General features: G+C 44.2%; 1 long non-coding RNA gene across 1 annotated transcript; it reads right to left on the bottom strand.

Moving 5' to 3' along the window:
* Nucleotides 1–34,174: 34,174 nt before the first annotated feature.
* On the bottom strand, nucleotides 34,175–61,392 carry LOC143809337 (uncharacterized). Its single transcript, XR_013222222.1, has 5 exons — nucleotides 61,305–61,392; nucleotides 60,579–60,651; nucleotides 40,238–40,389; nucleotides 39,229–39,527; nucleotides 34,175–34,265 (listed from the first exon to the last, which is right to left on the bottom strand). It is a non-coding gene; the product is annotated as an uncharacterized LOC143809337 (long non-coding RNA).
* Nucleotides 61,393–72,089: the final 10,697 nt, after the last annotated feature.

Genomic DNA, 72,089 nt, shown 5'->3' with positions numbered 1-72,089 from the left:
ATTATTGGGTTTCTAAAGTCTCCCTGAAAAAACAAAAAATACATAAAAAAACAGTGGGAGAGTAATATTGCCCTTTCAGCTTGTGTGCCAGTCTTGACTCCTGGGTGTGCCACCTCTCTCCCTCTCATTCAGTGGGCCATAGAAAGCCTTTTTTTTTTTTGGTTTTTTTAATATTATTTGGTTTCTAAAGTCTCCCTGAAAAAAACAAAAAAAACATAAAAAACAGTGGGAGAGTAATATTGCCCTTTCAGCTTGTGCGCCAGTCTTGACTCCTGGTTGTGCCACCTCTCTCTCTCTAATTGTGGGCCATAGAAAGCCTTTTTTTTTTTTTTTTTTAATATTATTTGGTTTCTAAAGTCTCCCTGAGAAAAAAAAATAAATAAATTAGGTGGGAGATTAATATTGACATTAGTGCTTGAGTGACAGTCCTGCGTGTGTGTCATCTCTGTGATTTTGTGCCACAGAAAACAGAGTGTGTAACATTGTGCCTGATTTTCCTTGTGGTCTCACCAACCTGTTAAGGGATATTGAAATCATACTGAAGTTATAGCTCACCGTGTAAGTTGTTTGATAGCAACAAATAAAGTTACTTTGGTTAAGATTTTAAAACAATGAGGAAGTCTGGTGCAAGAGGTCGTCGTGGGCGTTCATTGTCAGCTGGTAATGATGGTAGTGGTAGTGGAGCATCAGGTGGTCGTGGGGATAAAAATATTCCACCTAAGTCTGGAGCTGTGGAGCCAGTTTCGTCGTCAGGCTACACAAGGCCTCGAACGCTCTCTTTTCTGGGAGTAGGAAAACCGCTTTTAAAGGCGGAGCAGCAACAGCAAGTTTTGGCTTACATTGCAGACTCAGCCTCTAGCTCTTTTGCCTCCTCTTCCGAAACTGGTAAATGTAAAAGCAGCGCGTCGCTTGTGGATGTTCACGGTCAGGGACAAGTCGCTTCCTTGTCCTCCTCAGCAAAAACTACAACAAGAGAGAAGGATGCAGCAGGCGACACAACGGGTCACTCCATGGAGCTCTTTACACATACCGTCCCTGGCTTAGAAAGTGAAACATTTAACAGGCCATGCCCATTACAAGTATATTCTGACATGGAGTGCACTGATGCACAGCCACAGCCAGAGTACTATGCTGCTCCTTTGACTCAGACCACCACATTGCCCTCTCAGGGTACAGATCCACAATCAGACCCTGATGAGACTATGTTGCCCCGCCACGAACGCTATACCACCGACCGACACAGTGACACAGACGAAGTTGCACACGAGCTCGAAGAGGAGGTAATAGATGACCCAGTTATTGACCCCGATTGGCAGCCATTGGGGGAACAGGGTGCAGGCGGCAGTAGTTCAGAAGCGGAGGTGGAGGAGGGGCCGCAGCAGGCATCAACATCGCAACAGGTTCCATCTGCCGGGCCCGTATCTGGACCAAAACGCGTGTCAAAGCCAAAACCTGTTGGAGCACAGCGTTGCCATCCGGTTAAAGCTCAGTCTGCAATCCCTGAAAAGGGATCAGAGTCTAGGAAGAGTGCAGTCTGGCATTTTTTTAAACAACATCCAACTGATCAGCGCAAAGTCATCTGTCAAAAATGTTCAACTAGCTTAAGCAGAGGTCAGAATCTGAAAAGTCTAAATACTAGTTGCATGCATAGACACTTAACCACCATGCATTCTCAAGCCTGGACTAACTACCAAACGTCCCTCAAGGTTGTAGCACCCTCGGCCAATGAAGCTAGTCAGCAACGCAACATCCCTTCCGTCACTGTAAGGCCACCATTTTCCGCACCACCGGCAGTATCTGTGCAGGTTTCTTTGCCAGCCAAAAGCAGTCAGGGTCAGGGAATCACCAGTTTTGTAGGAGGAAATATTGCATGTAGGGCACCGGCGGAAACAATACCGTCTCCAACCGTCTCTCAGTCTGCCATGTCCACCGGCACACCCGAAAGTTCCACGATCTACAGCTCTCCAGTCCAGCTCACCCTACATGAGACTCTGGTTAGAAAAAGGAAGTACTTATCCTCGCATCCGCGTACACAGGGTTTTAACGCCCACATAGCTAGACTAATCTCGTTAGAGATGATGCCCTACCGGTTAGTTGAAAGCGAAGCTTTCAAAGCCCTGATGGAGTACGCTGAACCACGATACGAGCTACCCAGTCGACACTTTTTTTCCAGAAAAGCCATCCCAGCCCTGCACCAGCATGTTAAACAGCGCATCGTCCATGCACTCAGGCAATCTGTGAGTACAAAGGTGCACCTGACTACAGATGCATGGACCAGTAGGCATGGCCAGGGACGTTATGTGTCCATCACGGCACACTGGGTGAATGTGGTGGATGCAGGGTCCACAGGCGACATCAATTTAGGGACAGTTGTGCCTAGCCCACGGTCTAGGAAACAGTTGGCTGTAGGCGTTCGCACCCCCTCCTCCTCCTCCTCGTCCTCCTGCAGAAGCTACAGCTCTTCCACAGAACGCAGTCGGCCAACCACTCCATCGGCAGATGACACTGTTGCACACCAGTTGTCCCATTATGGGCCAGCTACTGCCAAGCGTCAGCAGGCTGTATTGGCTATGAAGTGTTTGGGCGACAACAGACACACCGCGGAAGTTCTGTCCGAGTTCTTGCAACAAGAAACGCAGTCGTGGCTGGGCACAGTAGATCTTGAGGCAGGCAAGGTAGTGAGTGATAACGGAAGGAATTTCATGGCTGCCATCTCCCTTTCCCAACTGAAACACATTCCTTGCCTGGCTCACACCTTAAACCTGGTGGTGCAGTGCTTATTGAAAACTTATCCTGGGTTCTCCGACCTGCTCCTCAAAGTGCGTGCACTTTGCTCACATATCCGACGTTCGCCTGTACACGCCAGCCGTATGCAGACCTATCAGCGGTCTTTGAACCTTCCCCAGCATCGCCTAATCATAGACGTTGCAACAAGGTGGAACTCAACACTGCACATGCTTCAGAGACTGTGCGAACAGAGGCGTGCTGTTATTTATTTGTGGGAGGATACACGGGCAGGCAGTAGGATGGCAGACATGGAGTTGTCAGGTGTGCAGTGGTCGAAGATACAAGACATGTGTCAAGTCCTTCAGTGTTTTGAGGAATGCACACGGCTGGTTAGTGCAGACAACGCCGTAATAAGCATGAGCATCCCCCTAATGCGTCTGCTGATGCAAAGTTTGACGCACATAAAGGAGCAGGCGTCTGCACCAGAGGAAGAGGGAAGCCTTGATGACAGTCAGCCATTGTCTGGTCAGGGCAGTGTACAGGACGAGGTAGCGGGCGAAGAGGAGGTGGAGGACGAGGAGGATGATGGGGATGAGTATATTTTTAATGCCGAACCTTTCCCGGGGGCACAGGAAATTGGTTGCGTGTCACGGCCGGGTTCTGGTTTTTTGAGGGACACAAGTGACGTAGATTTGCCTGCAACTGCCCCTCAACCAATCACAACCGGAGATTTGACAAGTGGAACTTTGGCCCACATGGCGGATTATGCCTTACGTATCCTACAAAGGGACACACGCATTACGAAAATGATGAACGATGACGATTACTGGTTGGCCTGCCTCCTTGATCCACGCTATAAAGGCAAATTGCAAAATATTATGCCACATGAGAACTTGGAACTAATATTAGCAACCAAACAATCAACTCTTGTTGACCGTTTGCTTCAGGCATTCCCAGCACACAGCGCACGTGATCGTTCTCACACGAGCTCCAGGGGGCAGCAGACTAGGAGTGTTAGGGGTGCACACATCAGAAGTGGCGTTGGACAGAGGGGTTTTCTGACCAGGTTGTGGAGTGATTTTGCTATGACCGCAGACAGGACAGGTACTGCTGCATCAATTGAAAGTGACAGGAGACAACATTTGTCCAGTATGGTTACTAACTATTTTTCATCCCTTATCGATGTTCTCCCTCAACCGTCATTCCCATTTGATTACTGGGCCTCCAAATTAGACACCTGGCCAGAATTGGCAGAATATGCATTGCAGGAGCTTGCTTGCCCGGCAGCAAGTGTCCTATCAGAAAGAGTATTCAGTGCTGCAGGGTCAATATTAACCGAAAAAAGGACTCGTCTGGCTACCCAAAATGTTGACGATCTAACATTCATTAAAATGAACCACAACTGGATTTCAAAATCTTTTGCCCCACCTTGCCCGGCCGACACCTAGCTTTCCTATGAAAAGCTCTTGCCTGTGAATTACTTTTCTAATGTCTAATTTGCTGCTGCAGATTGTACAGCATACGACATGTTTACACCTCCCTAAATGGCCAAACTCCCCACACGGGGCCGTGGTATCGCGACTTGGCGCAAGCACCCGTGAGACTGCTGTTTGTCTGAAGAGGTGGGTGTGCTCGCTTTTGGTTGACGGCATTGCTACTGGGTCCCTCATAGTACAATGTAGTGTCTCTGGCGGTGGTGGTGCGCACCCAACGTCAGACACACCGTTGTAACATGAGTGGCCCTGGGGCGGTCCCGCCGGCCTCAAGAGAGTTCCCCCCTACCCCAGCTCAAACTGGGCTCTACTACGTGCAAAATTATGTCGCACAGCTCCACCAATCTTTAGTCTATTCGCTGACATCATTCAATGTCTGGCACTGACAATACAAATTTGTAGACATCTATGATGCAACTTAAAGTAGTCTGTGTCTGTGTCCTATATTGGCACCATTAAATAGTTACTGCCAAATTACTATGTCAGAAACACAGCAGATGAGCCCACCCCTGTACCTAAGTATGCCATCTTTTTTTTTGTTTTGGTTGTTTTGCGAGACATTAACATCTATTTATATTTTGGGAGTACTGGGACAGACACTCCTTGCACTACTCCTCCACTCAGCACCAAGCTGCCTGCCCGTGTATCCATGTAACCGCTGTAAAACTGCCATGAGCCTATTGTTTGTTATTTTAGGCCTTTGATAGCCTGTCTGCGGTCCCTACTCCTCCACTGACCACCAAGCTGCCTGCCCGTGTATCCATGTAACCGCTGTAAAACTGCCATGAGCCTATTGTTTGTTATTTTAGGCCTTTGAAGCCTTTCTGCGCTCCCTCCTTCCACTAGTCCTCCACTGACCAGACCACTGCTGCCCGTGTACCCCTGGAACCAATTTTAAAGTGCCTACAGCCAGCCCATTTTATTGTGTTAGGCCTTCGAAGCCTGTCTGCGGTCCCTCCTTCCACTAGGCCTCCACTGACCAGACCACTGCTGCCCGTGTACCCCTGGAACCAATTTTAAAGTGCCTACAGCCAGCCCATTTTATTGTGTTAGGCCTTCGAAGCCTGTCTGCGGTCCATACTTCCACTAGTCCTCCACTGACCAGACCACTGCTGCCCGTGTACCCCTGGAACCAATTTTAAAGTGCCTACAGCCAGCCCATTTTATTGTGTTAGGCCTTCGAAGCCTGTCTGCGGTCCCTCCTTCCACTAGGCCTCCACTGACCAGACCACTGCTGCCCGTGTACCCCTGGAACCAATTTTAAAGTGCCTACAGCCAGCCCATTTTATTGTGTTAGGCCTTCGAAGCCTGTCTGCGGTCCATACTTCCACTAGGCCTCCACTGACCAGACCACTGCTGCCCGTGTACCCCTGGAACCAATTTTAAAGTGCCTACAGCCAGCCCATTTTATTGTGTTAGGCCTTCGAAGCCTGTCTGCGGTCCATACTTCCACTAGTCCTCCACTGACCAGACCACTGCTGCCCGTGTACCCCTGGAACCAATTTTAAAGTGCCTACAGTCAGCCCATTTTATTGTGTTAGGCCTTCGAAGCCTGTCTGCGGTCCATACTTCCACTAGGCCTCCACTGACCAGACCACTGCTGCCCGTGTACCCCTGGAACCAATTTTAAAGTGCCTACAGCCAGCCCATTTTATTGTGTTAGGCCTTCGAAGCCTGTCTGCGGTCCCTCCTTCCACTAGGCCTCCACTGACCAGACCACTGCTGCCCGTGTACCCCTGGAACCAATTTTAAAGTGCCTACAGCCAGCCCATTTTATTGTGTTAGGCCTTCGAAGCCTGTCTGCGGTCCATACTTTAAATACTCCTCCACTCAGCACCAAGCTGCCTGCCCGTGTATCCATGTAACCGCTGTAAAACTGCCATGAGCCTATTGTTTGTTATGTTAGGCCTTTGATAGCCTGTCTGCGGTCCTTACTTTAAATACTCCTCCACTCACCACCTAGCTGCCTGTGTATCCATGTAACCGATGTAAAACTGCCATGACTGCCTACTGTTTGTTATTTTAGGCCTTTGATAGCCTGTCTGCGGCCCCTACTTGCAATACTCCTCCACTGACCACAATGCTGCCTGGAGTGCCTGCCTGTGTATCCATGTAACCGATGTAAAACTGCCATGACTGCCTACTGTTTGTTATTTTAGGCCTTTGATAGCCTGTCTGCGGCCCCTACTTGCAATACTCCTCCACTGAGCACAATGCTGCCTGGAGTGCCTGCCTGTGTATCCATGTAACCGATGTAAAACTGCCATGACTGCCTACTGTTTGTTATTTTAGGCCTTTGATAGCCTGTCTGCAGCCCCTACTTGCAATACTCCTCCACTGACCACACCAATGCTGCCCGTGTACCCCTGGAACCTATTTAAAAGTTCATAGAGCCTAGTTATATATTTTATTTACTATTAATAAGGCCATGATGGACTACGCTGTACCACGCTACAAGCTAACCAGTCGACACTTCTTTTGCGAGAAAAGCCATCCCAACCCTCCACCAGCATGTAGAAGACCGCATTGTCCATGCACTCTGGCAATCTGTGAGTACAAAGGTGCACCTGACAACAGACGCATGGACCTGTAGGCATGGCCACGGAAGATTACGTGTCCATTACGGCGCAATGGGTTAATGTGGTGGATGCATGGTCCACAGGGGACAGCCTACTAAGTCTGTCTGCAGTCCCTAATTCAAATTGTCCTCCACTGTCTAAATCGGAACTTCCACCTTCTGGCTTTCGGCCTATAGTATCAGAAATTAAACTGCATTTGGCCTTCAACTTTGGTTAGGGCCTACTAACGGCTTCTGCCCCTCCCTGGTGTTGCCCTCAACTAAATAAAGCTGAGCTTCAACCTTCCGGCTCTCATTATGTGGTTTTAAAAAAAAAAATGGTGGTTAGGGCCTACTAACGGCTTCTGCCCCTCCCTGGTGTTGTCCTCAACTAAATAAAGCTGAGCTTCAACCTTCCGGCTCTCATTATGTGGTTTAAAAAAAAAAAATGGTGGTTAGGGCCTACTAACGGCTTCTGCCCCTCCCTGGTGTTGTCCTCAACTAAATAAAGCTGAGCTTCAACCTTCCGGCTCTCATTAAGTGGTTTTAAAAAAAAAAAAAATGGTGGTTAGGGCCTACTAACGGCTTCTGCCCCTCCCTGGTGTTGTCCTCAACTAAATAAAGCTGAGCTTCAACCTTCCGGCTCTCATTATGTGGTTTTAAAAAAAAAAATGGTGGTTAGGGCCTACTAACGGCTTCTGCCCCTCCCTGGTGTTGTCCTCAACTAAATAAAGCTGAGCTTCAACCTTCCGGCTCTCATTAAGTGGTTTTTAAAAAAAAATGGTGGTTAGGGCCTACTAACGGCTTCTGCCCCTCCCTGGTGTTGTCCTCAACTAAATAAAGCTGAGCTTCAACCTTCCGGCTCTCATTATGTGGTTTAAAAAAAAAAAATGGTGGTTAGGGCCTACTAACGGCTTCTGCCCCTCCCTGGTGTTGTCCTCAACTAAATAAAGCTGAGCTTCAACCTTCCGGCTCTCATTAAGTGGTTTTAAAAAAAAAAAAAATGGTGGTTAGGGCCTACTAACGGCTTCTGCCCCTCCCTGGTGTTGTCCTCAACTAAATAAAGCTGAGCTTCAACCTTCCGGCTCTCATTATGTGGTTTTAAAAAAAAAAATGGTGGTTAGGGCCTACTAACGGCTTCTGCCCCTCCCTGGTGTTGTCCTCAACTAAATAAAGCTGAGCTTCAACCTTCCGGCTCTCATTAAGTGGTTTTAAAAAAAAAATGGTGGTTAGGGCCTACTAACGGCTTCTGCCCCTCCCTGGTGTTGTCCTCAACTAAATAAAGCTGAGCTTCAACCTTCCGGCTCTCATTAAGTGGTTTTAAAAAAAAAAAAATTGGTGGTTAGGGCCTACTAACGGCTTCTGCCCCTCCCTGGTGTTGTCCTCAACTAAATAAAGCTGAGCTTCAACCTTCCGGCTCTCATTATGTGGTTTAAAAAAAAAAAATGGTGGTTAGGGCCTACTAACGGCTTCTGCCCCTCCCTGGTGTTGTCCTCAACTAAATAAAGCTGAGCTTCAACCTTCCGGCTCTCATTAAGTGGTTTTAAAAAAAAAATGGTGGTTAGGGCCTACTAACGGCTTCTGCCCCTCCCTGGTGTTGTCCTCAACTAAATAAAGCTGAGCTTCAACCTTCCGGCTCTCATTAAGTGGTTTTAAAAAAAAAATGGTGGTTAGGGCCTACTAACGGCTTCTGCCCCTCCCTGGTGTTGTCCTCAACTAAATAAAGCTGAGCTTCAACCTTCCGGCTCTCATTATGTGGTTTTAAAAAAAAAAAAAATGGTGGTTAGGGCCTACTAACGGCTTCTGCCCCTCCCTGGTGTTGTCCTCAACTAAATAAAGCTGAGCTTCAACCTTCCGGCTCTCATTAAGTGGTTTTAAAAAAAAAATGGTGGTTAGGGCCTACTAACGGCTTCTGCCCCTCCCTGGTGTTGTCCTCAACTAAATAAAGCTGAGCTTCAACCTTCCGGCTCTCATTATGTGGTTTTAAAAAAAAAATGGTGGTTAGGGCCTACTAACGGCTTCTGCCCCTCCCTGGTGTTGTCCTCAACTAAATAAAGCTGAGCTTCAACCTTCCGGCTCTCATTAAGTGGTTTTAAAAAAAAAAAAAATGGTGGTTAGGGCCTACTAACGGCTTCTGCCCCTCCCTGGTGTTGCCCTCAACTAAATAAAGCTGAGCTTCAACCTTCTGCTCCAAATTACCATTTTAAAAAATGCAATAGGCTTTTCCGGCCTACTAAAGGTGTCTGCCCCTCCCTGGTGTTGTCCTCAACTGAACAAAGCTGAGCTTCCACATTCTGGCTTTCGCCCTATACTATCAGATATTAAACTGCATTTGGCCTACTAGTGTGGTTAGGCCCTTGAAACAGTGTCTGCTGCTCTTGGGTTTGCTACTCCACTGAACAAAGCAATGCCGCCTGTTTAGTCCTGTTACCAATTTTGAACTGCATGTAGCCTACTTTATTCTTTGGCCCTATATCTGTTTCCTCCTCATCCTGCCCATTGCCCAGCCACTGCTAAATGAGTCTGCTGGTACATTGACCTAGACCACTACATTCCCCTTGTACTCTACACAGCCAGAATCTGTCCCTGCTGAAAGTAAGGTTCCCCTTCCCGCATGTTATACCACCTTACACAGGGACAAAGAGGAAGGTGCAGATGAAAGTGCAGGTTCCTTCATCAGGTGGGGGGGCATACTCGTTGGCGACGTCACTGGCACAGGGCCCCTCAGAGTACGCAAAAGTGTCGCTGCTGGTGGGAGGCGCCCCCGCCATGCAAACACACCGCCGTACTTTGAGGGGCCCTGTGCCAGTGGCAATGCGAACGAGTGGGCCCCCCCTGCTTGCTCAGGATCACAGCACTTGCAACTTTTAAATACTTACCTTTCCCTGCAACACCGCCGTGACGTAGTCCGCATTTCCTGGGCCCACGAAAAACTTGAGCCAGCCCTACTCCCCCCACAACTTTCCCCCAATTCCCTATGCCCAACTATTATTATACAGTTAATTAAGATTGGCAAGCTTCAGAAACAAGAATGGATGTTTTTGGCATTAAAATGGGCACTGTAGGTGTTTTCCTGGCCTCCACTCACTGCCGACTATGCTTCCCCATTGACTTGCATTGGGTTTCGTGTTTCGGTCGATCCCCGACTTTTAGCGATAATCGGCCGACTGCACTCGACTCGACTCTGGACAAAATCGGGTTTCCCAAAACCCTACTCGATCTTAAAAAAATGAAAGTCGCTCAACCCTAATTATGAGTAAGTGACTGAAGCATATAATATAAATAAAAAGAAGGTGCTATAGTCAAAAGTGAGTGATACCAGCAATAATGATAAGGTACCAGTGTATTATATACTGTATATAGTGGTACCAGCTATAATCAGTAAGCATAAATGAAAATAGTAATGCTTGACATCCAACATGTAGAAAAGTGGTGACTAGAATCACACACTGAAAGAAAAGCTCCCAAAATATAATTTAATCTAAACAAAATTACAGAAATGTCAAGTGCACGGTACCAGCCATACTAGAGAGGGACTCCAAGTGCCCGGTCAACCCAACATGCGTTTCACACAGCGTCGCGTTGGCCAGCAAAGTTTCAGTGATTGGAAAATGATGCAATTATATGTTATCATAAAGTAATTAGCCATATTTACTATAATATTTTACGCATTTATACTTTCATGGTGCAATATATTTGCAGAATGCATAAAAATAAGCAGCAAAAATAACATTCATATACAGAAAATGTTAACCTGTGGTTTCCGTCACTTCCTACTTCCAAGATGCAGAGAGATGTAAAAGACTTTTGCTTAATTCATAAAAACATTGATACTCATGCATTATACTGATTCTTTGATGGGCTGCTAACCATTTAATTTTAAGGAAAATGGGCATATTCTTTGAATTAGAAGCTCAAGGAAACTCACAATTCAGTGCTCAGTTATTGACCTCAAACTGGACAAAATCTGTAGTAAGTTGGCCAGAGTAGTCAGTGCTCATCCTCTCTACAGTGTTGACTTCATCCGTAACACACAACCTCGTCACTGGCTGGGTATAAGCTTTCAAAATAATAAAATTACACATTGTCTTTGCTAAAGTATTTCTTTCATTGCAACTCTAGACAATGAAATTAACACTGTGTAAGTAATGACTGCTTCACTTGCTTGATACTTGGAGTTATGGAATGGAAATTTGAGCGTGTGCATGAATTATTATTCGTAAAAAAAAATTATAATAACATTAGGTTTTTTCTGCAGGTTATGTGGCAGACATTTTTCTGAAATATAACATTTTGTGGACGTTTTATACTATTCTATACAATATTGGAATACATTTTAAGAGCTGTTAATTGATAATATTGAAAATATAGGAAGAGGAAAAAAATCCCAAAATAAAATTTTACAATGTGAAAAACACCAATGCAGCAGACAATACACAATGAGGCTGGTTTCAGACTTCCTCCCTGAAACCACACCTACGCTCCGCTTACACCTCCTTGCGTCTTGCGGTGCCCTGTATACCTATCTTTAACATTGGGTATGCAAGGATGTACGCTGTATGCACCACAGGACGCAACGAGGCGTTGGCGAAGCATAGGCGTGGTTTCAGGGAGGGAGAAAGGAGGAAGTATGTTGCCGTCCTCAGCACTCCCATACACAAGTCTGAAACCAGCCTAATTGTGTTAAGCCAGAAATAGGTAATGAGGGGAAGGTACTGAAGGTCAACTGTTAGATTCATAGACTCAAGGCACATAAATCTTAAGGACCTCTTAATCAGTAACAGAAAGCAGATAAGAGATGCAACAAACATAAACATTTCTGGGAGATAGGTCCTCTTCAAAACAATACATTATTTCTATGACATCACATGATTAAAAACTGACTAGCTGAATCCTTCTAAGCTCTATGTAGAAACATGAAGTATATTTTCCCGGTATGAATCATAAGTCAATACAAAAGTCCCTGGCAGTGGGAGGATAAATGCAGGAACAAGAAACTTCCTGTTTTTACATAGAGCAGAAAAGAAGAATAATTAATTGGGTAGACCAGCAAAAGGAGCAATTGTAAGTACACAGTGCTATATAATATGATGATTGAGATATATTAACCCCTTTGCCCCAAAAACCTGTTTTCACCTTCCTGACCAGGCCAATTTTTACAATTCTGACCACTGTCACTTTATAAGGTTATATGTTGTGAATTAGACTTTTTGGCTCTCTCTTGTGGTTACTAGTGATATGACTCTGGGATTGTCTTTCCTCAGTTTGGCACCCACCTGGGTCGTTAGTCCAGGGGTGTTGCTATATTAACTTCCTGGATCCTTAGTCCAGTGCCTGGCATCGTTGTAATCAGATCCTTTCTGTTTGCTCCTGTCTGATGGTCCTGGTTCGTGCATAATTAAGCTAAAAGTACCTTCACACGAAGCGACGCTGCAGCGATAGCGACAACGATGCCGATCGCTGCAGCGTCGCTGTTTGATCGCTGGAGAGCTGTCACACAGACCGCTCTCCAGCGACCAACGATGCCGAGGTCCCCGGGTAACCAGGGTAAACATCGGGTTGCTAAGCGCAGGGCCGCGCTTAGTAACCCGATGTTTACCCTGGTTACCAGCGTAAAAGTAAAAAAAACAAACAGTACATGCTCACCTGCGCGTCCCCCAGCGTCTGCTTCCTGACACTGACTGAGCTCCGGCCCTAACAGCAGAGCGGTGACGTCACCGCTGTGCTTTCACTTTCACTTTAGGGCCGGCGCTCAGTAATGTCAGGAAGCAGACGGCAGGGGACGCGCAGGTGAGTATGTACTGTTTGTTTTTTTTACTTTTACACTGGTAACCAGGGTAAACATCGGGTTACTAAGCGCGGCCCTGCGCTTGGTAACCCGATGTTTACCCTGGTTGCCAGTGTAAAACATCGCTGGTATCGTTGCTTTTGCTTTCAAACACAATGATACACAGCGATCGGACGACCAAATAAAGTTCTGGACTTTATTCAGCAACCAGCGACATCACAGCAGGATCCTGATCGCTGCTGCGTGTCAAACGAAACGATATCGCTAGCCAGGACGCTGCAACGTCACGGATCGCTAGCGATGTCGTTTCGTGTGAAGGTACCTTAAGTCCTGCTTCTTTGTTTTTTGGTTATTTGCTTTGCTCTTATTTTTGGTCCAGCTTGTACTAAATGTGATTCCTGACTTTGCTGGAAGCTCTAGGGGGCTGGTGTTCTTCCCCCGGGCCATTAGACGGTTCGGGGGTTCTTGAATATCCAGCGTGGATATTTTGATAGGGTTTTTGCTGACCATATAAGTCATCTTACTATATTCTGCTATTAGCTAGTGGGCCTCTCTTTGCTAAATACCTAGCTCATTCTTACGTTTGTCTTTTCCTCTTACCTCACCGTTATTATTTGTTGGGGGCTTGTATCCAACTTTTGGGGTCTTTTCTCTGGAGGCAAGAAAGGTCTTTCTTTTCCCTTCTAGGGTTAGTTAGTTCTCCGGCTGGCGCGAGACGTCTAGAACCAACGTAGGCACGTTCCCCGGCTGCTGCTATTTGTGGTGCTAGGATTAGATATATGGTCAGCTCAGTTACCACTGCCCTATGAGCTGGTTTTTTTGTGTTTGCAGACTTAGTAATTATTTCTGAGACCCTCTGCCATTGGGGTCATAACAGTTATAGCTCTGGAAAGCTTCAATGAGTCCCACTGATTCTGAGAACAATTTCTTGTGACATATTGTACTGCATGATTGTGGTAAAATTTCTTCAATATTACTTGCCTTTATTTGTGGAAAAAACAGAAATTTGGCAAATATTTTGAAAATGTTGCAATTTTCAAACTTTTAATATTTATGCCCTTAAATTAGAGAGTCATAACACACAAAATAGTTAATAAATAACATTTCCCACATGTCTACTTTACATCAGCACAATTTTTGAAACAGATTTTATTTTTGTTAGGAAGTTATGAGGGTTAAAACTTCACCAGCAATTTCTAATTTTTACAACACAATTTGCAAAACCATTTTTTTATGGACCACCTCACATTTGAAGTAACTTTGAGGGGCCTCCATGACATAAAATACCCAAAAGTGACAACATTCTAAAAACTGCACCCCTCAAGTTGTTCAACACCACAATCATGAAGTTTATTAACCCTTCAGGTGCTTCACAGGAATTTTTGGAATGTGGAACAAAAAATAAACATTTCATTTTCTTTCACAAAATTTTTTTTTTAGACCTAATTTTTCTTACTTTCACAAGGGTAACAGGAGAAAATGGACCATATAATTTGTTGTGTAATTTCTACTGAGCATGTTGATACCCCCATATGTGGGGGAAATCTACTGTTTGGGCACACGGCTGGGCTTGGAAGGGAAAGGGTATCATTTCACTTTTTTAATGTAAAATTTGCTGGCATACTTAGCGGATGCCATGTCATGTTTGGAGAGCCCCCTGATGTGCCTAAACAGTGGAAACCCCCAACAAGTGACACCATTTTTGAAACTTGATCAAGAAAATAGGTATATCCAGCTCCTCTGGTCCCATAAATTCCATAGTTTATTGAAAAAAATCTTTAAAATAATAGCATGATAGCATAAAGCATAATTGTCACTAGCCTCCAAGGGGTTAGTTTGTATGGGCAGACACGTTTTGAACCCTGCGGTTCTTAATTATGCATACCACATAGATTACAAGTCTACCTTATATACAACATCCTGTTGAAATCAGGTTCTCATTAACAACTAATCTAATTAATCATCCTTCACTTGTGAAAGGGAAACTCTTATTAGTGAAATTTCTATAGTTAAAATACAGAAAAATAACACTTTAACATAATAACACGATAAACATCTAATGGACTTAGTATACTAAAGAATCAAAAAAGGCAAAAAGAGGCTCTTGTTCGCAAGTTATAAATCCACCAAGATTCTCAATTTAATAATTTTCTTTGATGGTCTCCACTTCTCAAGGGTGTACATACTTTTTCTATAACCTTTTTGGAAGTGCATTTGAACAGCAAGGTGGATTGCTGTTGAGGGGAAATAGAGAAAAAAAAATCTATAAATCTTCAGCATAGCGAGTGTGAGCGAGCTGAGTGTGACCTGAGCGTAAGTGTGAACGGCGGTAAGTGTGACTTGTGATTCAGTGAAGAGGTATTTGGAAAGCCTTTAACAAATACCTGTGTGAATTGGTGTGAGTTGCTGAATTGGGAGTAGCTATATTCCCAAGTGGTTAACTTAGGGCGGGGGCTCATAATTAAGGGGTTATAAGGGGCAGCTGTTTGAGGCTCAAGTCCTTTTTGGAAGTGCATTTGAACATCAAGGTGGATTGACTGGTGATTCAGTGACTTTGGAATCAGGGAGTTTCCAAGGGAGGAATTGCTGTCTGTTTTTTATTAATACTTTGTATTTATTTTTTATTTAACATTTCTGTGTGGTGCAATCCCCTTAGGAAATGTGCTCCACTATTGTTAATGCCATCCAGTGCACATCTTGCCACATGTATGCAATCATTGATCAGCCGGTCGAGGGTGCATACTGCTGTGCGAGATGTGAGCACGTTGAGCATTTGGAATCCCAGATTCTGGATCTAAATGTGCAGCTGGCAACACTGAGATCCATTGACAACATGGAAAGGAGTCTTCTGCTCACTGAGCAGATGCTCAATGGGATAGATGAGGGGGGATGGTAGGATGGAGCTGCAGGACAGTGAAGTAGCAAGCTGGGTGACATTTAGGAAGTGGGGTAGAGGGAAGAGTGCCAGGGAGGCTAGTCCTGATCTGGCACACCCCAATAAGTTTGCTAAGTTGGCAGATGAGGGGGATGCCAGTACAGGGGTAGCACTGTTGCAGCCAGGCATGTCCTCTGAAAGCCGGAGGAGTGACTGCTCCAGTAAGGAGTGAAATAGGAGAGCAGGACAGGCCAGACAGGTACTGGTAGTGGGGGACTCAATTATTAGGGGAACAGATAGGGCAATCTGTCAGGCAAAGACAGGGATCGTCAAATGGTGTGCTGCCTACCTGGCGCTCGAGTCCGACACATCGCTGATCGGGTGGACAGATTACTGGGAGGGGCTGGTGAGAACCCAGCGGTCATGGTGCACATTGGCACAAATGACAAAGTTAGAGGTAGGTGGAAGGTCCTTAAAGATGGAGGGGTTTGGGTTCCTGCAGAACTGGGCTGACTTTTCAGTTGGCTACAGGCTCTACGCTAGGGACGGGCTGCACCTCAATGGGGAAGGTGCAGCTGTGATGGGGGAGAAAATGGCTAGAAGGTTGGAGGAGTGTTTAAACTAGGGATTGGGGGGAGGGTATTCAATTTATAGGAGGGGAAGATAGTGCAGATAGAGACCTGGGCACAAATAAGGAAGTTGGGGGTGGCGGTGGCATGGGAGGTGGGGTTAGAACAGTTAATAATTTAAGAAAGAATAGAGGTACAGAGAGGAACATCAAGTGCATGTATACTAATGCCAGAAGCCTCGCCAACAAAATGGACGAATTAGAAATAATGTTGTTGGAGCATAATTATGACATGGTGGGGATATCTGAAACATGGCTGGATGAGAGCCGTGACTGGGCTGTTAACTTGCAGGGCTATAGCCTGTTCAGAAATGACCGTACAGATAAGCGAGGGGGTGTGTCTATATGTAAAATCGTCCTTAAAACCCATCCTGCGTGATAATATAGGTGAATTTAATGAAAATGTAGAGTCCCTGTGGGTGGAGATAAGGGGAGGGGGAAAAAATAATAAATTACTGATAGGGGTTTGTTATAAATCTCCAAAAATTATTATGGGGGACTTCAACTACCCTGAAATAGATTGGGGAACAGAAACCTGCAGTTCCAGCAAAGGTAATCGGTGTTTGACAACTATGAGAGACAATTACCTTTCACAACTGGTTCAGGACCCAACAAGAAGGGGAGCACTGCTAGACCTAATATTAACCAACAGGCCAGACCGCGTATCAAATATAAGAGTTGGGGGTCACTTGGGGAATAGTGATCACAAAATAATAAGTTTTCATGTATCCTTTAATAAGATGTGTAGTAGAGGGGTGACAAGGACACTAAACTTCAGGAGGGCATATTTCCAACGGATGAGAGAGGATCTTGGTGCAATTAACTGGGACAATATCCTGAGACATAAAAATACACAAAGAAAATGGGAGACGTTTATTAGCATCCTGGATAGGACCTGTGCACAGTATATACCGTATGGGAATAAACATACTAGAAATAGGAGGAAACCAGTATGGCTAAATAGAGCTGTAAGGGGTGCAATAAGTGACAAAAAGAAAGCATTTAGAGAATTAAAGGAAGTAGGTAGCGAGGAGGCATTAAATAAATACAAAAAATTAAATAAATTCTGTAAAAAGCAAATCAAGGCAGCAAAGATTGAGACAGAGAGACTCATTGCCAGAGAGAGTAAAAATAATCCCAAAATATTCTTTAACTACATAAATAGTAAGAAATTAAAAAATGATAGTGTTGGCCCCCTTAAAAATAGTCTGGGTGAAATGGTGGATGAGGATGAGGAAAAAGCCAATATGCTAAATGACTTTTTTTCATCAGTATTTACAAAAGAAAAACCCATGGCAGACAAAATGGCTAGTGATTAGTGTTGAGCGATACCGTCCGATACTTGAAAGTATCGGTATCGGAAAGTATCGGCCGATACCGGCAAAGTATCGGATCCAATCCGATACCGATACCCGATACCAATACAAGTCAATGGGACTCAAGTATCGGACGGTATTCCTGATGGTTCCCAGGGTCTGAAGGAGAGGAAACTCTCCTTCAGGCCCTGGGATCCATATAAATGTGTAAAAGAAAGAATTAAAATAAAAAATATCGCTATACTCACCTGTCCGACGCAGCCTGGACCTTAGCGAGGGAACCGGCAGCGTTGTTTGTTTAAAATTCGCGCTTTTACTTGGTTACGTGAAGTCCCGGCTTGTGATTGGTCAGGGCGGCCATGTTGCCGGGACGCGGACCAATCACAGCAAGCCGTGACGAAATTACATCACGGCTTGCTGTGATTGGTCCGCGTCCCGGCAACATGGCCGCCATTAACCAATCACAAGCCGTGACGTCACGGGAGGCTGGACACGCGCGCTTTTTAAAATGGGCGCGTGTCCAGCCTCCCGTGACGTCCCGGCTTGTGATTGGTTGCGCCGCGGTCAACCAATCACAAGCCGGGAGGCTGGACACGCGCGCATTTTAAAATTTTAAAATTTTAAAATGCGCGCGTGTCCAGCCTCCCGGCTTGTGATTGGTTGACCGCGGCGCAACCAATCACAAGCCGGGACGTCACGGGAGGCTGGACACGCGCCCATTTTAAAAAGCGCGCGTGTCCAGCCTCCCGTGACGTCACGGCTTGTGATTGGTTGCGTCTCCCATGTGACTGCGACGCAACCAATCACAAAGCCGGGACGTAATTTTAAAATCCTTAAGGACCTGAAATTACGTCACGGCTTGCTGTGATTGGTTGCGTCCCGGTCACATGGGCGGCACGCAACCAATCACAAGCCGGGACTCACGTAAAGGAAAGAAAAGCGCGAATTTTAAACAAAGAACGCTGCCGCTTCCCTCGGTAAGGTGCAGGCTGCGTCGGAGAGGTGAGTATAGCAATATTTTTTATTTTAATTCTCTCTTTTACACATTTTTACATTAATGTTGTTTCGATACCGATACCCGATATCACAAAAATATCGGATCTCGGTATCGGAATTCCGATACAGCAAGTATCGGCCGATACCCGATACTTGCAGTATCGGAATGCTCAACACTACTAGTGATAAAAATTCCAAATTAAATGTCACCTGCTTAACCCAGCAGGAAGTACGGCGGCGTCTAAAAATCACTAAAATTGACAAATCTCCGGGCCCGGATGAGATACACCCTCGAGTACTGCAGGAATTAAGTACAGTCATTGATAGACCATTATTTTTAATCTTTAAAGACTCCATAATAACAGGGTCTGTACCACAGGACTGGCGTATAGCAAATGTGGTGCCAATATTCAAAAAGGGGACAAAAACTGAACTCGGTAATTATAGGCCAGTAAGCTTAACCTCTACTGGGGGTAAAATCCTGGAGGGCTTTCTAAGGGATGCTATACTGGAGTATCTGAAGAGGAATAACCTCATAACCCAGTATCAGCACGGGTTTACTAGGGACCGTTCATGTCAGACTAATTTGATCAGCTTCTATGAAGAGGTAAGTTCCGGACTGGACCAAGGGAGCCCAGTGGATGTAGTGTATATGGACTTTTCAAAAGCTTTTGATATGGTGCCACACAAAAGGTTGTTACATAAAATGAGAATAGTGGGGATAGGGGAAAATATGTGTAAGTGGATTGAGAGCTGGCTCAGGGATAGGAAACAAAGGGTGGTTTGTCATGGTTCCCAATGGCAAGGGAACGTCAGAGAACTTAAATAACAGACTAGCTCTTGGGTGATGGAATCTCGAGCTGACCGTGAGCTAAACCTACCACACAACTAACAGTGGCCGGGTGACGTACCTACGTTTTATCCCTAGACGCCTAGCGCCAGCCGGAGGACTAACTAACCCTAATAGAGGAAAAGACAGACCTGGCTTACCTCTAGGGAAATCCCCCCAAAAAGGAGACAGAAGCCCCCCACATATATTGACGGTGAGTTCAGAGGAAAAGACATACGCAGTATGAAGGTAGGTTCAGCAAAGCGAGGTCCGCTTACTAGATAGCAAGAAGATACAATAGGGAACTTCACGGTCAGCTGAAAACCCTATTAAAATACCATCCCGAAATTACTTTAAGACTCATGTGTCAACTCATGACACCGGAGTGGCAATTTCGGCCCACAAGAGCTTCCAGCTACAGAAAAATAACATAACTGTGAACTGGAACAAAAATGCAAAACAAACTTAGGACTAAGAGTCCAACTTAGCTGATAGTAGTCTAGAAGCAGGAACATGCAACAGAAAGGCTCTGGTTACATTGATGGCCGGCACTAGAATAACTGAGCAGCAAGGCTAAATAGGATACTCCCATATCCTGATGGAAACAGGTGAACAGAGAAAGTGAAGCACACAAGTCCAGTACCACCAGTGACCACCGGGGGAGCCCAAAAACCAAATTCACAACAGTGGTTATTAATGGAGCACACTCGGACTGGGTCGCGGTTAGCAGTGGGGTACCACAGGCGTCAGTATTGGGCCCTCTTCTTTTTAACATATTTATTAATGACCTTGTAGGGGGCATTCAGAGTAGAATTTCAATATTTGCAGATGACACTAAACTCTGCAGGGTAATCAATACAGGGGAGGACAATTTTATATTACAGGATGATTTATGTAAACTAGAAGCTTGGGCTGATAAACGGCAAATAAGCTTTAACCCCTTCACCCCCAAGGGTGGTTTGCACGTTATGGACCGGGCCAATTTTTACAATTCTGACCACTGTCCCTTTATGAGGTTATAACTCTGGAACGCTTCAACGGATCCTGGTGATTCTGACATTGTTTTCTCGTGACATATTGTACTTCATGATAGTGGTAAAATTTCTTTGATATTACCTGTGTTTATTTGTGAAAAAAATGGAAATTTGGCGAAAATTTTGAAAATTTCGCAATTTTCCAAATTTGAATTTTTATGCAATTAAATCACAGTGATATGTCACACAAAATACTTAATAAGTAACATTTCCGACATGTCTACTTTACATCAGCACCATTTTGGAACCAAAATTTTTTTTTGCTAGGGAGTTATAAGGGTTAAAAGTTGACCAGCAATTTCTCATTTTTACAACACCATTTTTTTTTAGGGACCACATCTCATTTGAAGTCATTTTGAGGGGTCTATATGATAGAAAATACCCAAGTGTGACACCATTCTAAAAACTGCACCCCTCAAGGTGCTCAAAACCACATTCAAAAAGTTTATTAACCCTTCAGGTGTTTCACAGGAATTTTTGGAATGTTTAAATAAAAATGAACATTTAACTTTTTTTCACACAAAATTTACTTCAGCTCCAATTTGTTTTATTTTACCAAGGGTAACAGGAAAAAATGGACCCCAAAAGATGTTATACAATTTGTCCTGAGTACGCCGATACTCCATATGTAGGGGTAAACCACTGTTTGGGCGCATGACAGAGCTCGGAAGCGAAGGAACGCCATTTGACTTTTCAATGCAAAATTGACTGGAATTGAGATGGGACGCCATGTTGCGTTTGGAGAGCCACTGATGTGCCTAAACATTGAAACCCCCCACAAGTGACACCATTTTGGAAAGTAGACCCCCTAAGGAACTTATCTAGATGTGTGGTGAGCACTTTGACCCACCAAGTGCTTCACAGAAGTTTATAATGCAGAACCGTAAAAATAAAAAATCATATTTTTTCACAAAAATGATCTTTTCGCCCCCAATTTTTTATTTTCCCAAGGATAAGAGAAGAAATTGGACCCCAAAAGTTGTTGTACAATTTGTCCTGAGTACGCTGATACCCCATATGTGGGGGTAAACCACTGTTTGGGCGCATGGGAGAGCTCGGAAGGGAAGGAGCGCCGTTTGACTTTTCACTGCAAAATTGACAGGAATTGAGATGGGACGCCATGTTGCGTTTGGAGAGCCACTGATGTGCCTAAACATTGAAACCCCCCACAAGTGACATCATTTTGGAAAGTAGACCCCCTAAGGAACTTATCTAGATGTGTGGTGAGCACTTTGACCCACCAAGTGCTTCACAGAAGTTTATAATGCAGAACCGTAAATATAAAAAATCATATTTTTTCACAAAAATGATTTTTTCGCCCCCAATTTTTTATTTTCCCAAGGGTAAGAGAAGAAATTGGACCCCAAAAGTTGTTGTACAATTTGTCCTGAGTACGCTCTGATACCCCATATGTGGGGGTAAACCACTGTTTGGGCGCATGGGAGAGCTCGGAAGGGAAGGAGCGCCGTTTGACTTTTCACTGCAAAATTGACAGGAATTGAGATGGGATGCCATGTTGCGTTTGGAGAGCCACTGATGTGCCTAAACATTGAAGCCCCCCACAAGTGACACCATTTTGGAAAGTAGACCCCCTAAGGAACTTATCTAGAGCTGTGGTGAGCACTTTGACCCACCAAGTGCTTCACAGAAGTTTATAATGCAGAGCCGTAAAAATAAAACAAAATTTTTTTCCCACAAAAATTATTTTTTAGCCCCCAGTTTTGTATTTTCCCAAGGGTAACAGGAGAAATTGGACCCCAATAGTTGTTGTCCAATTTGTCCTGAGTACGCTGATACCCCATATGTGGGGGGGAACCACCGTTTGGGCGCATGGGAGGGCTCGGAAGGGATGGAGCGCCATTTGGAATGCAGACTTAGATGGAATGGTCTGCAGGCATCACATTGCGTTTGCAGAGCCCCTAATGTACCTAAACAGTAAAAACCCCCCACAAGTGACACCATTTTGGAAAGTAGACCCCCTAAGGAACTCATCTAGATGTGTTGTGAGAGCTTTGAACCCCCAAGTGTTTCACTACAGTTTATAACGCAGAGCCGTGCAAATAAAAAATATTTTTTTTCCACAAAAATTATTTTTTAGCCCCCAGTTTTGTATTTTTCCAAGGGTAACAGGAGAAATTGGACCCTACATATTGTTGTCCAATTTGTCCTGAGTACGCTGATACCTGATATCTGGGGGTGAACCACCGTTTGAGCGCATGGCAGAGCTCGGAAGGGAAGGATCATCATTTGCAATGCAGACTTAGATGGATTGGTCTACAGGCGTCACATTGCGTTTGCAGAGCCCCTAATGTACCTAAACAGTATAAACCCCCCACAAGTGACCCAATATTGGAAACTAGACCCCCCAAGGAACTTATCTAGTTGTGTTGTGAGAACTTTGAACCCCCAAGCGTTTCACTACAGTTTAGAACGCAGAGCCGTGAAGATAAAAAAAATAAAAAATTTCCCCAAAAAATTATTTTTTAGCCCCCAGTTTTGTATTTTCCCAATGGTAACAGGAGAAATTGGACCCCAAAAGTTGTTGTCCAATTTGTCTTGAGTACGCTGATACCCCATATGTGGGGGGGAACCACCGTTTGGGCGCATGGGAGGGCTCGGAAAGGAAGGAGCGCCATTTGGAACGCAGACTTAGATGGAATGGTCTGCAGGCGTCACATTGCGTTTGCAGAGCCCCTAATGTACCTAAACAGTAGAAACCCCCCACAAGTGACACCGTTTTGGAAAGTAGAACCCCTAAGGAACTCATCTAGATGTGTTGTGAGAGCTTTGAACCCCCAAGTGTTTCACTACAGTTTACAACGCAGATCCATGCAAATACATTTTTTTTTTTTTTCCACAAAAATTATTTTTTAGCCCCTAGTTTTGTATTTTCCCAAGGGTAACAGGAGAAATTGGACCCCAAAAGTTGTTCTCCAATGTGTTCCGAGTACGCTGATACCCCATATGTTGGGGTAAACCCCTGTTTGGGCGCACGGGAGAGCTTGGAAGGCAAGAAGCACTGTTTTACTTTTTCAACGCAGAATTGGCTGGAATTGAAATCGGACGCCATGTCACGTTTGGAGAGCCCCTGATGTGCCTAAACAGTGGAAACCCCCCAATTATAACTGAAACCCTAATCCAAACACACCCCTAACCCTAATCCCAACGGTAACCCTAACCACACCTCTAACCCAGACACACCCCTAACCCTAATCCCAACCCTAATCCCAACCGTAAATGTAATCCAAACCCTAACCCTAACTTTAGCCCCAACTCTAGCCCTAACCCTAACCCTAGCCCTAACCCTAATGGGAAAATGGAAATAAATACATTTTTTAAATTTTTTTAATTTTTCCCTAACTAAGCGGGTGATGAAGGGGGGTTTGATTTACTTTTATAGCAGGTTATTTAGCGGATTTTTATGATTGGCAGCCATCACACATGAAAGACGCTTTTTATTGCAAAAAATATTTTTTGCGTTACCACATTTTGAGAGCTATAATTTTTCCATATTTGAGACCACAGAGTCATGTGAGGTCTTGTTTTTTGTGGGACGAGTTGACGTTTTTATTGGTAACATGTTCGGGCACGGGATATTTTTTTGATCGCTTTTTATTCCGATTTTTGTGAGGCAGAATGACCAAAAACCAGCTATTCATGAATTTCTTTTGGGGGAGGCGTTTATACCGTTCCGCGTTTGGTAAAATTGATAAAGCAGTTTTATTCTTCGGGTCAGTACGATTACAGCGATACCTCATTTATATCATTTTTTTTTGTTTTGGCGCTTTTATACGATAAAAGCTATTTTATAGAAAAAATAATTATTTTGGCATCGCTTTATTCTGAGGACTATAACTTTTTTATTTTTTCGCACATGATGGTGTATGGTGGCTCGTTTTTTGCGGGACAAGATGACGTTTTCAGCGGTACCATGGTTATTTATATCCGTCTTTTTGATCGCGTGTTATTCCACTTTTTGTTTGGCGGTATGAGAATAAAGCGTTGTTTTTTGCCTCTTTTTTTTTTTTTTTTTTTACGGTGTTCACTGAAGGGGTTAACTAGTGATATAGTTTTATAGGTGGGGTCGTTACGGACGTGGCGATACTAAATATGTGTACTTTTATTGTTTGATTTTTTTTAATTTAGATAAAGAAATGTATTTATGGGAATAATATTTTTTTTTAATTTATTTATTTAGGAATTTTTTTTTTATTTTTTTTTTACACATGTGGACATTTTTTTTTTACTTTTTTACTTTGTCCCAGGGGGGGACATTACAGATCATTGATCTGGCAGTGTGCACAGCACTCTGTCAGATCGACGATCTGCTGTGCAGGGCTGCAGGCTTACCAAGTGTCTGCTCTGAGCAGACACTCGGTAAGCCACCTCCCTCCCTGCAGGACCCGGATGCCGCGGCCATCTTGGATCCGGGACCTGCGGCGAGGAGGGAGGTAGGAGACCCTTGGAGCAACGCGATCACATCGCGTTGCTCCGGGGGTCTCAGGGAAGCCCGCAGGGAGCCCCCTCCCTGCGCGATGCTTCCCTATACCGCCGGCACACCGCGATCATGTTTGATCGCGGTGTGCCGGGGGTTAATGTGCCGGGGGCGGTCCGTGACCGCTCCTGGCACATAGTGCCGGATGTCAGCTGCGATAGTCAGCTGACACCCGGCCGCGATCGGCCGCGCTCCCCCCGTGAGCGCGGCCGATCGCGTATGACGTACTATTCCGTCCTTGGGAAGTAGGGCCCACCCCACATGGACGGAATAGTACGTCTAATGACAGAAAGGGGTTAATGGGGATAAATGTAAGGTCATGCACTTGGGTAGAAGTAATAAGATGTATAACTATGTGCTTAATTCTAAAACTCTGGGCAAAACCGTCAATGAAAAAGACCTGGGTGTATGGGTGGATGACAAACTCATATTCAGTGGCCAGTGTCAGGCAGCTGCTACAAAGGCAAATAAAATAATGGGATGAATTAAAAGAGGCATAGATGCTCATGAGGAGAACATAATTTTACCTCTATACAAGTCACTAGTTCGACCACACTTAGAATACTGTGCACAGTTCTGGTCTCCGGTGTATAAGAAAGACATAGCTGAACTAGAGGGGGTGCAGAGAAGAGCGACCAAGGTTATTAGAGGACTGGGGGGTCTGCAATACCAAGATAGGTTATTACACTTGGGGCTATTTAGTTTGGAAAAACGAAGGCTAAGGGGTGATCTTATGTTAATGTATAAATATATGAGGGGACAGTACAAAGACCTTTCTGCTGATCTTTTTAATCATAGACCTGAGACAGGGACAAGGGGGCATCCTCTACGTCTGGAGGAAAGAAGGTTTAAGCATAATAACAGATGCAGATTCTTTACTGTAAGAGCAGTGAGACTATGGAACTCTCTGCCGTATGATGTTGTAATGAGTGATTCATTACTTAAATTTAAGAGGGGACTGGATACCTTTCTGGAAAAGTATAATGTTACAAGGTATATACACTAGATTCCTTGATAGGGCGTTGATCCAGGGAACTAGTCTAATTGCCGTATGTGGAGTCGGGAAGGAATTTTTTTCCCCAAGGTGGAGCTTACTCTTTGCCACATTGTTTTTTTGCCTTCCTCTGGATCAACATGTTTGGGCATGTTAGGTTAGGCTATGGGTTGAACTAGATGGACTTAAAGTCTTCCTTCAACCTTAATAACTATGTAACTATGTATAGCTTTACACATGGAAGTATCCCCATTATGTTGTATCGCAAAATGCTTTGAAGCTGCCGAACATTTTAAATACTTTTTTGTTGGCAGCATTGGAAAGGTGACGTCGTCTAATTCTTATTTTTAATTGGTTAGTGGTTCATCCTGCGTATTGTACAGTACATCGCAGGACAAGCAAGTTAATAGATACACTACATAAGTAATACAATTTATATATTTTTTATTGTTACAATTTTTCTTAGTAACACTTGATCTAAATTCGTTCGTACTAACCATATGGTCACAGCATAAACATGTGAGATATCCACATTTCTAATTTCCTATGGTATGTAACCAGGTTTTTTCAGTCAATAATGCTTCATTTATATATATAGACTCGGTGACAGGATATCTCCCAAGGAAGGTGCTTTTTTGGCACAGAATCTCATAAGACAAGATAATATGGCTTTCAACTTCTCATCTTGATGTAGTATAGGGATATATTTTTTCATAATGTTTTTAATATCAGTAAATTGTGGACTATATTGAAAATGTGATTTTGTTCCTGGTGAGTTTTCTTAATTTTTTCTTTTAACATATATTCCCTATTCCTACGAGTAACTGAACTTGTTGCCCTATCTAACATCCATTGTGAGTATCCTCTTGCTTTTAGCCTATTAACATTATTGCTTCTTTTTGGTAGTTTGTGTTTATAGAGGTATTTCTTCTGATACGTATGTGTTCTCCCAATCGGATATTTTGTGCAGTTTTTCACTACCCCTTGAGAAAGCAAGTGTACCGGAGGGCAAAACGCTCGTCGGGGGTCTTAGCTGGTGGATCCTGCCCGGTGTTCCCTGTCCTGGTATCCGGCATTGGTAAGCGCCGCTTCCTACATCTATTTACTCTGTGCTGTGAGGTATACTTTACTCACTAGCCAATTTGGTATATTGACTTTTGGCAGCACCCTTTCTTTGCAACCATGCATGCTGGTCACATGGGCAGCTTACACCGGGGGATACCCGCTTCTTTTTAATCATCCTTATGCACTTTATTCAATACTGTATTTTGTACTCTGCATGCACTTTATGTCGGTTATAAAATGTACTCAATAAAAAATTATGATTTTCTAATTACCTATATGTTCCTGTTGTTCTCCTTTTCAAGAGTAACTGAACTTGTTGCCCTATCTAACATCCATTGGGAGTATCCTCTTGCTTTTAGCCTATTAACATTATTGCTTCTTTTTGGTAGTTTGTGTTTATAGAGGTATTTCTTCTGAGACGTATGTGTTCTCCCAATCGGATATTTTGTGCAGTTTTTTTGTGGTGGCAAGACGTGGCATATAGTGTGGAATTAGTTGCTGTCTATTTCCTATAAGGAGTAACTATTAATCCTTTGGGTGATAAGTGTTAGGTGTCGAGTTCCCGCTGCTGCACAGGGGGAATCTCGAACCATGTCTGCTGCTGTCTCCCATTCTCCTCCAGCCGCAGTGGAACCTGCTCAGTGGAGACGTTGGTCCCAGCGTCTGGCTCAGCCTGATACTGTGCAAATTTTTACTGCTGCCTTTCCAGGCTCTGCCTTTGTAGCCAGCACTGGTCAGTGGAGAGCAGGCTTTTCTGGGACTAAAGGTACCTTCACACGAAACGACTTTGTAACGATATCGCTAGCGATCCGTGACGTTGCAGCGTCCTGGCTAGCGATATCGTTTAGTTTGACACGCAGCAGCGATCAGGATCCTGCTGTGATGTCGCTGGTCGCTGAATAAAGTTCAGAACTTTATTTGGTCGTCCGATCGCCGTGTATCGTTGTGTTTGACAGCAAAAGCAACGATACCAGAGATATTTTACACTGGTAACCAGGGTAAACATCGGGTTGCTAAGCGCAGGGCCGCGCTTAGTAACCCGATGTTTACCCTGGTTACCAGCGTAAAATGTAAAAAAACCAAACAGTACATACTTACATTCGCGTCCCCCGGCGTCCGCTCCCCACACTGACTGAGCGCCGCAAAGTGAAAGTGAAAGCACAGCACAGCGGTGACGTCACCGCTGTGCCCTGCTACTGCCGGCGCTCACACAGTGCAGGAAGCGGACGCCGGGGGACGCATGTAAGTATGTACTGTTTGTTTTTTTTACATTTTACGCTGGTAACCAGGGTAAACATCGGGTTACAAAGCGCGGCCCTGCGCTTAGTAACCCGATGTTTACCCTGGTTACCCGGGGACCTCGGCATCGTTGGTCGCTGGAGAGCGGTCTGTGTGACAGCTCTCCAGCGACCAACAGCGACGCTGCAGCGATCGGCATCGTTGTCGCTATCGCTGCAGCGTCGCTTCGTGTGAAGGTACCTTAAGTCCTGCTTTTCACGCACTGAGCATGCCCACAGGAGGACCTCTCATTGGAGGTCGGAGGTCACACGCTCAGGTCCTGTTGCAGCTCCCATTAGTCCACCAGGAAGGTCCTAAAAGAGCTGCAACTATAAAAGGTTCGCATGGCCGCATGGTCATGCGCTAGTATCAAATTTGTTTGGCTTATGCCAGTGGATACCCTACCACTCTGTACATATGTGGTGTGAGGCTGTAGCTTTAGGACTGTACACTCAGGCAGGCAGCTAGCGTCAGTGGGGGCAATTAGCCTTGGCTTAGCATCTGGTTCCTTCATGTGTGCAGTAAGCACAGAAGAGTCCCAGAGCAAGCACAACCCTTAGGGTACTGTCACACAGTGCAATTTTGATCGCTACAACGGCACGATTCGTGACGTTCCAGCGATGCATTTACGATATCGCTGTGTCTGACACGCTACTGCGATCCGGATCCCCGCTGAGAATCGTACGTCGTAGCAGATCGTTTGAAACTTTCTTTCGTCGTCTAGTGTCCCGCTGTGGCGGCATGATTGCATTGTGTGACACAGGTTGTATACGATGTGCGCACAGTAACCAACGGCTTCTACATCGCAAATACGTCATGAAATTATCGCTCCAGCGCTGTGTATTGCAACGTGTGACCGCAGTACACGACGCTGGAGCGATACTTATACGACGCTGCAACGTCACGAATCGTGCCGTCGTAGCGATGAAAATGGCACTGTGTGACGGTACCCTTAGTTAGGGCAATACTTTTGTGTACAGCGCGACTCTGTGAGTCAACAGAGATCACTTCCAGTTCACACGGGGTGAAGCTTAACCCACGTGTGAGCTCAGAGGTTAACTGCTGTTACTCTGCAGCAGATATCTCTGCACGGTGGACCCCCAGCTGTGAACGCACCTTGTAGCTACCTATCTATACTCGGTGCGTTCCGCTAGCCCTAACAATAATTTCAAGGAAATGTCCAAAAATCTATCAAATTTTCCTGAAAATTCCAGGTGAATTCTAAATTCATGTTATTTTGATTTAATGTATTCACAAATTTTCAAGCTGCCTCCTCAGTCCAATACCATATCAGGAGGAGGTGGTCAAAATAACTGGCTGGTGAGAAGCCTTTTTGAATGTAAAATTTGCTGGAATAATTAGCGGATGTCATGTCGCGTTTGGAGAGCCCCTGATTTGCCTAAACAGTGGATACCCCCAACAAGTGACATTATTTTGGACACTAGACCCCTTAGGGAACTTTAATAGATTTATATTGAGAACCCTGAACCTATTGGTGCTTCACAGAAGTTGACAACGTTTAGCAGTGAAATTAAAAAAAATCCCATTTTTCCTTCAAAAATCTTTTTTAGCTCCAAATTTTGTATTTTCACAAGGGCAACAGGAGAAAATGGACCCCAAGATTTGTTGTGCAATTTCTCCTGAGTTCACTGATATCCCATATGTTGTTGAAAACTACTTTTGAGGCACAGTGCAAAGCTCAGAAGGGAAGAAACGCCATATTACAGTGCAGATTTTCCTTCACTTGTTTGACAGTGCCATGTTACATTGGCAAAGCCCCTGAGGTGCCAACACAGCGCAACCCCCCATAAGTGACCCCACTTTACAAGCTAAACCTCTTGATGAATTCATCTAGGTTTGCAATGATCGTATTGACACCACAGATGTGTCACAGACTTTTATACCATTGAGCAGTGACAATAAAATAGTTCATATTTTTACCACCAAGATTGTGTGTTAGCCCCAAGTTTTACATTTTCATACTGGGAAATGTGTAAAAATGGCACCAAAATTTGTCCCACAATTTCTACTGAATGTGGCTATACCCCATATGTGGCTGTACAATACTACTTAGCCATACGGAGAGACTCGGGAGGGAAGGAATGCTATTTGCCTCCTGGAACGCAGATTTTCCTAGAATAGTTTGCGAATTCCATATAAAGAACCCCTAAGTGCTAGAAAATCAGAATCCCCCCTCAAGTGACCCCATTTTGGAAATTATAACCCATTTATCTACAGATGTATTGATGATTTTGACTCCATGGTTGTTTTCCAGAAACAAGTAGTAGTGGATATTGCTGAGTGAAAACTGCAAACTGCCATTGTAGTGACCAGTACATTATGCCTAGCTCATGCTTCTGGAGACACACACCTGTAAATTAAGCTGGCTCCCATCACTCCAGAAATGCCAAACATGTGGGTGCTAAATGTGGTTTAGGCAAACTGGGGCTCAGAAGGGAGGGGGGGCATTTGGATTTGAGAGCGGAGAATTTGATTAAAAAATTTTTTTTGGGGGAGGAACCATTTCGCTTTTCCAGAGCCTTTGTGCTACCAGTAACGTGGAGGCCCCTATATTTCTCTTAACAGATGACGGACCTGAGTGAGGGCTTACATAACATTTATGATCACATTTATCCGGCGCTCTATGCTGAGCACTTGCATCAGGGTTTCCATCTAAATCTCTGAGTGACATAACAGATCAAACCCCCAATGGATCCATTCACTATAGTGGGGCAGCAGAGTTACTCTGGACTCCATCTGGCCTCTGTACAGCGGTGTCCTTCTTTTCAAAAGTGCACATAACTGTGGCCGACGACACTTTTATACAATCCTAACAAGACAGACACGACCGGATCACAGTGTGTCCATCTGCCTCATTATAGGGAATCTTCCACCGGGGGATCTGTCTGAATCACATATTTCAGAGATTTACATGGAAACCCTGGTGTAAGTGCTCAGTGCACAGCGCAGGATAAATGTGCGCCAAGCCTTACTGCGTTTTTTTGTGAGGCAAAATGAAAAAAACAACAGCGCGTGAATAATTGGTTTTATTTATTTTTTATGCCATTCCTCATGCGGTATAAGTAATTAGGCAACTTTATTCTTTCGGTCGGTGTGATTACAGCGATACCAGATTTGTATCAGGTTTTTATGTTTGGCTGCTAACACACATTAAAGACGTTTTTTACTGCGAAAACTAGTTTTTGCATCCCCATTTTTTGACAGCTATAATTTTTCCATATTTTGGCCGACAGAGTCATGCGAGGGCTTGTTTTTTGCAGGACGAGCTGACGGGTCCTTATTGGTACCATTTTCACACATGTGACTTTTTTTTTTTCACTTTCTATTCCGATTTTGGGGACACAGAATGAACAAAACTCAGAAATTCAGTAATTTTTTTTTATACCATTCCGCATGTGGTATAAAATTGGTAAAGCAGCTTAATCCTTCAGGTCAGTACGATTACAGCAATAAACAATTTATATAGTTTTTTTTATGTTTTGGCACTTTTACACAATAAAAACTATTTTATTGAAAAAATCATTATTTTTGCATCGCTTTATTCTGAGAGCTATAACTTTTTAATTTTCCTGCTGATAGAGCTGTATGATGACTTTTTGCGGGACAAGATGCTGTTTTTAGTGGTACCATTTTTATTTACATTTGTCTTTTTGATCACGTTTTATTGCACTTTTTGTTCACCTGTATGTCTTTTGCCTCGCTTTTTTTTACGGTGTTCACTGAAGGGGTTAACTAGTGGGACAATTTTATAGAGAGGGTTGTTACGGACGCAGCAATACCAAATGTGTGTACTTTTATTGATTTTCTATTTATTTATATAAATAAATGTCTTTATTGGAAAAATATGTGTTTCTTTTTTGGGGAGGATTTAAAAAAGATATTTTTACACTTTTACACTTTTTAATTTATTTTTTTACTTTTTTACATTGTCCCAGGATGGGACATCACTGTATATCATCAGGTCGCTGATCTGATGTTCTGCAATGCATCTGCACTGCAGAACATCGGAGCAGCGTCTAGCAGGAAGGGAAGGAGGCGTTTCAGGTCCTGATCGTGATCGCATCGTGTTGTCCTGATGGAAGCGCACAGGGAACTCATTCCCTGTGCGATGCTCCTCTATATCGCTGTCACTACTGACAGCGGCATCAGAGAGGCTAAATGCGCGGGATCTGTGCTAGCACCGATCGTCGGTATTGCTGCGGGGTGTCCGCTCTCACATAGGTCTGACTCCCACACCTGATTGCCGTAGCGCTCAGTGTGAGGCTGTGCGATCGATGAACCATACCTGTACTGCTGTTTGCAGGAACGCAGCTCCCGCAGAGCAATATCTGTACGGCGCATGTTGGGAAGGGGTTAAGAAGATAAAAACTTTGACAAGAGTGCTTCTTTAGTACCCCCTAGACAAGGACATTTTTGGCCAGATCATTATTTTCCATCTACCATCAACAAAACATAGGAAAACACCTTTCTTTCTGCAGGATTTTTAACATTTACCCAAATTCTCACATTGTTTTCTCATCATAACACAGAAGCCATAAGTTAGGGACAATGCTTTATGCTTTCTTACCTGAAAAAAATGAATATATGAGAAAATCATGCTCACTTGGAACTTCAGATGTTAAAAAATATCCCACTGATTTTTCTGTCCTTTCTTCTATTGTGAAAATTTGTAGCCATTCAAAATGAAAAGATGTTACTGGGCAAAGAAAATGGATGCAAAAGAGGAGAATGAGCAATATATAACGAAAACTTTGCATTTTAATGGATCATTACAAATTTAGTAATTTTTTTAAATGAAGGCATCGTGAATTTTTGAAAATATAAACAATTAATAAATTGTGCAAAATCATCTGGAAAAAGTTTGTAAAATGCTTATTCTAGATGAAGATGATTATTCCAAGCACACATGCTTAATAAAGCATATAAAAATATTACTACAATTATCTTTGAAGTGAAATCAAGTTTCCCAGGAACAATGATGGAAAAACATTAAACCAAAATGTAAATTATATTAAAAGAAATAAGTCCTCATCTTTTTGGCTTTCTGTTTAAGTGTCCATTCTATAAATAATTGTACAACACTTATCATTTGAGTAATTAAAGCTTATTTATAATTCCATGAAAGAATATTAAAAAAGCATGGAGCCAATTGAAAGCAACCCTAAACAGCTGCAAGAGGTAAATTGCAAGGCCTTGTAGATTATAATACTATTCAATACGTTATGTTGCCATAAATCCAGGAACAGAGCAAAGAAACACCAACAATTGCAATATTATAAATTGTAATAGGAAGTACAGTTAGTATAAGAAGGTAACTGGGCTGCTGATCACTGGGTGTAAAGCAATGGGTTGGTTACCTGTGATAATCTTGTTACTTTTGCAACTCAGCGAGACAATCGGATTGCAGAGGGAACACTCTGCCTCTGTCAAACACCTTAGGTCATTGCCATTATTAACCACATCAAGTAAAGGGTGTACCTCCTTGTAGATGAGCACCATCTATATACAGCACCACCACAAGGTAAAGTATTTTTTGGATTATAAAACTCACTTTTTTCCTCCATATTTGGGAGTAAAATGGAGGTGAGTCTTATAATCTGAAGCTTAGCGGAGAGGCGGCGGCGGTGCAGCTGTGTCACAGGAGAAGGGTCTTTGCTTCAGGAGGCGGCAGGAGTGGGGTGATGCTGCAGTACCTGCGATTGCAGAAGGTGTCGGCGCTGGTGAGGGGAGTCCATTTTCCCTATTATATCCTGAGATCTCAATCTGCAGATGCGCTGCCTCCGGTGGCTATTTTCCCAAAGCCCACAGCAGGGATATCATAGGTAAAATGGATTTGAAGAATTTTTGGGACGAGCTTTCCTATGCCCACTTCTGTTCATTCTGGCTGGGACTGTTGTGAAAACGCTAAAGATCACAACTTTTTTGTTCAATTTTGAGTTGCACAAATGTTTTGAGACTCTTTTAAGTCAGAATTCTGGCAAAAACATCTTCATGAATTGGGTACTATATTTATCCAGTTTGGTGAACTCCACATTAAAAATGAAAACTGATGCCAGAATTGATGATTTTTAGGTTGACTTTCCTTACTTCATGCCCAAAGAAAAAGAATGCAAAATATCAAAATGCAACGCAATCCCCAAACCGATACCATTAGAAACTACAATTCATCCTGCAAAAAAAAGCAAGATCTCATATAGTTCGGTAATCACAACACTAAAATGTTTTTTAAAGAAAAAGAAGGTAAATGTATTGTGCCCAAGCACTATAGTACAACACAAAAAAATTATAAATATGTTATTAATACAAGTGTATTGACACACAGAGCAAAGTTAGCATATAATTTCTTCAATGCAATACAAAAATACAAAAAATGATGCCAAAAATGCTGTATTTGGTCACCTGCGCCCCCAAACATAGAGAAAAAATAATCAAAAAGATGCTCTTACAAAGAAAATTGTGTAATCAGAAACTGCAGCTCAAGAAAAGTTCTCGTACAGCACGGTTACTAGAACAAAAAAAATATGTCTCTAAGAATGTACGACAACATTTTTTCCCAGTAAATTTATTGTATAAAAGTAGCAAAAACAAAAAAAATATATACATTTGGCATTATCAGAATTGCATTGCCCCACAGAACAAAATTAACATATTAATTGTAACTTGCAGAGAGAACTGTAAAAAGTGTTAAAAAAAGCAAAAACCCAATGTGTTTAAAAAGACATATAGATAAAAAATGATCCAAATTTAAATGTTAACTAATCCCTCAAAAAAAGCAAGCCCCCTTGCTGCTTAGTCAGAGCAAAAATGAAAAAATGGATCTCAAAATGTGGCGGCTTAACAATGTAAATGATAACTTCTATTTAATCCTTTAAATGCCACTGTAAATCATTGATGACCCCCGTCACTGCCACGTTGTTAGGCTGGGTTTCATAGGAGACTATGATTTTTACATTTTCTAAATATAAAGCAATAGACACACATTAGACCTGGTCTTCACCCGTTTATGCTCCCTTTCTCACTTCACAACCTCCCCTCTCCCTCTATCTGACTACCATCTACTCACTTTCTCATCCCTGTCCTCCTCACCTGTCACCCATGTCCAGCACCATGCGCACCCATGCAGGAACCTCGCACACTTAGACACCCACACACTCTCTGACTCTATCCTACCACTGTCCTCTATATCCTCACTCCACGACACAGACACTGCCACTGCTTTCTACAATGCCACTCTTGCATCAGCTATCGACGTGGCCCCTGTCATGCATAGCAGAGTGCGACGAACCAATAGACAACCCTGGCTCAATAACATCACTAAAAAGCTTCGGCAAGTATCCAGAATTGCAGAACGGCATTGGAAGAAAACGCATTCACAAGATGATTTCACTGCACTCAAACAAGCAAAACTCGCATTCAAATCAGCTCTCACCTCTGCTAAACAGGCCTACTTCACAACCCTTGTATCTTCCGTATCCCACAACCCCAAACAGTTGTTCAACACTTTTAACTCCCTCATCCGCCCACCACTGCCCCCTCCGAGTTCCCCAATCGTTGCCGAGGACTTTGCCATGCACTTTAAAAATAAGATAGACCAAACAAGGCAAGTCTTTGTTGTCCAACCACCACACCCCCTTTGCATGAGAGACCAATGCCCAAACCCCATAACTTCACTCTCCAAAATCTCTGAAGGGGAGCTTGCTCATCTTCTCTCCAAATCACACCTCACCAATTGTGCACTTGACCCCATCCCATCCCACCTCCTCCCCAACATCACCACCACACTAATCCCATTCCTAACCCATCTCTTCAACCTTTCACTAACTTCTGGTACCTTCCCCTCTGCCTTCAAACATGCCACAATCAAACCTATCCTCAAAAAGCCATCCCTTGACCCAAGCGCTATGTCCAGTTATCACCCCATATCTTTGCTCCCATTTGCTTCCAAACTCCTTGGGCAGCACGTCCATGCTGAACTTTCCTCTCACTTTGCATTTAACTCTCTCTTTGACAACCTACAATCTGGCTTCCGTCCCCACCATTCCACTGAGACTGCCCTGACCAAAATTACTAATCACTTACTTACAGCCAAAGCTAACAGACAATTCTCTATACTCCTCTTAGACCTGTCCTCTGCCTTCGACACAGTTGACCACTGCCTCCTACTACAGATCCTCTCTTCCTTTGGGGTCAAAGACCTTGCCCTATCTTGGATCTCCTCATACCTTGCCAACGGCACATTTAGCGTTTCCTACTCCCATACTACCTCTTCATCTCGCCCCCTCTCTGTTGGAGTCCCCCAAGGCTCTGTCCTAGGATCCTTACTCTTCTCAACCTATACACTCGGCCTGGGACAACTCATAAGGTCCTATGGCTTCCAGAACCATCTATATGCCAATGACACTCAGATCTACTTCTTGGGCCCAGATGTCACCTCTCTGCTCTCCAGAATCCCAGAGTGTCTATCAGCCATATCCTCCTTCTTCTCCTCTCGCTTCCTCAAGCTCAATGTGGACAAATCTGAGCTCATTATCTTTCCTCCATCACGCATATGTTCCCTACCTGATCTATCTATCAAATAAATGAAATCACACTTTCCCCTGTCCCCCAAATCTGCTGCCTTTGGAGTAACTCTTGACTCCACCCTGTCCTTCAAACCGCACATCCAAGCTCTCACCACCTCCTGTCGCCTCCAGCTCAAAAATATTTCCAGAATCCATCCTTTCCTCAACCCACACTCTACCAAAATGCTCGTGCATGCCCTAATCATCTCCCGCCTCGACTGCTGCAACATACTCCTCTGTGGCCTACCTTCTAACACTCTCGCACCCCTCCAGTCCATCCTTAACTCTGCTGCCCGACTAATTAATCTCTCTCCTCACTACACTCCAGTTCCCCTCTTTGTAAATCCCTTCACTGGCTCCCAATTTCCCAGCGTATCCAGTTTAATTTACTAACACTGACCTACAAAGCCATCCATAACCTTTCTCCTCTGTATATTTCCACACTAATCTCTCAATATCTTCCCTCACATAATCTCCGGTCCTCCCAAGCCGACCTCCTCTCCTCCACGCTTATTCGCTCCTCACCCAATCGCCTCCAAGACTTCTCCCGAATATCACCCATCCTCTGGAATTCAGTGCCCCAGCACGTCCGGTTATCCACTACTTTTGGATCCTTCAAAAGAAACCTGAAAACCCACCTCTTCAAAGAAGCTTACAGCCTGTGAAGACCACACGGCCACCTCAACACCATTGGAGCTACTGCAACCCTCGACCTACTGTCTCCTTAATCCTGTAGAATGTAAGCCCGCAAGGGCAAGGTCCTCTTCTCTCTGTACCAGTCTGTCATTGTTAGTTTTGTTTACTGTAAGTGATATTTGTATTTTGATGTAACCCCTTCTCATGTACAGCACCATGGAATCAATGGTGCTATATAAATAAATAATAATAATAATAACAATAATTGAAGTGATATAAATGTTACCAGTATTGCATTGCAGTATATTAAATGAGCCCCCAAATAATCGAGGGATCAAATCCCCTACTCAGGCTAAGAAATTAAGTTAAAAAGAAAAATAAATAATAAAAAAAAATAAAATAATCACCCCCTTTTCCCCAGTTATAGATGAAACATTTAAATAAAAATGAAAAAAAATCCACATTCACTATTGCCACATGTCAGTTAGTTTGAGCTATGAAAATACAACATTAATAAAGGCATTAGGTAAACTTCATAAATAAAAAAAATTAAAACTCCAAAATTACATTTTTCCATTTTGGCAGCTCCCCTCAAAATAAAATGAAATGAAATGGACCCTAAATGGAATAATTGGAAATGACAGCTCACCATAAAAAATATTCAGGATTTATTTTTTTTAAAATGGGGTTAAATGACAACCGTTTTATTGCAATTTGCACTGCAGTTTTAAATAGAGGACTCAATCTTTGTTGTTTTCTGTTATAAACTGTAATATTAATTGATACCTTTCCTTTTATTCCTGTATACTTAAAAATGATTTGCAACCAATGCAACAAAGCACAAATTTCAATACAAATTACACCATCAGAGATAGCTACTTAGATTTCACTATTTTTTTATCAGCATTACCTAACCCTCTTCTGTAGAATTACTTGAAGACATGAAAGAGTCAAGCAATATGCTTTGAATCATATATAATTGTCATGCCTCTGGACTGTGCTAACTTACATCAATGATCAAATGGGTCACAGCCAGAGATTAGACAAAAAACAGATACCCCAGATGTTGGACTTCTAAGGTTCAAACACTTCTATAACCTAATTATTAATTCTGGAAAGTGTCTAGTGTCATCAAACCTGGTGGATATCTACAATGGGTTTGTAAGTATGTAGTTATTGTTAACGCATAAGTAATAAATTATATAAAAAAGTATAAAGTGACCAATATACGCACAAATATATTTATAAATGTCCTGCTGAAAAAAAACTAAAATTAAAAAAAGGAAGAATAGAAAATAAAAATTGCGAATGGCCCTGCGTGACATCAGTACAATTAGCAACCCTTTTCTCCTAATTGAATTCAAGCTAACAAACTCTCAGCCTTCCATAACAATGTAAAATTACAAATAAAGCTTTTAACTTTGGGCCAGGCAAAAGTAATGAGTTGTTATTTAGGAAAACGCTTAGCAGGATCAAGCAGTGTAAACACACAGTGGCACCTTTACAAAGAAATCTTTTGAAATCAATTTGCAGCAAAAATGAGTAGTCTTGGGAGTTTGGTACATAGCCACCAACGCTAAGGTTAAGCATAAACTGTGCGGAATTTCTTTTATTAAGACAAAAGTGCTTGAACTAAACAAGAGGCAACAAAAAGATAACACAAGGCCAATAGTGTACAAATAGCCATTATAGCTGAATTTCATGTGGTGAAGAAATCCTGAATCTTTTTCATGGTTTTCATCAGCTGACTTTTCTTGGTTTTGGCCACCGCAAAACATTTTGACACAAAAGAAAAATGTTAAAATCATTCTTTTACTTAGTTGAGCAAAATATAAAATATTTTAAAGTAATTTCAAAAATAATTTTATTGGATGTGTTTTTTACTTTAGCCTGAAGAAATAAAGGAAAGTGAAGGGGCCCATGCGAGCATCTTACCAGGTCAGACGTGTCTGATGCAGGCTTTACGCCGACAACTTCTTTTCCAGCTTATGTCATCATGTGTAGCATCTTCAAATCACAAAAACTAATTTGGTCTGTAGTCAAGAAACTGACAATCAGAAATAGAACTCCAGACAAGCAGTCCCAGGTCCTTTTTCAGACCATTCCTAAGATTTTCAAAATCCAACTTGGCACCCGAAAACACAGCTCATTTGAAGTAGGCAGTTTTTGAAGATGATGCTCCAGACACTCAACTCTTTCCAGCACTGGATGAGGAGTTTCTGAATCCTTCAGTACTATGAAAAAAATTAAACATATGTTTGAAAAGAAACTCTCACAACCCATTCAGAACATCTCCAAGCTAGTGCCCTATTAGGATCAGAGAGTTTCAGATATGGAGGCTAAACAGAATAAAGTAATTGAAGCTCTGAAGTGGTACAGAAAAGCTACTGACAAACATTCAAACTACATGGAGGCTCTTAAGCTTAAAGGACGTCTGCCACCCCCAAAATGCATTTTAAATGTACTGGTAGAGGGACCTTACAACTAGGTAGCAGGAGACTCACTGGTTTTAACATTGCTAAGGCACCTCCTATTTGGGGAAGGTGCCTTAAATACATAATCTCTCCCAGCCATTGGCTGGGGACATTTTCAGAAGCATGTGTGGCTAAGACCTGAGCACCAAAATCAGGCCCTGCAATGAGACAGAGATGATGGGGACAGGAGCAGCGAGGCACTGTAAGTTAACACGCCGGCGTTCCTGCTGAGAGGGGGAAGGAGAAACATGTAGGGACGCCGGCACTGTTCTAACAATTTGTAAGCCAAAACCAGGAGTGGGTGAAAAATGCAGAAGTGATGACGTGTTTCTATTATACTTTTACTCTGTATGTTCTACTCCTGATTTTTGCTCAAGTACTGACTGTGTAAGCATGGTATTTGACAGTTGTCTGGAGGGAGAATAATGGCCTATTTTTATTATTATTTATTATTGTTATTATTAACCCACTTCAGCTTGATCTTGAGCCATGGTGACTTGATGGATGAATGCTCTATAGCAGTGATCGATCGACTTCTCTGCCGTTATCTTGATTGTATCTGGCAATCGGTTTGCTGGTCTTCCTCTTCGCCTTTTTTCTACTATTCTTCCTACCATGATGTCTGTAACAATATATAGGTACTAAGGAATCTGATAGCGTGAGATAAAACCAGTCTGAGAGCAAAGCTGCAGTAAAAGATGTATTTAAACAAAACAGAAATGCTATCAGAACTAACACAGATATTCCTGCAATTGTAACGAGGTGCTCAGCACAATATGGTAATCACAGCACAGTGAATAGCGGGACATGACGGCTAATATGAACCAGTCCAGCAAGGATATGATGAGGGGGAAAACAAGACACTTGACAAGGAAGCCCAGTAGGTTATTAGTAGAAATGCACACAGTACTTAAACGAGGAAGTCCAGCAAAACTTGATCACACATGCGCACAGCACTTGTTTGTGGAAGTTCAATAATATGCAGGTGGTGCATTAGGCATGAAGTCCTGGTGAAAGAGGATGAAGGGAAAAAGAGGGAGAGCGCTATCTAAGCATAGTAGATGAGTAAAACTGTCAGGATCTGAACATTTTTTACCTTTTGTGCATTACTGCCCTTTTTCAAGATGGCATCTTTGGACTCATGTGCACTGTGTCTCCTGCTATAAAACTCCACCCCAGCCTTCAGTCTGTGCTAGAGTATTCTGCCTTGCATCCAGCTCCTGACCTCTGATTACTCCCTGGCTATACACCTGCTCCTGTGAACCTGTGTGGTGATCCTGCTACTCTGCTCTGATTTTCTGCTGCATACACAAGTCTCCGGTAATCCTCCATCATCTGCTGTTCGTGTTTACTTCCATCTGCATTTGCTGGTCATGTAAGCTGTTGCTGCTTTGCAATAACCTGAGACTATTAACCAGGCCTCCCTGGTTGAGCTAAGATATGATTTGAACTGCCTAATAAGCATATCTATCTGTGCCTGGACTAAGACAAGGATTTATTCGTGTCAAGTATCCTCAAGAATAACTGTGCTTCATAGACTTTCTGCTTGATTGCATTTTCCTCTGAAGTTTCCTATAGACTGCTAAGCTGCGTTTATTATTTGCACCAAGTGTTGTGGACTTGAGTTTCTCTCTGCACCTGTTTGAATCACCGTGTGATAATATAGACTTTACCACTTATAAAACTGTGTCCTGTAGTTGTCTTGTTCCATGCAAAGAGTCTCCTGAGTTATCCCCTATAATTATTACAGGATACTCTAGCCTAAAAAAAAAAAAGAAGGAGACTGCTGGAACAATGACTGCAGAAAGCAAATTAGAGCAGGTGTTTTCCATAATTAGATCACTGCAGAAAGATGTGGAAGGTCTGCAAAAGAAGTTTGGAAGCTTTGAACACAATCAACAAGTGTTTGGACAAACTTTGCAGGACTTGAGCAACCGCATGGCAGCCCAGGAAAACAAACTTGCTGGCATAGAGTCCCAGTATGGACGGGCTTTTCAGGACATAAGCACGCAAATAGCTGCACAAGTGACTTTACCCTCTGGGCAACCGCCACCATCTGGCCCACCTAAGTTGCCCCATTCAGATTTAATGGTGATCGCGACAAATTTTGTGGCTTTGTGAATCAATGTATGCTATATTTTGATGTGCATGCTGACCGTTTTCCTACTGATAGATCCAAAGTATTGTGTGTAGTGTTGAGCATTCCGATACCGCAAGTATCGGATATCGGCCGATACTTGCGGTATCGGAATTCCGATACCGAGATCCGGTACTTTTGTGGTATCGGGAATCGGAATCGGAAGTTTCCAGTGTATAGTTCCCAGGGTATGAAGGAGAGGAAACTCTCCTTCAGGCCCTGGGATCCATATGAATGTGTAAAATAAAGAATTAAAATAAAAAATATTGATATACTCACCTGTCCGGAGGCCCCTGGACATCACCGCTGGTAACCGGCAGCCTTCTTTGTTTAAAATGAGCGCGTTCAGCACCTTCCATGATGTCACGGCTTCTGATTGGTCGCGTGCCGCTCATGTGACCGCCACGCGACCAATCACAAGCCGCGACGTCATCCCTCAGGTCCTAAATTCCCTTCTAGGAATTTAGGACCTGAGGGATGACGTCACGGCTTGTGATTGGTCGCGTGAGCGGTCACATGGGCGGCCGCGACCAATCACAAGCCGTGACTTCATCTAAGGCCCTGAACGCGCTCATTCTTAAGAAGGAAGGCTGCCGGAAAGAAGCAGGGCGCGTCCGAGGGTGAGTATATACCTAATAGCAATATACTCACCCTCGGCTTCTTTCCGGCAGCCTTCCTTCCTAAGAATGAGCGCATTCAGGGCCTTAGATGACGTCACGGCTTGTGATTGGTCGCGGCCGCCCATGTGACCACCACGCGACCAATCACAAGCCGTGACGTAATTCTCAGGTCCTAAATTCCTAGAATTAGGAATTTAGGACCTGAGAATTACGTCACGGCTTGTGATTGGTCGTGTGGCGGTCACATGGGTGGCCGCGACCAATCAGAAGCCGTGACGTCATGGAAGGCCCTGAACGCGCTCATTTTAAGCAAAGAAGGCTGCCGGTTACCAGCGGTAAGGTCCAGGCTGCGTCGGAGAGGTGAGTATATCAGTATTTTTTATTTTAATTCTTTATTTTACACATTAATATGGATCCCAGGGCCTGAAGGAGAGTTTCCTCTCCTTCAGACCCTGGGAACCATCAGGGATACCTTCCGATACTTGAGTCCCATTGACTTGTATTGGTATCGGGTATCGGATCAGATCCAATACTTTGCCGGTATCGGCCGATACTTTCCGATACCGATACTTTCAAGTATCGGACGGTATCGCTCAACACTAATTGTGTGTAATAATGCTACTGACCTCACGAGCGCTCGCCTGGGCGAATCCGATGATTGAGTCTCGTGACCCACGGTTAAATGACTTGGATGATTTCTTGGCTGCTATGGCATTAATGTTTGATGACCCTAATCGCCGTGCAACCACTGAATCTGCTTTGTTGTCTTTACGCCAAGCTAAACGTTCTGTTATTGAGTATGCCACTGAATTCAGGAGATTGGCGGTAGAAACCAATTGGGACAGTTATGCGCAATTGCCTATTTTTAAAAGGGTTCTGTCTAGTATTGTAAAAGATGAACTAGCCCGCTCTGAGTCACCACAAGAGCTAGAAACATTTATACAGCATTGTGTGCGCATAGACATTCGCCTTACTGAGCGTAGGCAGGAGAAATTTCCTGCATATAACCGTATTTCTAATTTTTCCCTTCCTTCCAAAGAGCCTGCAGGTAAAACCTCTTGGGAGGTGGAGGAGGTGCCCATACAAATTGATTCCGTTCAGAGGCACGAGATCAATGAGCGCCGGGAGCATCGCCTGCGTGAAAGTCTATGTTTCTACTACTGCGGCCAGTCTGACCACTTCTTGATCAATTGTCCTAAGTGTCCTAGACGGCCTAACAAGGTGCTAGCAGCAGTAGGGGAGTATGACAACTGTGATGATGAATCTGACATCTCTGAATGTAGCCTGCCTTTAAATGCTGTATTCCATTCACTTTCTATGAATTCACCCCCCAAGGAGCTGAAGGAAAAGAACTCTCACTGTTCTCTCCCTATTAAGATCCTGTGTTCAGGACAGTGGATTTCCAGTTCAGCTATGATTGACTCTGGTGCAGGTGGCAATTTCATGGATATCGCATTTGCCAAGGAACATGGTATTAAAATTCAGCAAATAGCCTCTCCAATTACCATGGAAACAGTGGATGGGTCACCTTTAATCTCTGGGCCTGTGGATCAGGAGACCGTACCCCTTGAAATTTTGTTGGAGCCTAAGAATCAGGAGCAACTTTCTTTCTTGCTAATTTCTTCTCATTTTCCTGTGATTTTAGGCATTCCTTGGTTGCCTTCTCAGAACCCAATTATCAACTGGGAGAACAAGGAGATTATCTTCCCAACAAGGAGCAACTCAGCATTAACAGAAGCTGTCCCTGAGTCCACGGCTATGGAACCACGTGTACAGGTATTTTCTTTACCTCCAGCTTATAAAGAGTTCTCTGACATCTGTGACAAGAAGAATGCAGATTAGCTTCCTCCACACAGGCATTATGACTGTCCCATTGAGCTGCTTCCCGGGGCAGCCATTCCTTTTGGTAATGTATACCCTTTGGCGGCACCTGAGCTTCAAGCCTTAAAAGAGTATATTGATGAAAATCTGGCCAAAGGCTTCATACATCCTTCTTCCTCACCAGCAGGGGCACCTATCTTTTTTGTAAATAAGAAGGATGGGACCCTGAGACCCTGTGTTGACTATCGAGAACTCAATAAGGTAACCGTATGAAACCGATACCCTTTGCCTCTTATTCCCGAATTACTGGAAAGAGTCCACCATGCTAAGGTGTTCTCTAAACTGGATCTTCGTGGGGCTTATAATTTGGTGTGTATTCGTCCAGGGGATGAGTGGAAGACAGCATTCAGATGCCGGTATGGACACTTTGAATCTCTTGTGATGCCCTTCGGGCTTTGTAACGCCCCTGCAACATTTCAACACCTTGCTAATGACATTTTCAGAGATTTGTTGGACTAGTTTGTAGTGATCTACTTGGACGATATACTATTCTTTTCTGACTCTCTAAAGGAACATGAAGAACATATTAAAACTGTTTTAAGACATCTCAAAGAGAACCATCTGTATATTAAGCTGGAGAAATGCGAGTTCCATCGTTCTGAGATACAGTTCTTAGGTTATATCATCTCTCCCCAGGGGCTGAACATGGAATCTGGTAAGATTCAGGCTATCCTTGACTGGCCGGTACCCAAGAACGTTAAGGAGGTCCAACGTTTTATTGGTTTTGCAAATTTCTACAGACGCTTCATTCGAAATTTTTCTGATATTGTCCGTCCCATTACTTCCTTGACAAAGAAGGAAAAGCCCTTTAAGTGGTCATCACAGGCTCAAGAAGCTTTTGATCGGCTTAAAGTCTGTTTCACATCAGCACCGCTGTTGATACACCCATATCCAACACTTCCTTTCATTGTGGAGGTGGACGCTTCTGATAATGCTTTGGGGGCTATTCTCTCCCAAAGAACTGGAGAGAAGGGTCTGCTACATCCTTGTGCTTTCCTTTCCCGTAGACTAACCTCAGCAGAGAAGAATTATGACATGGGAGACAAGGAATTGCTGGCTATTATTACGGCTTTCAAGGAATGGAGGCATCATCTGCAAGGAGCTGCACAACAGATCATAGTGCTAACTGACCATCGCAATCTAGAGTTCCTTAGATCCGCTAGATGTCTTTCTCCTCATAAGGCTTGTTGGAACTTATTTTTAAATCAATTTAACTTTGTTATCTTGTACCGTCCAGGTTCTCATAATGGGAAGGCTGATGCTTTATCCCGAATCCATGCTGCGGATTCCGTGCCTGGAGCCCCGTCCAAGACCATTCTATCTGATGCCAATTTCATCTGAGTTATCCACGATCAGGACTTGTGGAAGGAGTGCAGGGAGGCCTATGAAGGTGATGTATTTCTGGCCAACCCACCTGTGGATATTAATCTTGTCTTTAAGGGTGGCATGTGGTTCAGAGATCGACGTATCTACGTCCCGGAGGTCGTCCGTCTGCAGATCCTCAAGTTGATACATGACTCCAAGTTGGCTAGTCACAGGGGGGTACAGAAGACACAAGAGTTCCTGAGCCGATTCTTCTGGTGGCCAACTTGCCTGAAAGATACCAAGGACTATGTTCTCTCTTGGGAGGTATGTGCCCGTTACAAGACTCCTCATGTGGCACCTACGGGTCTTCTACAACCATTACCTGTTCCGTCTCGCCCTTGGGGGTCTATATCAATGGACTTTATTGTGGAGCTGCCTACATCGGGGGGCATGAATACAATCATGGTGGTAGTTGATCGCCTGACTAAAGCTGCTCATTTTGTTCCGTGCACGGCCTCCCCTCAGCTAAAGATACAGTGAACTTGGTTATACAGAATGTCTTTCGGTTGCATGGGGTTCCGGATGAGATCATCTCTGACCGTCGAGTACAGTTCACTTCAAGATTCTGGAAGGGGTTTTGCTCTGCACTCAATATTAATGTCTGTCTCTCTTCTGCTTACCATCCCCAGACAAATGGTCAGACTGAGCGTACCAACCAGATGCTGGAACAATATCTAAGATGCTAGGTCAGCCATCTCCAGGATGATTGGTTGGAGTTGTTGCCGTTAGCTGAATTTTCATATAATAATTCTCAGAGCGCCTCCAGTAAATGTTCACCTTTCTTTGCCAATCTGGGTTATCATCCGTGTATTTTACCTAGTTCTCCAATTAATTCTCCGGTTCCGGCAGTGGAGGAAAGGCTGACTGTGATGAGACAGAATCTGGAGGTTCTGAAGGAATCCCTGACCACAGCTCAAGAACGTTATAAGAGATCGGCTGATAGATTCCGTAAACCTGCACCCATGTTCAAGGTAGAAGATTCCGTGTGGTTAGCAACTAAGAATCTGAAGTTAAACGTTCCTTCACAAAAATTTGGACAGAAATTCATTGGCCCTTTTAAGATCAACGGTATTGTGAGCTCTGTGGCCTGTCGGCTGAAGCTGCCTAGGACAATGAAGGTACACCCAGTTTTTCATGTATCTTTACTAAAGCCTGTATCTCCTAATACCTTCCAGGGACGTGTTGTGCCACCTCCGCAGCCTGTGGTGATTGATGGGCAAGAACAATTCGTGGTGGAGGAAATTATTGGTTACAGGATTCACAGGAATCGGCTCCAATATCTGATAAGATGGCAGGGATATCCCCCTGAGGAAGACTCTTGGGAACCTGTGGAAAACATCAATGCCCAACAGAAGATTTCTCGTTTTCATCAGAGATTCCCTGAGAAACCAGGTCCAGGATCGTCCTGAGGCCGCTTCTAAGGAGGGAGTAATGTCAGGACTCTGAACATTTTTTACCTTTTGTGCATTACTGCCCTTTTTTAAGATGGCGTCTTTGGTCTCATGTGCACTGTGTCTCCTGCTATAAAACTCCACCCCAGCCTTCAGTCTGTGCTAGAGTATTCTGCCTTGCATCCAGCTCCTGACCTCTGATTACTCCCTGGCTATACACCTGCTCCTGTGATCCTGTGTGGTGATCCTGCTACTCTGCTCTGAGTTTCTGCTGCATACACAAGTCTCCAGTAATCCTCCTTCATCTGCTGTTCGTGTTTACTTCCATCTGCATTTGCTGGTCATGTAAGCTGTTGCTGCTTTGCAATACCTGAGACTATTAACCAGGCCTCCCTGGTTGAGCTAAGATATGATTTGAACTGCCTAATAAGCATATCTATCTGTGCCTGGACTAAGACAAGGATTTATTTGTGTCAAGTATCCTCAAGAATAACTGTGCTTCATACACTTTCTGCTTGATTGGATTTTCCTCTGAAGTTTCCTATAGACTGCTAAGCTGCATTTATTATTTGCACCAAGTGTTGTGGACTTGAGTTTCTCTCTGCACCTGTTTGAATCACCGTGTGATAATATAGACTTTACCACTTATAAAACTGTGTCCTGTAGTTGTCTTGCTCCACGTAAAGAGTCTCCTGAGTTATCCCCTATAATTATTACAAAAACTCTCTTGGTGAGAAAAGCAACACTAGAATCTTGCTCACCTGGTGTGGTTGTGCAAAGAGGCACAACACTGGGAAAAGTTTAGCAAACAAGGGAAGTCCTTCCACAGGTGTGCTGCCCATCACACCAGTTCCAGAGGTGAGATGCAACTGAAAGGGGCGAGGCAGACCATTGAGTAGTGAGCAGCTGAAGCAGGGAGTTCCCCAGACCACAGGCAGAAGCTCAGGAGCCAGCAGCACAAAATACTCAGGCACAGAACACCACATGACTCGGACTTAAATAATCAGGACAGACAGGAAGTTCCATGACAGGGTGAGATCCAAGACTCCATCTTGGATCAGGGCGAACAGGAACAAGGGAAGTCTGGAATCCTTACATTACTCCCACCTCAGAAGTGGCCTCAGGACGATCCAGGGCCAGGCTTGTCAGGATATTTCTGATGGAACAGAGCAATTTTTTGGGGAGCACAGATATTGCCCACTGGCTCCCAAGAGTTCTCCTCAGACTGATATCCTTGCCATTTGATGAGATACTGCAGTTGATTCCTGTGGATCCTAGAGTCCAGAATCTTCTCCACAGTAAACTGTTTTTGTCCGACCACTAACAGAGGCTGAGGAGGAGGTGTAATGAGGAGGAGGTGTAATATGACCCTGAAAAGTATTTGGAGACACTGGTTTTAACAGGGAGACATGAAACACAGGATGTACCTTCAAGGTCCTTGGCAACTTCAGACGACAGGCGACGGAGCTTATGATCCCAGAGATCTTAAAAGGACCGATGAATTTTTGTCCCAGCTTCTGTGAAGGCACATTCAATTTTAAATTCTTAGTGGATAACCACACAGAGTCTCCTACCTTAAACATAGGTGCAGGTCTCCGGAACCTATTGGCAGATTTCTTGTATCTTTCCTGTGCGGTAGATAGTGATTCTTTCAGAGTTTCCAGATCTTGTCTCATCCTTGCCAACCTCTCATCTACTGTAGGCACTGGAGCCTCAACCGGGGATCTGGGGAGAATACTAGGATGAAATCCCAGATTGGCAAAGAAGGGTGTTACCTTAGTGGATGCATTCTGCGAGTTGTTATAAGAGAATTCTGCTAGAGGAAGCAACTCCAGCCAGTCATCCTGTGAGTGGTTGATATGACACCGAAGATACTGCTCCAGTGTCTGATTAGTCCGCTCCGTTTGCCCATTGGTCTGAGGATGATATGCTGAGGACAGACATTGATACCAAGTGCAGAACACAATCCCTTCCAGAATCTGGAGGTAAACTGCACTCCCCAATCAGAAATAATCTCATCCGGAACTCCATGCAGATGGAAAACATTCTGAATGACCAGCTCAATCGTCTCCTTAGCCGAGGGAAGACCAGTGCAAGGGATGAAGTGAGCAGCTTTAGTAAGATGATCCACCACCACTAGAATGGTGTTCTTTCCATCAGAGGTGGGTAATTCCACTATAAAATCCATCAAAATAGACCCCCAAGGGCGAGAGGGGACTGTAAGTGGTTGCAGCAAACCCGTACGTGTTACACGAGGGGTCTTAAAACGTGCACATACCTCACAAGATAGAACATAGCTCTTCACGTCCTTCAGAAAGGTAGGCCACCAGAAGAAATGACTTAGGAACTCTTGTGTCTTCTGTACCCCCCGATGACCAGCCAACTTAGAATCATGGACAAACTTGAGAACCTGCAGCCTTACAACCTCCGTAACATATAAACGTTGATCTCGAACCCACATACTGTTCCTAAGAACTAGATTCACATCATCAGTAGGGTTGGCAAGGAATGGATCAGCATCATAGGCCTCCTTAATAGTCTTCCATAAGTCCTTATTTTGGATGACACCGACAAAATTGGCATCAGACAAAATGGTCTTGGACGGGGTCCCAGGTACAGAATCTGTTGCATGGATTCGGGACAAAGCATCCGCTTTCCCATTATGTGAACCTGGGCAGTATGAAATGACAAAATTAAATTGGTTCAAAAACAAACTCCAACGAGCCTGACAAGGAGAAAGACATCTAGCAGACCTCAAAAATTCTAGGTTACGATGATCCGTGAGCACAATAACTTGTTGTGCTGCCCCCTGCAGATGGTGTCTCCATTCTTTAAATGCAGCAATGATGGCTAGGAGCTCCTTATCTCCCACATCATAGTTCTTCTCTGCAGCAGAAAGTTTACGGGAGAAAAAGCACATGGATGTAACAGACCTTTCTCCCCTGTTCTTTGCGAGAGTATGGCCCCCAATGCACAATCCGAAGCATCCACCTCCACTATGAAAGTATTTGCTGGGTTAGGATAAATCAACAGTGGTGCAGATGTAAAATGAGACTTAAGACAGTCAAAGGCCTCCTGAGCCAGTATAGACCACAAGAAAGTCTTTTTTTTCTTGGTTAGTTGTGTAATAGGTCGCACGATCTCAGAGAAATTACGGATAAATTGTCTATAAAAATTAGCATAAGATACATAAGAATATCTCCTCACCCCCGGCAGACCAATCGTTTCTGGTAGAGGGAACTTTCTTGACCATGTCAATAAGTGGATTGATTATCACCTCCAGCCTCTTGTATCGAGCCTCCCTTCCTTTCTTCGGGATACGGATGATCTCTTGCGCAGGGTCGATGGGTTGTGTCTTGAGAGTGACACTCTTCTAGTTTCAGCGGATGTTTAATCCCTTTATACGAACATCAGACACAAGGACGGCATTTTTGCCCTACGGTATTTTCTTGGGACCTCATCCTTGTAACCAGAGTTGAGAGAGCTCCTGCTGGAACTATTGGAGTTCACTCTCACTCACAACTTTTTTGTGTTTAAGGGGTCCTTCTACCTTCAGCTCCAGGGGACCGCTATGGGTGCGGCCTTCGTGCCCGCCTATGCCGGTCTCTTCCTGGGGCTGTGGGAGAGGGACCTCTTCCTGTCTAATGAACAGGGGTTAATGGACCGTGTCCCCTTTTGGACACGGTACATTGACGATATCTTCTTCATTTGGCAGGGCACTCCCATCGACCTTGAGCAATTGATTCATACCTTGAACAAAAATGACCTTAATGTACATTTGACTTTTTCTTTTGATAGTAAGTCGTTGGATTTTTTGGATGTTACCATCAGGCGAGACGTATTTGGTTTTTTACAAACGTATATCTTTAGAAAGGAGACGGCTACGAATACACTGCTTCTGGCCTCTTCTGGTCATCCTAGGCACATGATTTGCTCTGTGCCAGTGGGACAGTTTCTTCGCCTTCGCAGAATATGCTCGTCTGATGCTGACTTTGAGCATAGGGCTGAGGAGCTTAGGCAGCGTTTTTCTGCATGTGGTTACAGCCGGAGGATGATTAAGGCAGCATATCATCGAGCAAAACATGTCTCCCGGCATAATTTACTGTATAATAATATGTCCAGACAGAAATCGAAGGTGGATGATACTATAAGATTTGTTACCACTAGTGTTGAGCGATACCGTCCGATACTTGAAAGTATCGGTATCGGATAGTATCGGCCGATACCCGAAAAATATCGGATATCACCGATACCGATACCCGATACCAATGCATTTCAATGGGACGCAAAGTATCGGAATGGTTCCCAGGGTCTGAAGGAGAGGAAACTCTCCTTCAGGCCCTGGGATCCATATTCATGTGTAAAATAAAGAATTAAAATAAAAAATATGGATATACTCACCTCTCCGGTGGCCCCTGGATCTTACCGCTGTAACCGGGAGCCTCCGTTCCTAAGAATGAGCGCGTGAAGGGCCTTCGATGACGTCGTGGCTTCTGATTGGTCGCGTGACCGCTCATGTGACCGCTCACGCGACCAATCAGAAGCCGCGATGTCAGCCGCGACGTCATCGAAGGTCCTTCACAGGCTCATTCTTAGGAACGGAGGCTCCCGGTTACATCGGTAAGATCCAGGGGCTGCCGGAGAGGTGAGAATATCCATATTTTTTATTTTAATTCTTTATGTTACACATGAATATGGTTCCGATACCGATTCCCGATACCACAAAAGTATCGGAACTCGGTATCGGAATTCCGATACCGCAAGTATCGGCCGATACCCGATACTTGCGGTATCGGAATGCTCAACACTAGTTACCACATTTAGCTCTCGCTCGGATAGGGTTCGGTCTATTTTGCAAAAGGCATGGCCGATCCTAAGGGTAGACCCAGTTCTCAAAGGCTTGATCCCGTCTACACCTTCTATGTCCTTTAGAAGGGCTAAAAATTTGAGAGACCATCTTGTCTCTGGTCATTTGTTGTGGATTCTGTTTGCGGGCTCCCTCTGGTGGTTACTGCTGGTACTGGGTGACTTTGGTGGGTTGCGGCCTTTGGTTTCTATCTGTCCATCAGAGGCTGGGTGTTTCCTATTTTACCTGGCCTCTCTGTCATTTCCCTTGCCGGCTATCAATGTGTTCAGATGTGCTCTGTTTGGTTCCTGCCTACCTGCTCCCAGATCTTTCAGGATAAGCTAAGTGCTGATTTTCAGTTGTTTGGTTTTTTGTCCAGCTTGCTTAGAATGTCTCTTTGTTAGCTGGTTGCTCTAGTGGACTGAGGTTCTCCCCATGTGCCATGAGTTGGCACATGGGTTCTTGTAATCTCAGGATGGTTTTTTTGATTAGGGTTTTTTGCTGACCGCTCAGTCCCCTTTTGTGTCATTCTGCTTTCTAGTTTTCAGCGGGCCTCTATTTGCTAAAGCTATATACATCATCTCTATGTATGTGCCTTCCTCTCATTTCACCGTCAATACATGTGGGGGGCAACTATATCTTTGGGGTTAATTCCTCTGGAGGCAAGTGAGGTCTTTGTTTTCTCTGCAGTACTAGTTAGCTCTTAGGCTGGTGCGTGGCGTCTAGAACCAACGTAGGCACGCTCCCTGGCTATCTCTAGTTGCGTTTGTCAGGCGTAGGGCAGCGGTCAGCCCAGGTTCCATCACCCTAGAGCTCGTCCGATATTTTGCTTATCCTGTGCTATCCCTAGCCATTGGGGATTCATGACAGTATAGCCGGCCCACAAAGTGTTAATTGTTTGGGCTGAAGCAGGAGAAATAGAAGTGTTCAAGGAAAATTTATTTTTATTTTTTTTTCCTTCAGAGTTTTGCTGCCTAGCCCTTAATTGCTGTCTAGCTGCTTCTTACCTCCTCTTAACCCTTGAATGGCTCTGATCTTAGCTGTTTATCATGGATGTCCAGAGTTTGGCTTCCAGCCTGAGTAATCTCGCGGCAAAGGTTCAAAACATACAGGATTTCGTTGTTCACACTCCCATGTCTGAACCTAGAATTCCTATTCCAGAGTTTTTTTCTGGAGATAGATCTACCTTCCTGAATTTCAGGAACAATTGTAAATTGTTTCTCTCTTTGAAATCTCGCTCCTCTGGAGACCCTGCTCAACAGGTCAAGATTGTTATATCGTTCCTACGGGGCGACCCTCAGAATTGGGCATTTGCATTGGCACCGGGGGATCCTGCATTGCTCAGTGTGGATGCGTTTTTTCTAGCATTGGGATTGCTCTATGAGGAACCTAACCTAGAGATTCAGGCTGAAAAGGCTTTATTGGCCCTCTCTCAGGGGCATGATGAAGCGGAAATATATTGTCAGAAATTTCGGAAATGGTCGGTGCTTACTCAGTGGAATGAGTGCGCCCTGGCTGCAAACTTCAGAAATGGTCTTTCTGAGGCCATTAAGGATATTATGGTGGGGTTCCCTGCGCCTACAGGTCTGAATGAGTCTATGGCTATGGCCATTCAGATTGATCGGCGTTTACGGGAGCGCAAACCCGTGCACCAGTTGGCGGTGTCTTCTGAACAGGCACCTGAGACTATGCAATGTGATAGAATTCAGTCCAGAAGTGAACGGCAAAATTATAGGCGGAAAAATGGTTTGTGTTTTTATTGTGGTGATTCAGCTCATGTTATATCAGCATGCTCTAAACGCACAAAAAGGGTTGATAAATCTTTTGCCATTGATACTCTGCAGTCTAAGTTCATTTTGTCTGTGACTCTGATTTTTTCACTGTCTTCCATTTCCGTCGATGCCTATGTGGATTCAGGCGCTGCCCTGAGTCTTATGGATTGGTCATTTGCTAAACGCTGCGGTTTTAGTCTAGAGACTCTGGAAGTTCCTATTCCTCTGAAAGGAATTGATTCTACACCATTGGCTATGAATAAACCGCAGTATTGGACACAAGTGACCATGCGCATGACTCCCGTTCATCAGGAGGTGATTCGCTTCCTTGTACTGTATAATTTACATGATGTACTAGTGCTTGGTCTGCCATGGTTACAAACTCATAATCCTGTCCTGGACTGGAAAACAATGTCTGTGCTAAGCTGGGGATGTCACGGGGTTCATGATGATGCACCTCCGATTTCTATAGCTTCATCTATTCCTTCGGAGATCCCTGCGTTTTTGTCGGATTATAGGGATGTTTTTGAGGAGCCTAAGCTCAATTCGCTCCCTCCCCATAGAGAGTGTGACTGTGCTATAGAATTGATTCCTGGCAGTAAGTTCCCTAAGGGTCGTTTATTTAATCTGTCACTGCCAGAGCATACTGCTATGCGGAATTATATTAAGGAGTCCTTGGAAAAGGGACATATTCGTCCATCTTCGTCCCCTCTGGGAGCAGGTTTTTTTTTCGTGGCAAAAAAAGATGGTTCCCTGAGGCCTTGTATAGATTATCGCCTTCTGAATAAGATTACAGTCAAATACCAGTATCCATTGCCATTATTTACTGATTTGTTTGCTCGCATTAAGGGGGCTAGGTGGTTCACTAAAATAGATCTTCGTGGTGCGTATAATCTGGTGCGGATAAAACAGGGTGATGAGTGGAAAACCGCATTTAATACGCCTGAGGGCCATTTTGAGTATTTGGTAATGCCTTTTGGACTCTCCAATGCTCCGTCAGTCTTTCAGTCCTTTATGCACAATATTTTCCGTGAATATCTGGATAAGTTTATGATTGTGTATTTGGATGATATTTTGGTGTTTTCTGATGACTGGGAGTCTCATGTTCTACAGGTCAGGAAGGTGTTTCAGGTTTTGCGGGCCAATTCTCTGTTTGTGAAGGGCTCATAGTGTCTCTTCGGAGTCCAGAAGATTTCTTTTTTGGGGTACATTTTTTCTCCTTCTACTATTGAGATGGATCCCGTTAAGGTTCAGGCTATTTGTGTCTGGACACAACCTACATCTGTTAAGAGCCTTCAGAAGTTTTTGGGGTTTGCTAATTTTTATCGTCGGTTCATTGCTAATTTTTCCAGTATTGTTAAACCTTTGACTGATTTGACTAAAAAGGGTGCTGATGTTGCTGATTGGTCTCCTGCAGCCGTGGAGGCTTTTCGGGAACTTAAGCGCCGGTTTTCTTCTGCTCCTGTGTTGTGTCAACCAGATGTTTCACTTCCTTTCCAGGTGGAGGTTGATGCTTCCGAGATTGGAGCGGGGGCGGTTTTGTCACAGAGAAGTTCTAATGGCTCGGTGATGAAGCCATGTGCTTTCTTCTCTAGAAAATTCTCGCCCGCCGAGCGCAATTATGATGTGGGTAATCGGGAGCTTTTGGCCATGAAGTGGGCATTTGAGGAGTGGCGTCATTGGCTTGAGGGTGCTAAACATCGCGTGGTGGTCTTGACTGATCACAAGAATCTCATTTACCTTGAGTCTGCCAGGCGTTTGAATCCTAGACAGGCTCGTTGGTCGTTATTTTTTTCTCGTTTCAATTTCGTGGTTTCATACCTGCCAGGTTCAAAGAATGTGAAGGCAGATGCTCTTTCCAGGAGTTTTGTGCCTGACTCTCCTGGAGACACTGGGCCTGCTGGTATCCTTAGGGATGGGGTAATATTGTCCGCCGTATCCCCAGACTTGCGACGCGCATTGCAGGAGTTTCAGGTGGATAAACCGGATCGATGTCCACCAGAAAGACTGTTTGTTCCGGATGATTGGACCAGTAGAGTCATCTCCGAGGTCCATTCTTCTGTGTTGGCTGGTCATCCTGGAATATTTGGTACAAGAGACTTAGTGGCCAGGTCTTTTTGGTGGCCTTCCTTGTCTAGGGATGTGCGTACCTTTGTGCAGTCTTGTGAAGTGTGTGCTTGAGCTAAGCCTTGCTGTTCACGGGCTAGTGGGTTGTTGTTATCCTTGCCCATCCCGAAGAGGCCTTGGACGCACATTTCCATGGATTTTATTTTTGATCTCCCGGTTTCACAGAAAATGTCTGTTATCTGGGTTGTGTGTGACCGCTTTTCTAAGATGGTTCATTTGGTGCCCTTGCCTAAGTTGCCCTCCTCCTCTGAGTTGGTTCCTTTGTTTTTTCAGAACGTGGTTCGTTTGCATGGGATTCCGGAGAATATCGTTTCTGACAGGGGATCCCAGTTTGTGTCTAGATTTTGGTGGACGTTTTGTGCCAAGATGGGCATTGATTTGTCTTTCTCGTCTGCATTCCATCCTCAGACGAATGGCCAGACGGAGCGAACTAATCAGACCTTGGAAACTTATTTGAGGTGTTTTGTTTCTGCTGATCAGGATGACTGGGTTGCTTTTTTGCCACTGGCCGAATTTGCTCTTAATAATCGGGCTAGTTCGGCCACGTTGGTCTCTCCTTTTTTTTGTAATTCGGGGTTTCATCCTCGTTTTTCCTCTGGTCAGGTGGAGTCTTCGGATTGTCCGGGAGTGGACGTGGTGGTGGACAGGCTACATCACATTTGGAATCAGGTGGTGGACAATTTGAAGTTATCTCAGGAGAAGACTCAGCAGTTTGCTAATCGCCGTCGCCGCGTGGGTCCCCGACTTCTTGTTGGGGACTTGGTGTGGTTGTCTTCTCGTTTTGTCCCTATGAAGGTCTCTTCTCCTAAGTTCAAGCCTCGGTTCATCGGTCCTTATAGGATCTCGGAGATTCTTAACCCAGTATCTTTCCGTTTGGATCTCCCAGCATCGTTCGCTATTCATAATGTGTTCCATCGGTCGTTGTTGCGGAGGTATGAGGTGCCTGTTGTTCCTTCGGTCGAGCCTCCTGCTCCGGTGCTGGTGGAGGGAGAATTGGAGTATGTTGTTGAAAAGATCTTGGATTCTCGTGTTTCCAGACGCAAACTCCAGTATTTGGTTAAGTGGAAGGGTTATGGTCAGGAGGACAATTCCTGGGTGGTCGCCTCCGATGTTCATGCGACTGATTTGGTCCGCGCCTTCCATAGAGCTCACCCTGATCGCCCTGGGGGTTCTCGTGAGGGTTCGGTGACCCCTCCTCAAGGGGGGGGTACTGTTGTGGATTCTGTTTGCGGGCTCCCTCTGGTGGTTACTGCTGGTACTGGGTGACTTTGGTGGGTTGCGGCCTTTGGTTTCTATCTGTCCATCAGAGGCTGGGTGTTTCCTATTTTACCTGGCCTCTCTGTCATTTCCCTTGCCGGCTATCAATGTGTTCAGATGTGCTCTGTTTGGTTCCTGCCTACCTGCTCCCAGATCTTTCAGGATAAGCTAAGTGCTGATTTTCAGTTGTTTGGTTTTTTGTCCAGCTTGCTTAGAATGTCTCTTTGTTAGCTGGTTGCTCTAGTGGACTGAGGTTCTCCCCATGTGCCATGAGTTGGCACATGGGTTCTTGTAATCTCAGGATGGTTTTTTTGATTAGGGTTTTTTGCTGACCGCTCAGTCCCCTTTTGTGTCATTCTGCTTTCTAGTTTTCAGCGGGCCTCTATTTGCTAAAGCTATATACATCATCTCTATGTATGTGCCTTCCTCTCATTTCACCGTCAATACATGTGGGGGGCAACTATATCTTTGGGGTTAATTCCTCTGGAGGCAAGTGAGGTCTTTGTTTTCTCTGCAGTACTAGTTAGCTCTTAGGCTGGTGCGTGGCATCTAGAACCAACGTAGGCACGCTCCCTGGCTATCTCTAGTTGCGTTTGTCAGGCGTAGGGCAGCGGTCAGCCCAGGTTCCATCACCCTAGAGCTCGTCCGATATTTTGCTTATCCTGTGCTATCCCTAGCCATTGGGGATTCATGACAGTCATTATCCTGAACAGACAATACCCATTTTTTTGGATAATTTCACCATCAGGGGTGGCTGTGTTCTGTGTGGCAGGTGTGTCGCCTTCCCCAATGTGGTACGATGCAATAGCTTTGTCAATGCTGATGGTACGAAATCTTTTAGTATCCGTCAACGTATTACGTGTACTACAAGATACGTGATATATTATGCGACGTGCCCATGTAACCTTATTTATGTTGGACTAACCACACGTCAACTAAAGGTTAGGATCCGTGAGCATGTATTGGGTATTGAGGCGGCAGCCGGCCACACGGACACCTCCACCCTCAAAACAATACCACGTCACTTTAGAGATTTTCACAATTGTGACGATTAGGGTTGAGCGAAACGGGTCGGCCATTTTCAGAAGTCGCTGACTTTTGGCAAAGTCGGGTTTCATGAAACCCGACCCCTGTGTGGGGTCGGCCATGAGGTCGGCGATCTTCTGAATCTGGTATCGGAATTCCGATACCGAGTTCCGATATGTTTGCGATATCGGGAATCGGTATCGGAATCCATATTTAAGTGTAAAATAAAGAATCAAAATAAAAAATATTGATATACTCACCCTCGGACGCGCCCTGGTACTAACCGGCAGCCTTCCTTCCTAAGAATGAGCGCGTGAATGACCTGCGGTGACGTCGCGGCTTGTGATTGGTCGCGTGAGCGGTCACATGGGCGGTCACGCGACCAATCACAGGCCGCGACGTCATCTAAGGTCCTTCACGTGCTCATTCTTAGAAAGGAAGGCTGCCGGAAAGAAGCAGGGCGTGTCCGAGGGTGAGTATATACCTAATAGGACTATACTCACCCTCAGACACGCCCTGCTTCTTTCCTGCAGCCTTCCTTCCTAAGAATGAGCGCGTGAAGGACCTTAGATGACGTCGCGGCTTGTGATTGGTCGCCTGACCTCCCATGTGACCGCTCAGGCGACCAATCACAAGCCGCGACGTCACCGCAGGTCATTCCGCGCTCATTCTTAGGAAGGAAGGCTGCCGGTTAGTACCAGGGCGCGTCCGAGGGTGAGTATATCAATATTTTTTATTTTGATTCTTTATTTTACACATTAATATGGATCCCAGGGCCTGAAGGAGAGTTTCCTCTCCTTCAGACCCTGGGAACCATAGTATCCCATTGCTCTGCATTGGGTTTCGTGTTTCGGCCGACCCCGACCCCGACTTTTTTATAGGATCGACCGATTTCACTCGACCCGACTTTTGAGAAAGTCGGGTTTCGTGAAACCCGACCCGATCCTATAAAAATAAAAGTCGCTCAACCCTAGTGACGATACTCTCCTAAAGGTGCGTGGAATTGAGTCCTTGAGGATTAATATTCGTGATGGTGGATTGTCCAAACATCTGTCCAGACTGGAGACTAGATGGATTTGGGCTCTGAACACCGTTCATCCTAATGGTTTAAATGAGTGTCTCTCATTTGCTCCCTTTTTGGGGTCCTCATGCTGATGTGCTATAGTGGTGTCACATGCTAAATTTGGTGGTTGTATATTTTTTATTAATTCTGTGTTTATTTTTTAGTGTTAGTTTCTTTCTCCTGGTGATGTCTCTTCGGTGACTGTGAAGTGCTCCTATGCTATCAAGATGAAGATTTGCGCTGATTTTCTATTCCATCAACTCGCATTGATGTAATGTGTTAGTTATAGTATTTGTTGATATATGGCCGGATGTTTGATGAGGCTATTGTATGTATACATATATTTGTGTGTCTTTGTACTCACTATTGTGTAGTCTATGAGTAACTATTTGTGGGTATATGTATGCATATTTGTCTGGGGTATTTGTGCTAATTTTTGCATTGATATATGCCTGCGGTCACGCTATATTATGCAGCATATTACATATCTGGCGGTGTTATACATTGTGCAGCGGTCAGATTTCTGGCAATCTTCCCATACCTAATATGGCTGCTACAATGTGTGACGTCTGCCCGCTCCTCCTCCTGCTTGCTGCTGCTCGCCGTCTGTAGTGTGTTCACATGGGGCCCCATGTGTACCTGCGTCAGCGGTGATGTCAGCGCCGGGTGGGGGTGGGATCTCACATTCAGTGTCTCCTATATGCGGCTACTTCCGGCTTTCTGTATATATAAAATCTGCGCTGGTGTCCTTCACGGCACGCCCCCTGAGGAAGGAAGTTTTTACTTCCGAAATGCGCATCGGGGAGGGCGGGAGACTGCATGTGCCGGGTCACATACCACTAGGTACGTTATGTATGGATATTGCTCTATACTTATTATGAGTTTTCTAACATGTGCTGAGCATTCATTTCGGTGACCATTTGGTACTCTCTGTGGTCTCCCACTGTTTATGTTTCATGTTTGGTATGTTTCACCGCTTGTTCCATTTTTCGCCCTTGTCCTTTTTTAATATTTATATCAATAAAGATGCTTTTTATATTTGTTAATCAGTGTGAACTTTTTTTTCACTAGTTTTTCTGTGGTTTCTCTCTTAGTGTTTCTAGTGGGTCCTGACAGTCCTATAATTTGGTTATGGATACCCCCTATATATATAGATAGATACTTGTGATCATTATGAGGTATCTTTATAACTGTGTGTGGTTCTCCTTTTGTCATTCTTAGGTGCAGGCCAATTAAGAATAGCCTGAATCTTACTTGCCTCCATGTTAAGCCCCTGTGGCGAGATGACATAGCCTAAAAATTTAATCTCAGTGCGGTGAAACTCACACTTCTCCGACTTGATGTAGAGATGATTCTCTTTCAGACGTCTTAAAACAGTCTTAACATGTTCTTGATGCTCCTGCAAAGAATTGGAGAAAATCAAAATATCGTCCAGAATAGATTATGACAAATTGATCTAGCAAATCTCTAAAGATGTCATTAGCCAAGTGTTGAAAGGTGGCCGGAGAGTTGCAGAGACCAAAAGGCATCACAAGGTACTCAAAGTGCCCATAACGATATCTAAATGCCGTCTTTCATTCATCCCCAGAACGGATCCGAACTAAGTTATACGCTCCTCGGAGATCCAACTTAGAAAAATTTTGGCGTGTCGTACTCTTTCCAGCAACTCGGGAATTAATGGTAAAGGGTATTGGTTACGAATGGTTACCTTGTTGAGCTCCCGATAGTCAATGCACAGTCTCAGGGTTCCATCCTTTTTCTTTACGAAAAAGATGGGTGCTCCTGCCGGTGATGAAGAGGGGCAGATGAAACCCTTAGCTAGATTTTCATCAATGTATTCTTTCAAAGCCTGCAGCTCCGGAGCTGCTAGTGGGTAAACATTTTTAAACGGAATAGCCGCCCCTGGAAGAAGCTCAATAGGACAGTCATAGGATCTATGAGGAGGAAGCTGATCTGCCAACCTTTTATCACAGATATCAGAAAATTCTTCGTAAATGGGTGATAAAATAGGTACTCCAGTGATGCATTCTGCATCCCGAGAATTTACCTGACCTGTTACTGGTGTATTCTTTGGTGGGAAGGTGATCTCCTTTGTTTCCCAGTTGATGATTGGGTTCTTCGCCTGAAGCCAGGGAATTCCTAAAATCAAAGGAAAATGTGGAGAAGAAATTAGCATAAAAGAAAGCACCTCCCGATGACTGGGCTCTATGTAAATCTCCAGGGATACCGTCTCCTGATCCACCGGTCCAGAGGCTAAGGGGGAACCATCTACTGTTTCCATGGTTACTGGAGTGGCTCGCTGTTGACACTGTATGCCATGCTCCTTGGCAAATGTGATGTCCATAAAGTTACCCCCTGCTCCAGAATCCACCATAGCTGCAAATGAGATCCATTGGCCCGACAACAATGGGAAGGGAACAATGTGTATCCTTATCCTTACGTGTCTTGGGAGCTGCAGTCATTGCTAGGGAATGAAACAGCATTCACAGAAAAGCTGGACTCAGAAATGACAGATTCATCATCCCGATTCTCATGTTCCCCTACAGCAGCTAGTATCTTGCGAGGCCGCTTAGGGCAGTTTATAAGGAAATGGTCAGACTGACCACAATAAAAACATAAACTCTCACGAAAGCGATGCTCCCTGCACTCGTTACTCTCACGGCGCTGTAAGGCTATGTTCACACGCTGTGGTTTTTGCTGCGGATCCGCAGCAGATTTGCAGCTGCGGATCCGCAGACGTTTTCCATGCAGGGTACAGTACAATGTTACCCTATGGAAAACCAAATCCGCTGTTCCCACGTTCCTTTTTTCCGCAGGAAAATCCACGCTGATTTTCTTCGGAAAAAAAGAAGTAGCATGTCACTTCTTTCTGCAAATTCCGCAACTGTTTTCCACCTGCACCAATAGGAAAGTGCAGTTGGAAAACCGCAGTGGAATCTGCAGGAGAAACCGCACAAAAAAACGCAGGGAAATCCATCGCGGTTTAGCACTGCGGAATTTCCAAATCAGGACCTGAAAAATCCGCAGAATAAAAAGGATGGTGTGAACAAGCCCTCAAGCATCCACTTGCATAGGGACTGGTTCTGCTTCCCAAGAGGCTTTGCCTGCAAGTTCTTTGAGGGAAGGGGAGAGTTAGAAACACGGTTAAAGGCTGCAACTTTCTCCTGCCTACATTCAGTGACACGTATGTCAATGCGCACACAATGTTATATGAACGCCTCTAACTCTTGAGGAGAATCTGCATGGGCTAATTCGTCCTTAATCACACTAGAAAGTTCCTTCTTAAAAATGGGTAATTGAGCATAACAGTCCCAAACCATATCCACTACCAACCACCTAAATTCAGTGGCGTATTCAACAACGGAACGCTTACCCTGACGTAAAAACAACAATGCAGTTTCAGCTGTAGTGCGTCGATTTGGATAATCAAACATCATAGACATTGCAGCAAGAAAATCATCCAGATCATTTAAGCGAGGGTCACGAGTCTCAATTAGTGGATTCGCCCATGCAAGAGCTCGGGAAGTAAGTAACATAATTATACACAAAACCTTGGATCGATCTGTGTGAAAGTGGGCAGCATGTACATCAAAATATAAAATGCATTGATTTATAAACCCACAAAATTTGTAGCGTTCACCAATAAATCTAAACGGCGGTAACTTGGGAGGACTAGTTGGCAGTAACTGCCCCTGAGGTGAAGGCGCCCGTGCTGTTACTTGATTACCTAAATCTTGCAGCGCCTGTCCAAAATGGGCCTCCCAGTTAGGCACCTTATTTTGCAGAGCTTCTACGTCCCCTTGTAAGGAGTTGATCATAGAAAACAACTGATCCAACTTTGTCTCAGCCGACATTATCCCAGCAGATTCCTAAATGGCCTAAGTATCCTGTAACAATATATAGGTACTAAGGAATCTGATAGCATGGGATAAAACCAGTCTGAGAGCAAAGCTGCAGTAAAAGATGTATTTAAACACAACAGAAATGCTAACAGAACTAACACAGATATTCCTGCAATTTTAACGAGGTGCCCAGCACAATATGGTAATCACAGCACAGTGAATAGTGGGACGCAACCGCTAATATGAACCAGTTCTGCAAGGATATGACGAGGGGGCAAACAAGACACTTGACAAGGAAGTCCAGTAGGTTATTAGTGGAAATGCACACAGTACTAAAACTTGGGAATCCAGCAGAAGTGAAGTAGAAATGCACACAGTACTTAATCGAGGAGGTCCAGCAAAACTTGATCACATGTGCGCACAGCACTTGTTTGTGGAAGTTCAATAATATGCAGGTAGTGCATTAGGCATGAAGTCCTGGTGAAGGAGGATGAAGGGAAAAAGAGAGAGAGCGCTATCTAAGCATAGTAGATGAGTAAAACTCTCTTGGTGAGAAAAGCAACACTAGAATCTTGCTTACCTGGTGTGGTTGTGCAAAGAGGCATAACACTGGGAAAAGTTTAGCAATTAAGGGAAATCCTTCCACAGGTGTGCTGCCCGTCACAGCAGTTCCAGAGGTGAGATGCAGCTGAAAGGGGCGAGGCAGACCACCAAGTAGTGAGCAGCTTTAGCAGGGAGTTCCCCAGACCACAGGCAGAAGCTCAGGAGCCAGCAGCACAAAATACTCAGGCACAGAACACCACATGACTCGGACTTAAATAATCAGGACAGACAGGAAGTTCCCTGACAGGGTGAGATCCAAGCCAAGACTCCATCTTGAATCAGGGCGAACAGGAACAAGGGAAGTCCAGAATTCTTACAATGTCCTCCAGTGACTGCTTTCTTCGTATGATGTGTCCAAACTAGGCAAGTCGTAGCTTAGTGATCCCTGCTTCAAATGACATGTCTGGCTTGATTTGTTCCAAAATTAATTTGTTTGTTCTTCTTGCCACCCATGGTACTGATAGTATCCTTCTCCAACACCACATTTTGAAGGAGTTGATTCTTCTTCTGTCTTGTTTCTTTATTGACCAGGTTTTGCATCCATATGTTACTACAGAAAAGACCAGGGGATACTCATTTTTATCGTTCTCACCTCCATTACAATTATACTGATTGGATAATCTTAAATGCAATTACCCTGCCTAGTTTAATTTATGAAAGACAGTGTCACTGTACATGTTCTGAGCACGACACAGCCTTTTTTTAATTAGATTTCTTTTAGGAAAACCCTTCACCCCATTTAAATGAAGATAGAATGAGTCCTTACTTTGCAATCTTTTTTTTTGTCTTGAACAAATCAACACTTTTCTAACTTTTATAAGCTAACCAAGATCACTCAGAACCAGGATGGCTCTGGATGGCTCATCAGGGGTAAGATTATTTAAACTGCTTCAGGAGTTTAGAAATATTGGAATATAACTTAGGCTATATTAGAATATAACATACTCAGGCTTTTTGCTGCTGATTAAAAATTGCTTACTATTACTATTACATATATGAGACTAATCATCATATGGTATGAACTAACCAAAAAGCTATTAGTTGGATGCAACAAACTAGGGATTGACAAAAAAGTGCACACAGAACATTAACTAAATAGCATGTGGTATTATTGTCTTTTTTTGCACTCACCTTGTGATGCTATGAAACCTCAGCAATTGAATAGCCTTTGATGGCAATACTTCAGCTGCTGATGTTCCACTGTTTGGATAAACCAATGTCGATATGTACCAAAGGCAGAAATGAGGGTGCGCTGAGCTGCTCGTAACAGATTCATATGATTAAGATCTTGTTAAGATCTTTTTTGTGGTTTCCCTGAGGAAGAGGTCCATTGGACCTGGAAACGCAATAAACTACAATCTATTTCTATTCATCTGAATACTGTGAATTCCTTACCAACAGCTTAGCACACTCACATTTCTCCTTTTGGTATACAAGGTGGATGCAAGCAATGTGTTATATTTGGGCTAATATGCCCAATTGTTTATTAGCTCAGATTCTATTCAACAAACAGAAAATAAATCACATTCCTAATATACAACATAGGCCAGAAGATGTAACAGCCCATCCTTTTTATATATACATGATGCATTCCATGACTTTTATGCCAAACTTTACAACAAACCCTCAGCTCATCAAAAACCATTCTTAACAAGCAATGAACTTATTGAATGCATCAGTAACCGAGGAACGAATAGAACAAATGCTTAAACGCTTAAACCTTGGCAAGACCTTGGGTCCAGATGGCCTTTCTTAAGTTTATTATAACAAAATTTGGCACCCGCCTGGCTCCTCATCTTACCAAGCTATACAGCTAGATAAATTTACTACAGTAATCCCTAAACCCCATCAAAATCTGTTGTCCCCCACAAATTATCATCCCATCTGTTAGGGTTGGTGGAACGCACCGAGTATATATATATATATATATATATATATATATATATATATATTGAGTAGTAGGTGCGTTCGCAACCCGGGGTCCACCGTGCAGGAGAGAACCTGCTGCTAGTAAATGACAGTACTATATGGTGGCATAAGCGAACTCTGTTACTTCACAGATTCGCTTGAGAAAGAGAACGCTGTGCCCTGTTGACCTCACAGGGGAACAGCTACCTAATAGAGCTGACAGTGGTCATGCAGTCAGCGTAGCACACAAAAAACTCCTCACCGGAGGTGCCGGTATTCTAGGGGCTAATTTCAGCCGAACCCTGACCACATGCAAGCATGACCACACTGGCGCTGAGCTCATAACTTAGGTTAATACTAGCGCATGGCCGTGCGGCCATGCGAACCTTTTATAGCTGCAGCAACTTCAAGACCTTCCTAGAGACTGAATGGGAGCTGTTACAGTACCTGAACAACTTCAAGACCTTCCTGGACCAATGGGAGCTGCTGCAGTACCTGAGCATGTGACCCTCGACCTCCAATGAGAGGTCTTACCCTGGGCATGCTCAGAAGAGGAAAAGCAGGACTTAGTCCCAGAGACATCTGCTCGCCGCTGACCAGTACTGGCTACAATGGCTGAGCCTGGAAAGGCAGCAGTAATCATCCGCACCGTATCAGGCTGAGCCAGACGCTGGGATCGACGTTTCCGCTGAGCAGGCTCCACTGCGGCTGGAAAAGAATAGGAGACCGCAGCAGAGATGGTTCAAGATTCCCCCTGTGCAGAGGTGGGAACTCGACCCCTAACACCATCTCTCTTATTAACCTGGAAACTAAAATGATCACCTCTATTAAGGCTTGATGTCTACATTCCTTACTGAATAGTATCAAACTTTAAGACCAGGTGCTCGGGTTCTCATTTCAAGTAAAGAGTATAATGGGAGTCTAAGGGAAATCAGAGCATTTTTCTGGCAGACCCTAAAAGTAGGTCTGGGGGGCAGTGAAAATATTGAAATGGATGGAAAAAGGGCTGAATGGAAAGAGAACAGCATGGGAAAGACCCATGTAACATGCCCCCTTATTCAATAGCCAGCGGTATGGCACGACCAACTCCAAACCCCAAGTGGTAGAAGATAATTACCTAGTGTAAGTGCTGGTGTTCGTGGTGTCCCCTCACCCCAACACGCATTTTGCCTCCTGCTCCTCACCTCCTCCACACCCCCAGAAGAAGAAGGAGGCGAAACGCACATAGGGGTGAGGGGACACCACGAGCACCAGCACTTACAGCGCAGCACATTGCGATAAGTATCATGCAATAGTGTTGGGTAGACACAGAGTATTGCGTTAAAGCACCATGCAAAGCTGTGGATACTATTGACATATCTTGTAGTCAAATTATGTGTATTTTTATGTGTGTACCTATTGCTCGGATATAATCTGATTGATTAGTGTGCAGGTACTAAACATTGTCTAATGTGGTTGACTGTCAATTAGATATATTACTTATCACATTATATAAAACATATGGTTGACAACATTTTTTGAAATATTTAATCTACAGTATGGGTGCTAGTCTAAAAAAGGTGTTCATTGCCTAAATATAATATTGATGTGGCATATCCGGTGGCATACCCATTACACAATAGCATCTGCTAACAATTAGATGGCTATATTGTTCCCTGTATGGAAATGATATCTTTTGCCCACTAATTTGCCTTCCAACCCCCCTCCCCCAATTTTTGCTAAGTTTGTTATATTTGGTTTTTTTTATTGATTTGACCATTTTTTTTCTTTCTTCATCTCTGTTCTTATGTTATTGTTTTCCCACCTGCATTACAGTGTGAGCTAGGGCAGAGAGGGTGAGCCTACGTTGAGTGGGGGCGCCAAAAAATCGTTGACAGGGTGCCAACTTCCACAGTTAGGTAGGGGTCAGGAAGGACTAGTGTAGGGTATGTGCTAGACCTTGGTCTTTTTTATCTAGGCAGTGTATTCTGCCTTAAACACTGGGTGGTGTATTTTAAACATTTTTTTTGAAATAAAATATATTTTTAAAGGGATACATGTTCACTAAATTTTTGATAAAACTATTCCTATTATGTAAAAATCTTCTCAAAATACGATTAATTATCTTCTACCACTTGGGGTTTGGAGTTGGTCGTGCCATACCGCTGGCTATTGAATAAGGTGGCATGTTACATGTAGATAGGCTAACATATTTGGAGACTTTATAAGGGGTATTATATAGCCCATGAGCCACTGTGCTCTGTGATGTAGCATTTTGACTGTAAGTTACAAGTTCATTTGTATGGATAATCTCCAGTTTCTTGTCGCCACCTTTTAGATATCTGCCATATGTTGCCATTGCATTCAAGCTAGGCTATTAGACATTAATTTAATGTATATGACATTCTTTGATTACTTAAAGTGTGGTTATAGACACAGCCTACCCTTATAGAAGCATTTATGTGTTCTGGTGTTTTTTGAGGTGTCCCCACAGTATTTTTTTCTTTTTTACTTTTTTTTAAGTATGTGTTTTTATTAGTTTACCAATAAAAACTGTTTTTATTATTATTTTGGGATCTCTTCTTCTTCTCACATGTATGTATATGTGAGATTCTGTTCTTACACAGTTGGCAAACACAAAGTACCATAAGAACACTGGAGTGATGGTTGTTGGAAATGGGCCTCTATACACCTATGAAGATATTGCATTATAAACCAGACATTTGCAGCCAGAATAGTCATTTACCACATTAACAATGTACAAAGTGTATTTCTGAATCATTTAATGTTAGCTTCATTGGAAAAAAACTGTGCTTTTCTTTCAAAAATAAGGAAACTTCTAAGTGACCCTAAACTTTGGAACGGTAGTGTTCTTTCCACAATGGCCTGATATAGCATAATTTTAGAAGACCTCTCCGATCAGGAAGGAGAGATGCAAAGTTCTCCTTGTAGCGTGGGTCTAGCAGGGTGAACAAGCAGTACTCTTTTTTGGCCAAGATTAATATAATGCAAGGGTCAGGGGAAAAACGGTGGTACATAAAGAAGGCCATAAGTGCCAAGCTTCCTACAGCCAACACTTCCCTGTCTCCAACATGAAGTCCCCTTCATCCTCCCTCTTACCTTGCTACTTCTTTTCCTTCTCAGCCCATCCACATAAGAGAGAAGGGACAAAGGTTGTGTGTGATAGCATCTGTTGTGCTAGCAATCAGCTCCCATTCCTCCTCAGCCTCCACCTCCTCATTGTTATCCAATCTGCTTTCAGCTGATCAGATGAGGCTGGACTAAGGGTACTGTCACACAGTGCAATTTTGATCGCTACGACGGCACGATTCGTGACGTCGCAGCGTCGTATGATTATCGCTCCAGCATCGTAGACTGCGGTCACACGTTGCAATCACTGCGCTGGAGCGATGCCGAAGTCCCCGGGTAACCAGGGTAAACATCGGGTAACTAAGCGCAGGGCCGCGCTTAGTAACCCGATGTTTACCGTGGTTACCAGCGTAAAAGTAAAAAAAAACAAACCGTACATGCTCACCATCTGATGTCCGTCAGGTCCCTTGCCGTCCGCTTCCTGCTCTGACTGAGATCCGGCCGTACAGTGAGAGCAGAGCGCAGCGGTGACGTCACCGCTGTGATCTGCTCTCACTTTCCGGCCGGCAGTCAGTCAGAGCGGGAAGCAGACGGCAAGGGACCTGACGGACATCAGATGGTGAGCATGTACGTTTTTTTTTTTTTTACTTTTACGCTGGTAACCACGGTAAACATCCGGTTACTAAGCGCGGCCCTGCGCTTAGTTACCCGATGTTTACCCTGGTTACCAGCGAACGCATCGCTGGATCGCTGTCACACACAACGATCCAGCGATGACAGCGGGAGATCCAGCGACGAAAGAAAGTTTCAAACGATCTGCTACGACGTACGATTCTCAGCAGGGTCCCTGATCGCTGCTGCGTGTCAGACACTGCGATATCGTAACGATATCGCTAGAACGTCACGAATCGTACCGTCGTCGCGATCAAAATTGCACTGTGTGACAGTACCCTAAGTATTATCTGCTTTTCTCATGTCTTCCTCCATCTCCACCTGGTTCGCATGCATAACTTCATGTTTAATTGTGAGCAGCGACTGTTTAAGTAGACACAGAAGCAAGATAGTTGCGCTGACTATGGCGTCATCGCCGCTCACCATCTTTGTGAAGTCCTCAAAGTCTTGGAGAACTGCACTAATGTCAGACATCCATGCCCACTCTTCAGTTGTTATGTGCGGAGGCTGACCAGCATACTGACGGGCTTGTTTGAGCTGGTATTTAACAACTTGCTTCTGCAGACAATAAAAGAACTGTCATTTGCAACCTGTGCAGTACTAAGATCAGCAGGGGCCTGAAGCACTCAACTAAATGGGACGAACACCTGGGTCCACAATCAGTGTCTGCGAGTGACACCACTGCCTTTTCCCCTGCACTATATGATTTCCAACTCCCTTTTCAGGTGCGGATGTCTCCCACCCTGCACCTCTTGTTGCACATTCACAAGCTCCAGCGCAACCACATCCAATTCTTTGCCTCAGCGAAAAGTTCAGCTATCTCTTTCCCTGGAACATAAACCCAGCCTTGGAGTGCAAATGCAAAAACCCAGCCACTTACAGGCCCAAACACTAAATGGGCACGTTTCCAGACTGTTTGCTCTGGAAATGTTACTGTTTAAGATTGTGAACACTGAGGTACTTGGTCCCCAGCCACCACTATTTTCCCAGTGCGCCATCCCTGCCTTACACCAGCACATGTCCTATGACATCACCTGTGCCCTGACCAATGCAGTTACTGGGAAGGTCCACTAAATGGCCGACATGTGGACAAGTGCTTGTGGCCAGGGATGCTACATTTCCCTGACGGTGGGCACATGACAAGTCAAAGTTCATGAAGCAAAAACATCATAAACAATGACTAAATACAATACAAATAAACATACCATGTATATAATGAATCTACAATTGAACAATAAAAGGAACCATCCAGAGAAATAAAAATGTAAAAAAAGTATTTATATAAAAATGTATAAAAAAGATTGTTGAATAAAAAACTCCTTTATCAAAACGTGTATTTATCTTTGACAAAAATCCACTCCGAGATACGAACTCACATTCAAATGACCGAGCCTGTGTCATTAGGGCAGTGAGCTACTCAAACCGTTTATGTTTCAATCAATGGTAAGAATGTGTAAACCGCATCAGGTCACCGGAAACATAGTTTAGACCTGGCTAAAGTTAGAAGACAGACTGGTGTTGGTTAAAGATGAAGGATAAAGGAATCGGCAACTCCCGGAACAAAGCTTCATGTGTGTTACAAAAATGTATAGAATTAAATCTAAATGCCGGAGAATAAACTATTTTTAGGAATAGCAAAGAAGGGAAAAAATTATAGTAGTGACAGGGTAAGTCTACGTTCACACTAGCGTTCGGCCCCGCAGCATCGGGCGCCGCAGCGTCGCCGCATGCGTCATGCGCCCCTATATTTAACATGGGGGCGCATGGACATGCGTTGTGCTGCGTTTTGCGACGCATGCGTTTTTTTAGCCGCAAGCGTTGGGCGCAGGAAACGCAGCAAGTTGCATTTTTTTTGCGTCCAACTTTCGGCAAAAAAGGACGCATGTGCAGCGCCCCAGAGTCCTGGTCGTTGCAGTACTGTGGCTCCGCCGCTAAGGGGGGCTATGGTACGTCTGATGGCACTGAAGGAGTTCATCTGACCAGGTATCACAGACACCAATACATTTCACAGTCTGGCCTCCAGGGGGAGCTAAGGGTTCTATTCATTAGGCCACTCCTCACAATCTGGTAAAACTGGGGGTTAGGCAGGAAGTTAGAGAGAAAGCTGACTGGGTTGGAACCAGGCAACACCTTGTGGCAGAGGGTGTTGTAGGGGAAGATTCAGAGGGGTCCCTGTCAGGGGTTGGATCCTGACAGAGGCCTAGCAACCAGAGAGAACGTTACGGGACCGCGCCTGCACGATATAGCGGCGGTACCCTAAGAAAGGACAAGAACGAGGTTTATTGTGCTGAGTGAGAAACGAGATCAACGCAACAAGGAGAATACCAGTAGAAGTCGTGCTGTAAGACGAGGCAACATCCTATTGAGGCGCATAACCGGTGGCCGGAACGCCGAGGAAGTATAGAGCTCCAAGCCAAACTTCAAACCTACGGCAGGACAGTCAGTTACAGGCGGGCTGTCTCACCCAGACCCAGGAAGACACAGGGGGGTAACAACAGGAGTGGGGCGACGCTGAAGTCCCGGAAGAGCTCCGAGCCTCCCCGTCATACGGGTGCGTCCTATCCGTAAGATCAGGGGGACGTAGAGGGAGAACATGAGAATCGAGTTGTGAGGGAACACGAGAAACAGACACAACAGTTGTGGGGTACTATCCCATAAGCACAGCAGGGGAGGACCACAACACAAGCGCAGGAAGGTAGGCACAGATTTCCACCTGCAAAGGGAACTCTGGAGGTGCCATCGG

The sequence above is a fragment of the Ranitomeya variabilis genome, chromosome 2, assembly GCF_051348905.1.
Source record: "Ranitomeya variabilis isolate aRanVar5 chromosome 2, aRanVar5.hap1, whole genome shotgun sequence".
NCBI lineage: Eukaryota > Metazoa > Chordata > Amphibia > Anura > Dendrobatidae > Ranitomeya > Ranitomeya variabilis.
Note: the sequence above shows the minus strand (reverse complement) of the source record. Positions and strands in the feature narration are given on the sequence as shown.